Consider the following 71,354-nt stretch of genomic DNA (forward strand, 5'->3'; position numbering starts at 1 on the left):
CAGTGAGTCTAAATTACTTGTAGCTGTGAATGTGAGACTGTCTTTGTGTTTGTCCTGTGGTGGACCGGAACCTCTTGTTAGTAGGGACCAGTGTGGGCTCGTCCTCCCAGACCGATCCCACCCTGGTGACCCTGTTCCCCTCAGACAGGCGCTACAGGACCGTGAAGTGAACAAACAGGCTCAGAAACAGATCCACCCCAGGACCATAGTCAGATTAAACAGCGGAAATGAAAAGTGCAATAACTGACTACTATATGTTGTACAACTGTGTTTTTCGGGGCATTCTATTGTTTTCATTTAGACCATCTATCTGCTTTTACTTATCTATTGCTTCTTTTTTATAAAGCATCTTAAAGTTCTCTTTCAGATTTTCTCCCTCTTTATTTATTTACAATGCTGCACTCACAATGTTATTGTTTTTCACAATTGCAATAAAAAACATTCTGATTCTCCAAATTATATAAAATGATACAGAAGATAACGTTTACAAAGTCAAAGTATTTGTAGATTTATAATTTATAATAACATTATCACATTTATAATCTGTCCTCATATTTCACATGCCTGACTTGAATAAAAAAAAATGCAGTAAATAGTAGATTACATAAATAACTGGAGTTATAAATTCAGGGATAGTAATAGTTTTGCTTACCTGACGAAACAGTGAATCAGCAAAAGCGCTCTGGTTCCCGTTGAAAGCCATTTTAAAATTAACGTTTTTTCCCCAACTCGCTGGAAAAGCACGACATACTCAACTGTGGTTATTTGATATAGCTTTACATGGTTCATAATGCAAGGATTTATTTTATTTTTTTTAAGTATACGATCATAATTAACGGATGAACAATGAATTGTACTTTAGTCCGACAGGCGTTAGGGATGTAAATATACGGAGCTAGCCGCTTCGAGGCTCGGATAGCTAATCAGAACGTCTCCATCGACACTTTAAACAAACTCTTGTTGAATTTTACTCGTGAGTGAAATCTAACTAGAAATCTAAGCGATAACTTACCGTAAGAAAGTTAGAAACGGGACTTTTTAGAGGGTTTTTCTACGCCTTGAGAACACTTTTTTTTCCCTCGTGCTCTCGCGCAAGATGCCTCGTCTACAAAGGCCAAGTTTATTACTGACCTCGTGACCTGAAGGCTCATTGGCTGAGCGGAAGACAGATTATATTTTCATCCAATCCACGTCGAGCATTTAATGGAAGTGCATAGCAACCAGTGTAACCTGATCCTCAGTCCACCTGCACTGTATTATTAACATGAATATTCACATTATTATCTTCATCAAGCCTACTTCCGGTTCAGAAGTAAGCAAAAGCAAACACACTGTGTTGAGGGACGCAAAGCACTGATTAGATAAAGAAAACAGTAAGGGTGACAAATAATATTCCAAAATCTGGTGTTGAGTTTGGTTGTTCAAACCACAATATAAAGAATGGGCGGGAATTAGTTTGTCATGTGCTTTTAAAGGAGAGTAAACAACAGAACATTGGATTCAAGTGGTGCAAAGGCAAAATCCCAGAGGAAGCCAGTGGGATATGTCTGTTCATGCAGTTCCCTGTACAAAATATTTCATTTGGGATAACTAATAACACTGATTATCTTTCAAGTTGACATAAAACAGCTTATTATCTAAAGCACATTCACTGAAATAGTAGTATTGTACTCTATAACCAGGTTATTTCCATCAATTTTAATATAAATTAGCCATATTGTACATTTCAAACATTTCAAACATCAGCACGTTTTCTTGTGAAAATTCTATATCTTTATTAATGTATTACTGTATACATACATACATACATACATACATACATACATACATACATACATACATACATACATACATACATACATACATACATACATACAAACATACATACATACATACATACACACATACGGGCACACACACACACACACACACACACACACACACATACATACATACATACATACATACATACATACATACATACATACATACATACATACATACATACATACATACATACATTCTGATGGAAAATATGGGGGACATTTCACAGTATTTTGCTTCTATACTTCTATTATAGCTGCTGCATTATGCATGTTTTTACAAACTCACCCTGACAGCACTCATCTAGAAACTAATGATAGTTTCCTGTAATTCCTGGCAGCATCAGGAATGTCAGCTGGGTTTCAATGCTGTGTTGTGTCAGCTACTCTTAAGAAATTTGTTTCGGGGGAAAAGAAAAAAAAAATCTCTGTTTTCTTTGAAGGTTTTACAATTTGCGTGGTTGTTTGATGGGCAGGATTGAAGCTTCTTGCAAGCCAGCTTTGACCCACGGGCCTTAAACTAAAAGAATATGAAAACTTTCTTTTCACGGGTCTTTGTAAATACATTATTATCATTGTTGTTATTATTATTGTTATTATTATTATTATTATTATTATTATTATTATTATTATTATTATTATTATTATTATTATTATTATTATTATTATTATCAATGAAAGTATACTTTCCTTCATCGACTTGTGAGTTCATAAAGATCTTGAAAGTCCGGTTGGGCCACGCAGCTCCAGCTGTTGAATCAAGGTAGATAGATGCAACCGGAAAATAAGAAATAGTAACTTCAAAATTAAAGCTTTTAGCTCTTTAGGGAAGCATCTGGAACCCCCCCACCCCCCCCCCCCCCCCCCCCCCATCCCAATCAAACAAACAATATTTCGAAGATCGATTTTACACGTCATTAACTTGTTTTAAGTTCATAATAATAATAATAATCTGAATTAATATAATTAACAGCAGCTGTATGAAGAAGACGAGGAGTTGTTTTTGTTGGTGTGTAATAGTGATACTAATGAGATTTAAATAAATGATTGGCATTAATATAATTTAGTCTCTTTAAAGTATAAGTTAGAAATCGCACTTTTACTGTTATTTGAAAAAATATAAAAAGTTATTCCAGTCACGTGTTATTGTGATAGTGTTAAACCGGAAGTGCTGCGTGTCTTTGCGGCGGCTTGACTTTCTTGAAGAGTTGTGGAAAGAAGAAAAAAAAAGTCAGCCCGTAGTTTGGGAACTGAACACAAAGAGAGCAGCTTCCAGCGTCTTCATTGTCAGGATATTCGTCTCTTCCTAAAAGGCTGCGGATCCGATGGTACTCTAGATATATTCACATCAAGTTATTGTCTGATCAAACTCGTGGAGGATGACTTTTCTCCAGACTTTGTGCGCTGCGCTGCTGCTGCTGGCCGGACTGGTATCAGCTCAGTATCAGGGGGACAGCGGGATCGTGATCCCGGAGCACGGATTCTGTCAGCCCATTTCCATCCCTCTGTGCACGGACATCGCCTACAACCAGACCATCATGCCCAACCTGGTGGGCCACTACAACCAGGAGGACGCCGGGCTGGAGGTGCACCAGTTCTACCCCCTGGTGAAGGTACAGTGCTCCCCGGAGCTGAAATTTTTTCTGTGCTCCATGTACGCGCCCGTGTGCACGGTGCTGGAGAAAGCCATTCCTCCCTGCAGGTCGATCTGCGAGCGGGCCAAGCAGGGCTGCGAGGCTCTCATGAACAAGTTCGGCTTCCAGTGGCCGGACCGGCTGCGCTGCGAGAACTTCCCCGTCCTGGGGAACGGGCAGATCTGTGTGGGCCAGAACGACTCCTCCGCCGCCACCGTGCCTCCCATCATGCCCGACCCGGGTACCCAGGACCTCCCCGTGGGATCTGCACACGAGAGGCCTTTCCGTTGCCCGCCTGGACTCACGGTGCCTCCATATCTGAACTACAGGTTCCTGGAGGAGAGGGACTGTGCTGCTCCATGTGAGTCATCCAGGAGCGGTGGGAAGATGTTTTTCACGGACAAAGAGATCCAGTTCTCCCGCATATGGATTTTGGTCTGGTCTGTGCTCTGCTGTGCCTCCACTTTGTTCACAGTCACAACCTATTTGGTTGACATGCAACGCTTCCGATACCCCGAGAGGCCGATCATCTTCCTGTCTGGCTGCTACACAATGGTCTCCATAGCCTACATAGCTGGATACTTCCTCGGGGACTCTGTGGTGTGCAACGACAGGTTCCACCCCGACGGCTACAGGACCATTGTGCAAGGCACCAAGAAGGAAGGCTGCACCATCCTCTTCATGATGCTGTACTTCTTCAGCATGGCCAGCTCCATCTGGTGGGTCATCCTGTCTCTCACCTGGTTCCTGGCAGCTGGTATGAAGTGGGGGCACGAGGCCATCGAGGCCAACTCTCAGTATTTTCACCTGGCGGCGTGGGCGGTGCCGGCTGTCAAGACCATCAGCATCCTGGCCATCGGGCAGATCGAGGGCGACGTGCTCAGCGGGGTCTGCTTCGTGAGTCTGAGCAACCTGGACCCCCTCCGGGGCTTTGTTTTGGCGCCTCTCTTCATCTACCTCTTCATCGGCACCTCCTTCCTCCTGGCGGGCTTCGTGTCGCTCTTCAGGATCCGCACCATCATGAAGCACGACGGCACCAAGACGGAGAAACTGGAGCGGCTGATGGTGCGCATCGGGGTGTTCAGCGTGCTCTACACCGTCCCCGCTACCATTGTAATCGCCTGCTTCTTCTATGAGCAGGCCTTCCGCCCCCACTGGGAGCGCAGCTGGATCAGTCACAACTGCCGGAGCCTGGCCATCCCGTGCCCTCTGCAGGCGGGGCCACACATGACCCCGGACTTCACCGTCTACATGATCAAGTACCTGATGACTCTGATCGTGGGCATCACCTCTGGGTTCTGGATCTGGTCTGGGAAGACTCTACACTCCTGGCATAAGTTCTACACAAGGCTAACAAATGGCAAACACGGAGAGACCACAGTGTAGAATGAAGGGGGCACCGAACTGTTGGCGGGACTCTATTGTGGTATTTTACCTCTTGCTCATGCTTTGGGTAAGTAGGACCTCGGCCTCAGCTTTATAATCACACGTGCATGCCAAACTGAGGGTTAGGTTTCGACATAAGGACTACCTAGAGCAACATGGACCGAACCTTACTGTCTGAACAAATAACAATCATGGCCATGAACGCCATGTGCTGCAACGCTCCCCTCGGCCTCACTGGCTCTTCTCTCCAATCCACCATTAACTCCCGGGGAGTGATCAGCCAGCAGCCTGAGACACTGAGACTGAGGAAATGAGCTGTGGAGGAAAGTCTTCTCTCTCTCTCTCTCTCTCTCTCTCTCTCTCTCTCTCTCTCTCTCTGATATTGTAAATAGTGAAAACATGAAATTATATATTTGTATTTAAAGAAAGTAATATCTTATCTTCAAGTGTACCTGCTTTACTTACTTTTTTTTTTTTTTTTTGCTCTGTAAAAATGCTTCAAGCCAGGATCTAGACATGTTTTATTTTTTATTCCTGGTCATAAATTATGTTGCTTTTTTTTTTTTTTTTTTTTTTTTAACAATAACAACAGTGTCTATATTGGATGATATTCAAGACGTTGTTTTTTTTTCCTGTATCTTCACTCTTTTTTTCGACCAAAAGGTGCTGAGTGTTTAAGGAATGTACAAATCTCACCCCACATCGCCATCAAACGTTTGATTTTGATTTTGTGGTTTAAGATCAACAACGTTTGTTTCGCATTTATCTGTTCTCCTTCCGTATGTCCAGTGCTGTTTTTTTCGACCATTAAACACTCTTGATACCGAGGCTTTTTTCTTTCATGGAAGGACAGCCATGTTGTTTTCTCAGGAGCGAGAGGATTGTGTCACACCTGAACATCTGTTGCCTTCTTGACTGGCAGTAAAAACACAATATTGGAATTCCTTTACGGAGATTAGCCTGGAACACAAAAACAATTGCAGCTTTCCAGGAAGCGCGGCGAATGACTTCTCCAGACATTACACCTTTCGGCTGTTCGGTGCCCGCGCTTGCGGTGTATCCTGAAACATTTCACGCTGGTGTTTTTGCGTCTGAGGAGCTGGTGCCGAGGGTGCTTCTTCACACGGTTACGCCGACATTGCCCTCGCGCGTTAAACAAAACAGGGACTTTTCTTGGCCTGTTGTCCCGGACAGGACTCGGTTAAACCAACAGGAATCACCCGGCCAGAGATCTCCTGTGCTCAGTACATAGGTGTGAGAATGTTCCTGCGTGGCTGTTTGGTGAGAGAGAAGAAGAAGAAGGAGGAAAAAAAAAAAAAAAAAAAACACAACAAGGGTATTTGGCTTCGCTGGGATGTCTCTTCTCTGGCGCCGCGGTGCTTTTGTGCAAAGTTGGAATCCCCCAAAGCCAATTGCACGGCTGAAACTGAACCGTCTTCGCAGTGATGTCATGAAGTTGATGGGTGTGTGGAAGAAAGATGATCCCGTTGCCTCTGAGCAGAGGCTCGGCGCTCCAAGGCCAAGCGTTTAGAGAATGGCACGTACCTCGCCGAGCTGCGAGTAAATTTATATCGTTAGACCAAAGGGGTTAGAACAACTCATAAAGCTGCATATAATCCTTCTATGAGGCCGTACCATTAGAGGTTATGTAAAAAAAATTTAAAAAAATGTCAAAGAGTTAAAAGCGAAGCCTTACTACACGTTTCTTTTTTCTCTCGTGACCTGTTGATGTTTGTTTTTCTGACGTCCTCACCAGGGGTTAAATAAAGAGGGGTTGTAATAACAAGACAGGTTAGAGTGATTAAAGGTAGGAACAGATACTCTGAGGGGGGAAAGAAAACCATAAATCTACCTATACCTCCTCCATTTTGCCCTTTTACACCCCTCCACCCCCCCCATCCACCCCCCTGTCTCTCTCTCCGCTCAGATGAATGGGGGGAATGCGAGTGAGTCAGTGGAGTGGTGCTGGGCCTTTGCCTAGTGACAGACAGTCTCCTGTGTGCTGCTCACTTCAAAGCCCCGCTGAAACCTGACTAGCTCCTTGTAAACAGTGCCGCCTGGCCCGAAGGCCCACTTCCTGCGCTTAACTCAACTTAATGGCTGGCTTGTTTGGCTTTGCACCGGAGCAGAGAAACGAACGAAGAGTGAGAGAATGAAGAGAAGCGGCATGTGGGTGGGGTGCTGCTGGTGGAGAGAGCGAGATTGTTTTAGGGTTTAGGGGAGGAGGGGTTTGGAGAGGGCGATGGAAAATTCGGCATTATTTTGGTTGCCTTTGTCTTTCTTTCTTGGAGGGAATGGGGTGAGGGTGAGCAGGGGAAGGAAGAAAAGGAGAATCCAAATGAGAAGAGACGCGATAGTGATTTTGTGAGTATTATGTAAACTCAAAACGTTGGATCTCAGACCATCAGGACTAACTCGATTCAGATGTCCCCATTACTTGTGCCAGGAAAAAAAAAAGTACATCATGTATGTTGTTTATACTGCAATAGGAGTACTTGTTTGAACTGAATGAACAAGACATTGTGAATAAAATTCTACAGGAAAAAAAAAAAAAGTTGATGTGAAGTTTGCGAGCGATGGTCGCTGCAGCCAGCTGATCCCGCCAGCTTCTCTTTTAGTGCCCACGTTCTCGTGGCAGAAAATCTCCCCTCTGTTGTTGATCTCACATCTTAAATCTCGCATGCAGCCGCTTCCTGCCCGCTTGAGGGCAAGAAGGGACAAGCCAAGGATCAGGAAGACAGGAAGAATGCGTCTCAAGTTGATATTATGATGTCGCTCTTATTGGAGGAAGGCCTTGGCATGTCGGAGAGGGATCATGTTGTTAGTCACTAGCATCAGTGTTCTCACTGGCACTATGGGGCCCATTGTTCACATTTGTGCCACTGTGTCATAGACATTTTTTTTTACTTTGTGAGGATTAAATCAGCTCCTTGAGTGAGATTACAACAAAGGACTGAAGAAAGGAGCAAAATGGTATCGGGGGGGGAGAGAGAGAAAAAAAAGAGAACAGCAGGAAAAAAAAAAAAAAAGGTATCTAGACATGTAGTAAGTCTGCTTCCAATCAAATCTTGGCACAATCTCAAGACGGACTCATGCTCAGAAGGCTGGATTAGCTGCAGTCATACATTATCCTAACCATAGGAGAGCACTTGAGATTTTCCAGAACACGCACTACATCTATCTGTCCTGCTTTCCCTTGAAATCTCCACAGGAAGTACAATATGCGCTTTCTCGTCCCGCCGTTGCTTTCTGAGGTGGCCAGTGTGAGTGGGATGGAGGAAAAGCAGTTGGCAGGAGACTGAAGGTTTAAATGTACATTTCAGATTCGGACTTTGATTTTGGGGCCCTCCAGTCATAGAATAGTTCACAACGGGGAAGCGGCTTTTTTTGTCTCCCAAATGATCTTTTAAAACACGACCTCCATGCTGCTCCTGTTAAATATAGAGTTGTATATTTCTGCTCATTGTGCAAAGGCAGCGGGGATCGGTTCCAGCATCCACGATCCTCAGATGGACAAAGCAGCAGAGAATACTACTGGATATTAAATCAATTGTCATTAAGATGAGCAGCGCCATGCATAACTCGGTGTCTGCTTTTCCTAAAACCGCTTAATCCGCAGCCGCCCAATGAAGCGATCGCCTCGTGCTGATTGAGCACTAATAGGCTAATGCAGTACTAAACTTGGAAGAGAGCCTAGCGTGCCGAATGTCATTGCTTTACAGCTCGTTTCCATGCCTCGTGCACGCCATTTGCCGGCTTCTTTATTGCTCATAAGTGCACCGACCGAGTACGGGGCGGCTCTGACAGGCAGACAAACGCGGCACGCTGTGTTCAGGCCGACTGTGGGACGTGAGCAGAGTTTATTTTGCCCGCAGCCCTCCGGGCCAAGGGTGCAGGCCTGATGGCATTAGTGGGGGGCAGGGTGCCTCAGAGCCTCTCCAGCTGCTAAACAGAGAGGTGCCGACGGATGCGTAAATGATATTTTTGGAGCCTTGCAGCACACCAGGGATAATAATGGTCTTGATTGGGAGGAGTGAGCGAGGAAGGCAGCGAATGGTTAATGTGCATCCAGACACCACAGAGGGTAAACAAGCCGTGCCACGCTCGTAAACTGTGGGGATGATAGCACTTTTAGCAGATTATACCACATGGAGGGATAAGGACTGAGTCCAGTGTTTTACGCTACTGTGGAAGTCATGTTTTGCATTAAAGTTTAGTGCCATTGTTTCTTACTTGGGCTGCACATTTTGAGATATAAAGGAGGAGATGCACCGTAAAACTTATCTTAGGACTTGAGGTTAAAGAGCTTTCTCCTCCTTTATATCAGTGATTGCCGACCTTGGGTTGGAGACCCTTTGGATGGAGGTCAGAGATCAGGAGCTTTGTCTGCGCCGAGGTCATCAAGGTTAGATTGGCATGTCAAAGGAAACCATTGTGAGACACTTTTCAGAATCCAGAGCAGCCCCGGAAAACTGATCGTCAAGATAATGAGGTTGGGACCCGATACTTCACATTATCCAGAAATCCAGGCCCCGTTTACACGACAGAGGGAATTTCCATTGCTTTTGCGTTTTTGTCTCAGCAAAGTTTCACGTTTAGACGGCAACGTTTGGAAAATGACGTCTGTCGATACCAAAATGGCAAAAACGCTGAAAACGATGTCGTTTTCCTCTCGGCACTTCGCCGTCATTTTGATCCACTTGTTTGTAAGGAATAAAATGCGTCGTCTCCAAGTGTGATCCAGAGGATGGTGTGTAGTAAATGTACGCTTTATTAGAGCAGCGCGGTTCAATTCAAGAGTGTACACACTGCAAAAAACCGTTCCGTGCGGCAAGTAAATTTTAGTTGATAAGAAATCTTGAAATAAGATTTTTAAATCTACATTCCAAATCATACTATACAATCATACAGATAAAAAGTAAACAACTTTTCAAAACAAGCCAAATGATCTTACATGTTTGAAAATAGCTGTTTACTGCAGCGGTGGCGGTAGCCGACGGGTAGAAAGAGAGACGGAGGGACTTGGGGTTGTTTTCAAATAGTTCCACCTCGGGAGCTGTTTTCATAAAACGCCACCCGAAATCCAGCGAAAGTTTTCCGTTTTCACTGGAAAACATTCTTTGTGTAAACGGAGCCCCGGTCTGACGTATCGCAATGTGTCTCTGTGTCTCCTTGCCTTGCAGTACATTATTGTTGCAAAGCAATGCAGTTTTGTATAATTACTCACTTGTTATTTACTTTCAATAAAAAAACATTTTGGCGGTCATGAAACGACTAGGGCTCATCTTGATTTTCTTCAGTTTTGCCGAAAAAGATTAATTTGTCAAAAGCCGCAGAAAATAGAAGCGATGTTTTGGTTGATAAGCCAATCACCTCCCTTGCACATTTCTCTGGAAGCTGTAAATAGATCCGTTCATGGAGCTCGCAGCCCCCAGAGTGAACTAAGTGTATTAAACAGAACAAAGTAGTCGGGCTCTAATCCGATCTGTTACTCTCCCGTGAGCCCCAGTGAAGGCCTCAGGCCTCGATGATGACTTATTGAGTCGGCTCCTCTCTGGCGAGCGCCAGCAACCCCTCCAGCCCCCCCCCCCAATTTTAATGGAGGCCCTCTTAATAGCTCTTTCTGAGGAATTTACAGCCCTGGCCCCATCTCACTCCAGTCCAGGAGAGAGAAGGCGAGGAGGGGAGCAAAAAGCAGCCTTGTCCTTACAGAACTAGTAGCGGTGGAAATGTACAGCCCCAGGCGGGTTCGCAGCAGAGCTCCCGTGTGTGTGTGTATGTGTGCATGCACCCGTTCATTTCTTTATAAAGTTCCTCTGAATTGTAACGGGGGGAAAAAAAAAAACAGAGTAAAATGATCCTAATCTAAGCTGTTATTCTGTGTGTTTACGTGCATTTATTCTCAACTGCATTCAGCGGAAGGTTTTCTGCCCGATATCATTGAGTCTGTCTGAGAGGAACAAATTAAACATTGCCTGTACCTCGTTTTACTGCTCTAAATGACAGTGATTTTATCGATGAAGAGAGTTTACAGATCAATAAAGCTTGTTTTTTGATTCTTCGTGCGCTTGAATTGTAAAGTTCATCCTTTCTTTCCTTGCCTTTCTGCTTCTGAGCTTGTCTCCAATCTGGGTGAACGAGTGGTTATAGGAGGGCTCCGGTTCTGTAGGTTCTCTCTGTAATTTCACTCTCTGAGCAGCATAATCACTTCCATGTGGCCCTAGCCAACAACAGTGTGGTGGAGGGGCCTCACTGCAAAGGTGGGAGTGAAACGCACGCACGCACACTCACAATACTCGCTCTCTCTTTAAAGGATGAAGGACGGGACCTAACGTCACCAATGTAATTGATAAATAGAAACATTTTTCTCCGTTATTGCAAAGACATGTGATGCAGGTTTTCTCAAAGTTTTTCCCTCCCAAGTTAAATTTGTAATTCCAAAACCATAAAACTTAACCAGATAAACCAGATGAGCACAAATCTCAAGTCCAGTGGGCTAATTTCTTTTCTATGGAAACATCATTAAAACGCTTAGCAGGTTTCTTTTGCAATCTCAGTACATTTTCCCCCCCTTTATTGGCTCCCAGTACAAGTTGCCTGAAGCCCCCCGAGCACCGCTGGGCCAGGCAGTCACGCTCAATGTGTGAAATCAATGAAGCAAAAAACAACAAGACCTTTGCCACAACAGGGTCAGCCTTTAAGTATACCTTCGCAGGGCTTATTTGCTTGTTTGAGCCACAGGAGAGAGACATTATTGGGCACACAAGGAGCCCTTGCAGAACGGAAGTTATTTTGTGTGTACGGGTCAGAAAATGTAGAAACAGGGCAGTGAAAGATGTAATGAACTGGAAAAACAAAATATGCTGAGTGAATCATTCCTTATATTTTCTCGTCGGAACATAATACGTGTAAGTGCTGATGCTGCACTGTGATGGTGAATACTACCCCCTGCTGTTTGGAAACATGAACTGCTCCACAATACTGTGAGAAACACGTCATGAGCTCAGGGGCCTGTCTGTGGAGAGTTTACTGAACCTGCGGTGTTTCATTAAAAGACCTCTGAAAGTGTTAAATCCACTATCATGATGGCTAGATAATCAGAAAGTTATTTTAATTCACATATTTAATAAGATGTGGGAGAAAATGTGTGGAAAACGGGATATTTTCTCAAGGCTCTCCTTATCAGAATAATGATTGAGCTTCATCAGGATGCTTTTTATCGACTATGCCTCCGCGCTCAACACAGCCTGGGCCTCCCCTTCTCACATGTGTCTGGGTATTTCTAACCAACCATCATTCAAACTATGATCCTCGGCTCTCCTGGACATTCAACATCACAGCTGTCACCAGCAAAGCACTGAACATCATCAAGAACAGCTCACACCCTGGAGTACAGCTGTTTGACCTGTTGGCCTCCAGCAGGCGCTCCAGGTGAACCAAAACAAAGGCAGACTCAGAAACTGCTTTAATTTTATTTTTTTTTGCCAGGGTCATAGCCAAACTACATTCACACTTTCACTGATTCACGCACATTCTGCACATGACAATCCAGCAGCTCTCCAATTTTGTTGTACATTGTGTATTGATATAAGTTTTCTATGGTCAAAACGGAGGGTTTTTTTGTGCAAATTGTGAATTACACAGGCAAAACTGGAATAATGTCGGAATGAAAGAATATTTCTGCAGTTTCATAGCTCAAGTGAAGCTTATCTGGTTACGTTGAAAGATGTCTCAGTTTAAAGATTGTGTTACAGGACACACAGTCTTTTACTAGTTTGGTGTAACGGTGTTTGACGTTTCCCAAAATATCATCATTCTGAATTATATTACCATAGCTCAGTTACAAGCATGTAAATAAAAATTGTACTTAATTACAACTCCATTTACATGGCTTAAATTGTACTGAAGGGAATGCTCAAGAGAAAGTCAACATTTAATGGGGCTTGATTTAATTGACCTTTGAAATACATTTGAGACAAATCACACAATAGCAATTTATACTGCAAACCAGTGTGGAAATGAGAAATATATCATCTTCAGAAGTGCTGATCAGAAGATTTGAGTTAAATTCAAATTGTGAGCAATGAATAAAACTCAGTTATTATATTACATGGTATTGATTGTAGTTATGAGTAAAATTACATTCAAGTATTTACATACAAGTATTCGTACCCACAAATGCATTCTTCTACCTTTTGAGTATTCACACAGTAGTAATTCAAATATCCTGTTTGAGTCCGGACTTGGAGGCCTTTTAGTGTCGTTTGCATGTTCTCCCTCTGCAGTTCTGCCTCTCTCCCTTAAATCTACTCCCACAGTTAAAAAAAACCATGAAAAATCCAGAAAATCTGTTGTATTGGTATCAACATATACTCTAGATGGCGCCATCATTCCTGTTGCCACGTCTATTGCGCCTCCACGGTTGTCCTGTCCCCCTCCCTGACTCCCTCTGCCTATACATGCTATATGTGGAATCACATAAACAACATAGTTGTTTGCTTTATTATGGCCGGTACACAAGAGGCAGGAGTGGCATGAAGTGCTGCACACATGCTTTAAAAATCCATGTTGGCTGACTGAAGCACGGAGCTTTCTATACTCTCTGTCAATCTGACATGTATAAAAACAGTGCAAATGATTTTCATGCTTCTCCCCCGGGCGTTCCATGACATAATAATAACCTCACACATACAGAGGCCCCTCCTCACACGTTCCTTTAGGACACAGAAGCTTAAAATCTGCTAATAAAAATACACAATATAATAACTAACTCAGATTGAGGCAAGAAGAGACAGCACTTATGCTTCATGTCCTTTATATTTTTCTCTTTAACTTTACTATACATTTCAGCTTTAACTGTGTCCCGTAGGAAAGATGCACTGACTTCCTCATTGTCATTATGAGACAGAAATTCCTCGTATCCATCCTCTATTGATTTTTGTGTGTTTCATTGTTAAACTATGTTCAATCTACAGAAAGTTTTCTCTTTACCACAGTCTGGATGTAATGTTAAATAAACTATTGTGTTGTCTCATAAAGAATGAATATGAATTTTGCAGTCTGTGTTTGAAGGATGACCTGTGTTTGGCACTTTTGCAACCGTCAGTGTCTGGAGTTCCAGGAAGCAAGTGGATCTTTCCCAAAACAACTCAGCCTTTAAGAAAGCACCGTCCGACTTCATTGTGAGACAAACGCCTGGACAATCCCACAGAGGTTGCGCTGGGACATTGTCTCCTCCTGCAAGAATAATGTATTAAAATTCTCTTAAAATGTCTGAATGCTCTCAGTCTGATTCCTGTGTAATCTGTCCCATTGAGTTTTTATAGGAAATTCTCCTGACAGATCCCTTTGTCCAATTTGACTGTATGAGGGTCACCATCAAACATTAAATAGTCGTCAATTCTCGAATACACGTTATGGCAGATTGAATAAAATGTGAAATCTTTCTCTGTGTAGGTCACGCCAAGCATGTGTTAGACCTTATTTGATATTAATACACCTCCCCCACATGGTGAAGGTTAGGGTTAGGGTTAGGGTTCGCAGTGGTGAGCGCCCTCACCTCACCGCGGGAAGGTTGTGGGTTCAACTATGGAGTTTGTATGTTGTATGTATGTGCGCCCCTTGGTATGGAAAGGAATATGGATCTAAAATACTGATAAAAGTGGAAAAGAAATCAGTTCATCCACTAAAAGAAACAAGTTGGAACCGATTGAATTTGCCAAATCCATCATATTTAAGCTTGAACAATGAAACTATAAACGGTCTCAAATGAAATATGAACTTTGTTCCAAAATCACATTCAGCTTCTGGAGACCTTGGAGGATCCATCTCCTGACACCGATGTGGTGGTGACAGACGTGTTTGACCCACCAGTGACTCTTCGCTTGAAATTGTTGTAGTAATCCAGGATTAGGCCTATGACTTTGCTGGGAACATGGTTATGCAGGATTTCTGGATTATTGATTACAATAAACACGATTTTGTCTTTGCCTATTTGAAAGTGTTTATGATGATATTCACTGTGCACATAAAGATGCAAGTCCATTTACAAACATGTACAAAATACGTACAAACCTATTTATGATACTTTGGGATAATACATTATGTTGCTGGACACTTCAACAGTGTATGAAAGAGGATTAAAGAAAAAATCCTTACCATTCACACACCTTCAGGAGAAATTATTTTCTTCACGTAGAAACATTTTTATGATATAAAACATGAAATATAAGTGTGATTTTGTCAACCTTTTATGAAACCCATCAAAAGCCATGTGCGTTTAAAAAAAATTTCTTTGGAAATACTCTACAATATTTCAACATTTGTCCTACAAAGTGTTAATTAAAATGATAGAATAAAATGCGATAGTTGCATTTAAATGCTACCGATTCTCTGAATGTAACCGATCATTATGGATGGATGGATGGATGGATGGATGGATGGATGGATGGATGGATGGATGGATGGATGGATGGATGGATGGATGGATGGATGGATGGATGGATGCATGCATTCCGGTAAACAGACTAAAACCTCTTATCAGTCTGCGGTGGCTCTGTTGTGTCTATCTCCAGTCTACATCTGCTCCCTCAGGCCGAGATGCTGATCTGAACCACCTGGATGTTTCTGCATGAAGTGGACAACAATCATGTAGACGTAAAGTCTCTGTCAGTATTTACGTGTTGCAGGTGACCTGGAGTCTGAATTATATAATTATGTTGCTGAAAGGTGAAGCCTCTGCGGGAGAAGTGCAGCGTTACCTGACTGTTCCCTTCTAATGAGCAGCTCTGTAGTTTGAGAGCTTCTGCCAACTTTCTCTGTGTGCGCCGCCTTTTCCCCCCAGGAAACTGCCACGACTCGTTTCAAGCTTGGAGTCAGACCTTATTAGAGCATTTGTCTATCAGAATATACACCATGCAATAACAGCGCGCTGCTTTGGAAACCTCTGGAGCCTTTCAGTGAAGGTGCTGATGAAGTTTCCATCCATATGAGCTGCTGCACAGCGACAGTCTGCGTTTGTTGTGTGAATCACCACGAGTCTGTGGGAAATTAACGAACGCAGCTGCTTGATGGACAGTCAAAAAGTTTGTGTTGGTTTGATCGTTTGAATAGAATAAATAGACACATAAGTTGTCATTTCTGTCACAAGTGGACCCCAACTGCTCCCCTTTATAAAAATCATTGGATTTGTTCATTTGTTTTATATTACATATGGACATCGAAACAAAAGTAGTTTCAGCAAACTTTACTTCATATTGTGGTTCCTTAGTCAAGTGTAATATTTATCACATTCACAACAAAGTAAACTCAATGCATAACATCTTTCCTTATTTTTATTATTGCAGAAAAGGTATATTTTTAGATTTATACGCACCATGAAAATATTCTTCCAACGATGTCTTTGTTTGTTCGCCCTCGTGGTGAATGTTTGATTTGGGAATTCTCCTCTCACAGAAACTAAAACAAACCCCTCGCAGGGCTTTTCTGTGTGATCACTGATGTGGAATTTAGAAAGGGAGTGAAGTGGAGCTGTTATGATCGCCTCACGGGCCTCTGCAGTGGTCACTGACATTCAGCTCCTCTCTTAAACAATCCTCCTGTGTGATTTCTCTCAGGTGGAGCTCCAGCTCTTCACTTCTCAGCAACAACAACAACGGCAGGCTCCTCCAGAGACGCCTGCTGGTTTCCATAGCAGCCGGTGGGTTTGTTGAAGTGACGCTGTTGCTGTAGAAAAAATGTGTGCCCTGGGACACGCGGTAGTGACGCGGGCTCTCAGAGGCCACATGCAATTTACGAGTCTGTTTGTCCACAATCGGAGCCAGAGAGTACACAGGCGTGAAATGAACCTTGCAATGCTGAAGGCACAGGCATTACAAAGTTCAGAAGCAGAGATAAGTGAGAGGGCAAACAGAGAGATCAGCACACGGCACACAATACGACCTTTGGCTGGATGAATTGATAAGTGCCCCCTGTTACCCCCTTTACATTTTAAATCTGCTTTTCCTTTCTTTATGCGTGCCATGTGTCTATTTGCAATGACAACAAACAAAAAAAAAAGAAAAACTGGGTTTGAGTTGTGGGCGCGGGTTATGACTTTTCAATCGTTCTGAAGAGATAAGCAGCTGCCAGCCCAGAAACAAACAGCCAAAGTCAAGTAGAAAGATTTGTCATGTAGGTGGAGTTAGAGTAGATCAGGGGAGGGTGAGAGAACATGTTCAGCAAAGTGTGAGCAGTGAGGGCAGAGCGCCGCTGGCTCAGCAGAGAGAGGCAGACAGAGGTTTTGTGAGAAAGGCCAAGCTGTACAGTGACAGCGAAAGGAAGTGTGATAATCGGCCTGGGAAATGACTGTGTGAATTATTTGCTCTTCCGTTCAGAGACCGTGGGTTTGTTTCTTTTTCTTTTAATAGACATGAGTAGTGATGGCAGCAAACAACGCTATGTGTCAACCTTCAGGATGTGCATCAAGCCGCCCCGGGCATCACCTCCACCGGGGGGCTTTGGCAGCAGGACCTCCGCCAAGTGCACTGCTGAAGGTAAGGGCCGCACGGCAGGGAGAGTCTGAAATGGGGCATTTGCATTGGAAAAGGCTTCAACTGGTCGTATTTACTCTCTTTTTGTAAATGTCAGCCTCCGAGTAGACAAGTCTGAGCATGATGATGCTTCCTGATAAAGGTGTGGGAAAAACTCTGCAAAAACAGACTCCTGAAATATCTCCAGTTGTAATCACAGCAGCGTCTGTCCAGTGTGGTTAAAAGTCGACTAAAGTATTTTGACAAGCAAAGCAGGGGGGTCATAAAGAGTTTATTTGCTGAAGAAAGTGCAATCTCACACACCACACAGTGTTTGTTACCCTCTAATATCCGGTGCTTCGCTTGTCCAGTAATGTGCAGTGAAGAAACATGTTTATTGTTTTAGAAACTTTTCATCTCCAGACGCTTTTAAAGCTTATTTGTTGTTGATGATATTTCATATACAAATTTAAATGCAACATTTACCGGCAATTCATAAAAAGTTAGATGCGCATTGTACATTTGCTGCTCCTTTAATGTAACTGTTTTACAAACAACATATATTCTTCTTCCATGCTTTGTACTTTACACCTTGTGCTTGTTTAGAAATCCAGGAACTGAATAAGAAACTTGCCAAGTTTGCATTTCTGAGGTTTATGTTTTTCCTCACGGTTCTATTTTCTGCAGATATAAATGTTTTTGGAGTTCCTGTGACTGTAGTTTGCTTCACTGACATCAATCTATCAACCTTTGTTTTTTAATATAACATGCAATTAGAAGTGATTCACAGGAAGGCTGATGACAAGGACAAGGACACCAAACAAATAAAATACAAGAGAAGAATGAAAAGGGGCTTTACAAGAGCGATTGTTAAATTGATGGAAAAGGAAAGTGGATGTGAAATACCTTGAAGAAGACAAAAACAAAGCAAAACTAATGTTAAAAACAAGATGACAACATTTCAAATACATATAAAAAAGCTCAACGTTTGAAACTTTGGCTTCGGTTTTCATACTCCAAAAATCAAAAACAAAAAACAGTTGCATGATTTTTAAAGGAATCCATCTAAAGTACCACATGTGTGTAACTGTAGTGAATACTCAGTATTCAGTAGCTTTGATTAAACACGAGTGTGTAGAGAGAAGAACTGAGCATTGTGAACCCTGGCTGAAGGTTAATGATAAATCACCTTTATTGACCACTATACATATGGCTTTAACTATCACTTTGATTTGATCTTTTTTCTGTTATTCTCACACCCACCCAGCAGCAGAAACCCAATCTTTGAGCCTCAGTAAATTCAGATTTAGACTGCATATTGGCACTTTTCATACGGCCACAGACAATAGATGGTGAAAGATGGAGATTTTTTTTTACCATTTTCTGGGGGAAAATTACCTCATTTAGAATTTTGATGGTGGGAAGGCTTAAAATAAGTTCTCAGAAAAAAAAAAAAAAAAGACTTGGACAGGAAGTTGTAGGAATAAAATAAGAAACATATTCAGAACGGTTATTTACAGTAGATGGCTGAATATAAAAAGATCATTTCAGCGAAGCAGAGCCTCAAACAAGATGAGAATGTTCTAAGCCTGTGGACTAAAACCGGCCAAGGTTTCATTAGAATCGGCTTCATGTTGAGATTGTACTCATTTTCATCACCTACAGTATACTCCACCACAACAAATAATCACTTTAAAGTAAAATTTAAAGGTTTTATAGCACTATTTTATCAGTCTGGCCCACTCCAATTTAAATTGAACTGCATGTCGACTAACATGAGTTTAACCTAAACTGACCAAAGGTCGAGTTTTTTAAAGTACAGAGAATAATTGATTTCCGCCCTGTCATTTCCTGAGCAGTGATGAACTTATAGTAAGGCATGTAAGAGGAAGGCCAGAAATAAAGACAAAGAGGTGTGAAGCGTCTTGGTGGAGGAACATGTTGACGCCCGTCAATACGAACCTCATGTACTCACCATGCAGCTCTTTCAGCAGACGTCTGCGTAAATATGTCAACAGAGATCAGAAGACTTTGTTCTGAGGTGAAGACATTTACTCAAAGTATTATACCGTTAGAGAACTTTTCATTCTTGGTGGCTCAGAGTCAACAAGGTGATGAAAACGTTCCTCAGAAGTCTTGGTCTAATATTCTTAAGTCAGGATCGTACATTTGATGCAGGATTTGAATCTTTTCTTGTATTAAATCTCTAAAAACGCTCTGTTGGACTGAAATATGGTGACTATGGAGGCTTGTTGAGTCCACTGAACTCAAAGATACTCTCTGACAATAGTGGATGATACTGTAGAAGCAATAATCAGAAGATGGTACGCTGTGGTCATAAATTGATGAACATGGGTGTTGATGGATCCATGGTTTTGTTTTATTTACGCCAAATTCGATCAGGCGATGTTTTTCCAGTCTTCCATTGAGACCGTGCAAAACTGAAGCCCCGGCTGCTTGTTTTTACCTGTCGTGAATGGCACCCGGGGTTGCCAGATCTGACATTTAATTGATTTTTCAGAAAAAAATCGAAACCTCTGAAGAAATATGTCAAATATACATATGCGGAATGAAGAATTTGCCGTATACACTCAAGATTTCTGAAATACACTAAATCACTATATTTTTTCTTCTAACCATGAAAAAAATGGAACCACATACAATCATTCTGCCAAGAGTGCAGCCCACACAGCCGAATCCTTCTGCATTTCACAGTGATTAAGTCACTGATTATACTATGAATACAGTGAGGTACTGTAGATCAGATCATTTCTTATAAATGAAAGACCCAGTGATAAGAGTGAGAGGATACAGCAGTTTGTCTCGTCTGTGGTTGGTGGAAGCTTGTTCATGTTATGAATAGAAGCTCAAACTTGATCAACCTACCCTATGTACAAGGCCAATCGGATGGAAAACTCAAAAATCAGGCAACACTGTTGGCACCCCGTGGTCTTGTGCTGCTGTCGACCATCAACTTCAAGGTTTGATGTGCTAAATAGTCAGACATGTTCTTCCTTGATTGTAGCAAGGAGGTTATTTCAGTTAATGCCGCCCTTCTATCATCTCAAACTAGTCCATCCATTGTCGGCTGACCTCTGACATTAACAGTGTCTACTCCCCTAAATACATGGACTTCCGTCTCTAGTGTAGATTTGCCCCCTGATATTACACGTCCTGGAATCCAAAGCAGACCTTCGACCTGGCTCCACTGTAATATTTGGGAGTGTGAAGAAAATCAGAAATGCCAGAGAGAGCCAATCCAGAGGAAATAATATTGGGAAATGCTTCACATTGCCATTCCGTTATAGTTTTGTGGCAATTATAAGTCACCAACATTAAAACTTTCATCGGTTGTGTCACTTTGCTTTCCCCACATCTGTCTCTCAAACACAGAATCTACCAGCCTGTCGTGCTGCAAAACCCCGGAGCCGCCGGCCTTCATAGAACCCCTCCAAGACTGCAGTGTGGACGAAGGCTGCGATTTCGCACTGCGAGGGGTTCTCGCCGGAAGTCAGCCCATCAAAGTGGTGTGGCTGCACAATGGTGAGCAGCGACACTTTTCACTGCTGCATCGCGAGGTGTGGGTGTGAAATTCTCACGGAAGGTTTTGATCCTCGGGGAATCTTCATCACAATATACAAGAGTACACTTTAGTCATTTTTAAGTTAAATATCAAATACAATGAAATAAATGTAGGTTTTTGCTTCAGTTTACTATATTCAAACACCTTTTGGTGAAGACACGTTTTACTTTAGTATGATTACAGTATATTTATGCTTGTATAACCGCTTTTCTCCACATTTAACTCACATACATTTTCATTTGCATGTAAAATACTTCCCAGAATCACACCTGCCATCACTGAGACTAGTTGGTGGACACAAAAAATGTAATTAAAAACAAGATTAGAACTAACTAACTAACTAACTAACTAACTAACTAACTAACTAACTAACAAAATACCTAAATAAATAACAAAATAAATAACAAAATAAATAGATAGATAGATAGATAGATAGATAGATAGATAGATAGATAGATAGATAGATAGATAGATAGATAGATAGATAGATAAATGATAATAACAATAATAATAATAATAATAATAATAATAATAATAATAATAATAATAATAATAATAATAATAATAATTAAAAAATAATAATGTATTTATTTTATTTTATTTATTTTGGTATAAATGTTCCTTGTAACTTCAATATGTGCCATCATATCTACCTTTTAACTGTTCAAACAGCCTTTCATTTACAACTGACACGCACATAGTCCATCTGCTCTTGTTTAGAGGATGTTGTTGTTAATAGAATGGGTTTTCTTTTTTGCTCCTGTGGGCAGGTGAGGTGGCTCGTTTTGGGAACGCTTCCTTCGATGGCACGAAAGCGAGTTTCACGGTGCAGGAGTGTTTACCAGAAGATGCTGGCGCCTACACCTGCTTGGCAGAGAGCAGCGCGGGGAAGACGTCATGCAGCGCCGCCGTGTACATCAGAGGTGAGGGACAAGTTGAATATTGAAGCTCTACAATCATTGTCACCGATGATCAACAAGAGTTTCATTTCTGATTCTGTCTTTTCCATTTCCTCTTTTTCGCAAACACCGCAGACTTTGAAAGTATCTGTGGCGTGCAGAACGGTGTTTCAAAGATCCCCAGTCCTGCGTCCCAGAGCATTATGGGAAACGGAAAGTCTCCACAGACTTCCAAAGACGAGCTGTTCAGAGAATCCGTTTGTACCTCACCTCCAGGCTCTAAGAACCAAACCCCAGTCTCATCTCAAAGAGGTACTCACATAATGCTGTCTCCTATTGATTGTTAATTTTGGGGACATTTTCATACATTTATTCATCACAGAGGAAGAACACACTTAAACTTCCTGTTTATGTCACAAACTGTGTGAGAAATAGCTCGGCTACCTTATCGTTGTTATATCTTTCAGGATATCCATGCCATACTTAGAAAAGGAAACTCACTTCCAGTCCTCGTGTGATTGGCTCTCCGGGCCACTTGTCAACCAATCACACAGCACTGCACATGACAATGCTTCTGCTACACCCACCAAAAGTTTTCACTCCCAAGTAAAAACCATGTAGGGAAGTGGACAGTTCATTGTGCAGTAAAACTTGCTTAGTGTGTAAACTGAGAGCTATAATCTGACCAGAGCCACACCTGTGTTCTCCCTGACTTAAACCTACCTGTACTTCATCATTCTCTGCAGAAGTCATCCCAAAGAAGAGAGCCAACTCAGGAGGGGGTGAGAAAAACCTGAAAATCCTTCGTTGTATTTACCCACCCTTGTTTGCTTTATTAAATATGTTTGTGTCACATTAATGTACAGTAACTTTATTTGGTTAGTTGCACCTGCTATTCGGCTTTAATGCCATCTCTAAAGTTATTGTTCACTTCCATTCAGCTTTAGGGTGGAGGCTGACAGAACAAAAGCACGACAGGCTTACACAATATAGAGCTTGCTAAGGGTGCACAGGGTATTTCTGAAGTGTTTTATGGTTTTATGAGTATGACAAGGTCGTAGCCAGAGATTAGAAAGTAAATAATTGTTCTTTAACCTTGTTTTTTTAAATGGGAATTATTTTCCTGATTTAGTTTTTGGTTTCATGACACAATAACAGTATATTTGCATATGATTTAAGGGTTGACCTTCACATGCATTCTGTATTTGCTTTATTTAAGGATACAAATAACAGATGTGAGTGTGAGAAACATGTTAGGTACCGCCAACCCATACATGCTCTCAAAGAACAGGTGACTTTACCACCAACACATCTGATTACACAAGGACTGGTTGTTCGTGTGTGCTGTAGGTCATTTTGTTTCTACTTGAGACACTTGCTGTGTTTCTGACTGCAATAATGAGGGTTTTGGGAGGGAAGGAGTGCACTTCTATTCTGACTGTGCATTAACCCTTTAAAGCCAGAGCTTCTTTTTTTCCCCCAAGGCTTGCAATAAAAGCGTATGTATCCTTTATAAGAATAGTGATTAGTGCTTTATGATATACCGTTTGTCTTTACGTTTGACGTACAAACAACATATCCCAAAAGTTTTCCACTGTCTTTATCTCACAAACCACATCCACTAACTTCCTTTCACTGAGATATTTTAGGCAGTCACTCGATGAAATTACTGAGACAGGACAATGGACTTTGAGTCAAAACATTTCTTTTCTTCTGTCCTTTCCAGGCCCCGTGTTACAATTTGTAAACCCACCACAGCACCATGAGGTCAAACTGGGCCAACCTGCCAGGCTGACGTGTTTTTTCACCGGTCGCCCCCCTGTGGTGTCCTGTTGGATCCGAAACAAAGATCAGGTGCAAAGATCAGGTTCCTCGAGAAAATACTGGCTTCTCCCTTCCAAAATTCCTCTTTTTCCTCAGCTTTATGCCTCGTTCCGTTTAATGTGGCCCCCTGCAGGTGGTGGACGATGCAGAGCTGTGGACAGAACACACAGATGGCAGCAGCACGTTGGCAATAGCAGAGGCTAAACCACAACACGCAGGAAGCTACATTATTGTAGTCAAGGACCGAAGGAGCTCTGCACAACACATAATCACCCTTTCTGTTATTGGTAAGAAAACGCACATTGGATAACTGTCAGACCGTGAACCTCTTGAGAACCTTTTATCTCCTCTTCCCACCAGAGAGGCCAGAGCCTCCCGCGTCCTGCCCTGTTATTTCCCTCGTCTCTGCATCCAGCCTCGTGCTGTCGTGGTCGGGACCTTGTTACGACGGCGGCAGTGCCATCCTTGGCTATGTGGTCGAAGTAAAGAACCAAACGTCTCCTGATCTGGGCGATTGGCACGAGCTCACAGCCCATTGTAAGAGTACGTCTTACAGGGTTTCCTCTGAGCTACAGCCCCAACAAGAATACTGTTTCAGAGTGAGGGCCTTTAACGCAGTGGGAATGAGCGACCCAGGTCCAGTTTCACCAGTGGTTAAGATGGAACAAAAAGGTGAGGCTGTGTGGGTGATTGACACCTCATTTGAAAACACAGTTGATCAGGTCATATTGAAAGTTTTGGATTTGTGTGTCTAGGATCAAAGAAAAGGGAAGATGAGTCCGCTCCTCAAGTGTATAACTCTGTCACCATTGACTCCTCCAACAAAGTCACGGATCACTACGATTTGCAGGAGAAACTGGGAACGTGAGTATTGGTTTGTTTGAAGCCAGTTTTTTTCAAAAATGGATCCAAACGGCATTTTCTGACAAACTACAAATCATAAAAGATAAACCAGAGCGCTGTTAAACTAAATTTACATCTTGAGTGGTAAAATAGAGCCATAATAACCTTTATATTAAGTTTTTGTTTGTTGTGGTGTGGCGTGTATGTGATGAAAATATTTTCATAAAGCCAAACATTTAATTTGAAAAATGGCTATAATTTCAACATAAAGCCGATTTTAATGACGCCTTCTAGTGCAAAACACAGTGAACTGTCCCCACCAAACAATGTGAATGTTTTAACAAACTCACCCTGACAGCACGGCTTTGAGACTAATGCTCGTTGGCTATCTTTCATGGCGGCATCACCGATATCTCAGCTCAGGTCTCAGTGTTGTGTTGTGTCAGGTTAAAGCAATATATTTAGGAAAAAACAGTGGGAATCAATTTGAGCCGAAAAGGAGCATCACAAACATGTAATCCTGATCAGAAACCAAAGAAAACGGCAAGATTTGATGAGCCCAAGATGAAACAGTGAACGCAATAAAACATGAACACAGATGAGATAACAGGGCACAATGTGACAAACTGGCAACCGGCAAGAGTTTGAATGACACATTCAGGCAGAGGGAAGACAACAAAACACAGGCGACAATACTCAAGATGATCCAAAACAAACACATCAACACGGACAAAGCCACATCATGAAATGTGTCGAGGTAAAAACTAAAAAATGATCATGAGCCATGAAACCTAAAACACAACACAAACACCTCATGAAGACCGGAGACAAGACAGACTATTACGCAATACTGAGGCTGTGACATGAACTTGGAAGCTTGAGATTTTAAAGTCAAGATTCACGTGGGAGGTGGGGAAATGTTGCCAAGTACTGTGGAAGGAGGATTTCGTTTCTGCATGTAGAGACATCGTCCTGCACACCAGTGTTGTTTTGAAAACATCGGTTATGGCAGCCGTGATAAATGACAGCGGTGAAATGTTGAGTGACGTTTCATCTGATGAAACTAATACATCAAAATAAACAATAATAAACTCTTTTCTTCATCAGGGGAAAATTTGGTTTGGTCTTCAAGCTGGTCCACAAGGAGACCGGCCGCGTGTGTGCCGGGAAGTTCTACAAAGGACGCCGTGCCAAGGAGCGAGAGGCTGCTCGCAAAGAGATCGAGCTGATGAACCACCTGCACCACTCCAAACTGGTTCACTGCATAGCAGCGTACGATCACCAGCCCGAGATGGTCATGGTCATGGAGCTGTAGGTGTTGTGATCAAATCCCAGTGTGCTATTCGGCGGCAGGGTATCGTGATTCAACTGGTCCGTCTCTTTCGCAGTATTGCAGGCGGGGAACTCTTTGAGCGTATCGTGGACGACAGCTTCGAGCACACTGAGTCTGCCAGTGTGAACTACATGCAGCAGATCCTGCAGGGGCTTGCGTACATGCATCAGCAGAACATCGTCCATCTGGACCTCAAGCCTGAAAACATCGTGTGCGTCGACGCCGCCGGCACCTCCATAAAGATCATTGACTTCGGACTAGCCAGCAAACTTGGTATGAGATAAACGGATCTTTTTGTATTTTTGTGATTCATTTGTTTATACTTTGATATGGAGTTGTGATTTTTTTGTTTTGTTTTGTTTTGGTTTGTAAGATGGAAAGACACCTCTGAAGGTGATGCATGGGACTCCAGAGTTTGTAGCACCCGAAGTGATCAGCTTTGAGCCGGTGTGCTTGGCGACTGACATGTGGAGTATCGGGGTCATCTGCTACATATTGTGAGTCACACCGGCACAAAGTTGGTAGTGAGAATATTCAGGTTCTTGCTTGTCGGGGATAATAAAACAATAGCATTCTGTCTTGTTGTGCAACAGATCCAGTTTGTCTCTGTATATCTTGGCTGCCTTACCATTGAGTGGGTTTCGGTTTCTTCCAAGGAAAAGCCAGATGTATTGTGACCTGATAGAAGGAATAACAAGTCAACCAACTATCATCTCACACAATAAATAAAAAAATAAAAAAAAGACAGCTGGTAATTTTAGTGAATTATCACCTGGGTGTTTTGCTTTTCTTTGCTTTTTCTCCTTTCATTGCAAATTTATCTTTTTTTTAATCAGTTGTTTTTTTTTCTTGGTTCATTTTCAGCACTCTCAAAGCATCGCTTTTTCAAAGACAAAATAAGGCAGATATTTCCCTCTGGAGTTAGGATGAAACAAAGCGACACAAGACTGAATGCTGATCTTACTCAGCAGCTTTTTAACCCGATTAAAAACAACACGAGCCGTTAATTAGTAAGCTTTAAAGCCATTTATTTACCTTAGGACAAGGCCAGATCTTACTAAAGTAAACTACCGAAGTGGATTCAGGTGGAAAGCCTTTTATTCATTCATTATTCCGGCACAAAACACTTTTGTGTATGCGTCATTGGATTCCAGCAAAAGGTGCTTTAATCTGCATCATTGAGAGCAGATTTTTCTGGCTTGAATCACGTTCAAATATCAAATATTTGATCTCAAAGTCAGACACACACTTATATATAAACTGGACACTGGAGTGGTTTTATTGTAAGTCAATAGTTAAATATTGATACTTTTAGCCACTCACTGCCACCTAGTGGGGGTAGATACTCACTACCACAGGGCCAAATTGTGACCAAACACATCCAACACAAGGTAGCAAATTAAATGAAAATGACTAATTGCATTATCAAACCAGTGAGTTCCAATGATGGGAATTGGCACGCAGGCTGCAGAGTAAGAAGACGGGACGTGCGACCCGTTGACCGTGTCTGCTCCACAGTGACACGACTCTCTGCTCTGTTCATCAGGCTGAGTGGCGAGTCTCCCTTCCAGGGTGACAGCGATGCAGAGACCCTGGCCTCGGTCACCGCCGCCGATTGGGAGTTTGATGAGGACAGCTTTGAAGATATTACAGAGGAAGCCAAACATTTCATCAGCTCCCTGCTCCAGGAGGACGCCAGGTAAGCGTTCAACTCCTGCTCAGCCTCATTTTATCATTGCACCATTCGTTCTAACGGTCTGTGTCTGTAGGCAGAGGCTGTCCTGTAAAGAAGCCCTCGCTCACCCCTGGATGGCGGCGTTTGATTCCAGAGATCACGCTGCCACCAAGAGTCTGTCAAAAGAAAAGATGAAGAAGTTTCTTGCCAGGCAAAAATGGAAGGTAAGTGAGGCTTTAAACACATTTAACACACTGAAGTTGTTGTTTTTTGTTTTTTTAATGTTCTCATATTTTTGCATAATAGAAAGCTGGCAAGGCCTTGTTAGCTCTGAAGAGAATGGCATTGCTGTCTAAAAGTGACAGCTGTGGATCCCCCACGAGCACAGGAGAGGGTGAGACGATCTTTATTTGCATTTTCAAGCTGTTCCTAAAAAGAAATCGTGCTTCTTTTCCCCACTTATGTTTTTAAAATCCTCCTTCTTCCTTCCTTCCTAGACTCACCCCTGAGCCCAGAGGCCGAGCATGCCCTGAAGTCTCTGGAGCGCAAGATGCAAGGACCACCCCTGTTCACCGAGAGCTTAGAGGACCAGACAGTGGCTCCGGGGTGCAGCGTGCGTCTCTCGTGTCACCTCGCAGGTAGGATTAAAGCAGATTCAAGTGACAAATGAGGGTCTGAACGGGAAAGCAGAGACACTCGTGTCAACAGCCGCTGAAGCCTTGAAGATGATCGCAACATGTTGTAGGAAAACTCATCATTGTGATCTACTATGACAGGATACCCCGACCCCGAGGTGGTGTGGCTGTGTGGTGAGGAGCCGCTGGAGGAGTCATCCGCAGTGCAGATCGAATATGAAGAAGACGGGCGCTGCACCTTGATTCTTGCCAAAGCCGTCCCAGAGGACAGCAATATTTACACCTGCAGAGCCACTAATGACCACGGAGAGACTTTCTGCTCAGCCAAACTAACTGTTCAGTAGATTTTTCTTCATGTTTAAAAGATGTATAAAGCCTGTATGTTGAGTGTTGCCAGTCGTTGTGTAATACATTCATACTTTAATACTAATGCAGACAGTACATTTATGAGGCCTGACTGAAAATATCTTATGTCACATTTCAAATAAGTCACATTGTTACAGATTCATGTTTTTTGGGGGGGAAATGTACAGTTGTATGGATCGAAATTACACAATAATAAAGGAATTTCAGAGATGAAGAGCACCTTTGTTGCTTCAAATCATGTTTAATGTTCATTCGGGGCAAAACGGAAGAGTTATCTTCCATCCAGAAAAAAGTCGAAGAGGAAAAGTTAACCGAGTCAAAAGACAAGTCAAAGAAATGATTCTTGATCTTTGAGTTTGTGTAATGAGTTGTTCCCCAAACAGAGAAGAAGTTTCACTGGACTGCGGTGTGTATGTGACTGACTGAGCAAAGCTTCAGGTCATTGTTTAGGCAACATAAACCCATATGCTCAATGTAACAGCCATTGCCTTGTACAATCTAATGAATATCATTCATTAATATTAACAAAAGCAAGATGGAACAAAATAATACAAAACAAAAGTGAGCATAACATTTTTTATTTAAGAAAAATAAATACTATAAAATCAGGGATTTCATCAGTAGTTTCGAACTGTTTGTCTAGAGTATCCACAGTAACTTAACATTTTATTTGAAAAGACATAAATAATATGTAAAACTGATGGATTTTAAATAAATAAGAGTCTTTCATGTGCAAGGGAAATCAAGAACAAGGAGTTCCAGTCTCCTGTTTGGAAACGAGGCTTCGTCGTGAGTAAAAGTGTCGGCCGGCAGGTTGTGCTTCTGAATCCGTGTGTTTGGAGGGAGAGAGTCAAAGAGTTTGCCTCAGGCCGACCGCCTCCTCAGTGGTGCCCCCTGCTGGCTGCTGTAGAGTGTCGCCGCTCGCTTCTCAAAGGCACTGACCATCTGCTTCACCACTTCATCAAAGAACAGGCCGGCCAGCTGAGAGTGCAGCAGCGACTTGAACTCAAAGGACACCTACAGAAAACACAGAATCAATGCTCATGTACTCCAAAAAACACGAGCATGCAGAGTTTTATACTGCAAATCTTTACCAGATAACGCCAACTCAGTGTTTTTAAAAACTAGACTTTAAAGCTTTACTTAGATCCGACACTTCCTGGTTTGAAGAGAGGTAATCTGAGCCTATATTAAGGTCAAGCTTCCCGCGGCAGCTCCTTAACGGTGTTCCCTTGCCTGACGACTATTTCAGGACACGAGACACACCAGCGCGCTACGCAAGACTAAATTTAGAGAGTAATGAGACTTTACGCAACACTTCCTCTCTGTCTGTAAACCATTCACCACAGTGCTGGAACGGAGGCTCCAAACAAGTCTCAAAGTCATTCGATCAACTTTTTAAAATGTAAATTCATCAGGATCTTTAGATGTAAAGTAGTTCCGGTCAGTGCAGTGATATTCCTGTCCTCATTCACACAAACTTGTGATTTCCTCTACACACCAAGTTTAGAAATGCATTCAATTTCACACACTTACATAGAAATCCACTTTGCAGGAGTGTGTTTGACCTTCGGCTCCAGGGGCAAACCTCCATATTGTTTCAAGATGGCTGAACAGGGATGCGTCGCTGCACACGGCCTGTTTCAAAAGAGAGACACTTGTTGAGAAATCACCACAAAGTAATATTATCTCTCAACCTTAAGTTCTGGAGCAGCACAAAATCAAGACTAAAGTCATTTTACAGTTCACATTTTGCTTCATATAAATACAGAAAGCCTTGATTTTTCATGTCTTTAATGCTGTTTTTTCAAATCGTGAAACATCTCCAGCAACATTAAGTTCACATATCCTTCTTTTCCTGTGTTTTTATTTGTATATTTATTTATACAGTTTCTCAAATAATTCCTCAAAAAAATCCCAATCCAGTCACACACCAATAAGCTGACACACACAATCACTACCCATAGTATTTATAAATGAAACCACAACCCAAGTATTTTGTCCCTAAAAACATAATAATATATATATTCCATCAATAATGTAACACATTGGTCTAATCTAAGACAATTTGAATCAAATTTGAACAAATATCCCCAAGATTTTTTTCCACTTTTCCTAAATATCAGAAAGTCCTCCTTTTAAAATAAACATTAGTGGACAGACTTTTTAAAGATGTCTATATAGGTTATAACACTTGAGACAATAATATATTTCTAGCATGAACTTTCTGGATCTTCCAGAACCAGAACTTACTCTGACTTGGTGGTTTGGAACAAGGGAGACCTCGGACGTGTATCGATCGGTTACTGGAGGGAAACCGATTTCCAGTTCTGCCAGGAGGTCACCGTTTCTCCCCGTCCTGACATGAGACTTCTTACACCAGGGGACAAACTCCTGGTACTGGTCCACACTGGCCACTAACTTGTACATCTGCTCCGGAGTGAACCTGAGCACAGACGCAAAACAGAAACGATACACCATGAGTTTACAGCTTTAATCTTTTAATTTGTTAATACATACGGTATATTGTCGAAGTGTTTTGTTTTAAATCATTCTAGTCGTTTTAAGGGCGAAGCTCACCCCATGGTGCGGCTCTCGTTGTACTCCATCCTCCGGGTGACGATGGGAGCAGCGAGGTTGATGAAGGTGCGGCTCGGTGGGCTCAGAGCGGCGGCAGGACACAGCTGGAGACTCGACCTTCGTGTTGCCAGGAGCCCACAGGAACCAAAGGGTCTGAGTTGAGGAATCACAGTATCTAATGTGAGTATATTCATAGAAGACGGACAGACTGATTTTCCTTTTTAAATGGTATTGTTCTGTTCTGTTTTTCTTTTTGGATCCTTTTGTTCTCTTGCACGGCGCTTTTTCTTGGAGACTGATGACTCCTGTTGTTTCAGAGAGGCGGCGGTGAAACACTAACATCAAGTTTGCCTCTCTTCACAATCATTTTCTAACACCGATAATAGTTTTTTTCTTGTTGCTGCTTGTTGATGATTAAAAGAAATACTAAATTTTCTGTTACCCACGCAAAAGAAAAATAGCAGATCCATGTCATGAATAGATAAAAATAATATGACAATCCTTTATTTGTCTCACAATGGGTGAATTTGCACTGTTGCAGTAATGAATAGTAATAAATGAGCAGCAAAAGAATACAAACAACAATAATAAGTATGAAAAAACATTAAGAACAGTAACAATAACATGAAAAGAACATGATCAAAGTGACGTTAAGTTACATACTACCAGAGATGATATTGTGAACAGTATATATTGCACACAAGAGCATTAAAAAAGAAGTAAAAAGTTAGGGGCATTTAAAAAATGAGTTTGTCCAGGTTTGGTGTGCTTTGTATGGTGTTACTGAGAGCAGTGCAGGTTAAAGTCTCACAGCTGCAGGAAGAGAGGAGAAAGGACAATATGGTGTCACGTGACTCTTAAATATGTTTGCTGAAAGGATCTCTCTTCCATGGTTTTCTTAGCAGAACTGAAGTAGAGTGGTAAATATTTAAGTTGGAGTGTTATTTCTAAGGCCAGCACTGAACAGAGATCAAGCGTGAAGTTTGGGGAGGGGCTGGGCGCGCGCAGTCCCCCGTGAAGAACAGAGCTCCCGTCATGATCGCACACTTTCTCAACCTTTTTTCCAGCACCGTTTCCCCTCATGAAACGCTATCCTATATATTGATTGCATTTTCCAACAGGCGAGAGGATTCTCCGGGAACGTTCCCGTGTGACTCACCTGAGTTTTGCTCTCGTGATGTTTCCTCGCGCAGATCTGGCGGATTGGCTTTCGGTGACGTCCAGCAGCGCCCTGAGGAGCAGCGGGGTGCTCCTCCTGTTCGCCATTGCCATTTGAGTTGTTTTAAAAGTATATGAAAAGTTCCCTGAGACCCGCAGTGGTTACCTGGAGTCAGTCTGACTGACGCGGACGCGCTCCACTCGTGCTTGTATGGAGGGCAGTGATGTCAGGACAGGTGCCGGTGCCTCTGGCCAATCAGATCGCTGAGCTCCTTATTTCTCCCTCGTTTAGTTACGCGGGGACCACACGTCATGTCCTCCTTGCAGACGCAGAATTCCCAGGATTCTTGGGATTGTTTTGTGGTTAAATTAAATCGTGGAACATTCTCAGACGCTGGAGCGCGATTTGTCCGCGGAGGGCTGTAATTTTGGGTTAAATGTAAAAAAGTACAGCAAGAGGAATACTAGCCATAGTTTAATATTTAGTTAGAAGCATAAATCTACTCTACCAACTGAGCCAAAGGTTATTTATGGGCATCATATATACACAAAATGGGCTAATAATTCACATTAACTTCATGTGATGTCATCCAACAGGTTATTAATTCAGGCACAATATTTCATGACATCAGAGTTTCATCAATTTATGTTTTGTTTTTTTTCATTTCTGGGTCACAGTTGATGCAATCTCACAAAGGGTTAAGTCTGCCACAGGGCAAACACACAAGTCACACACATTCACGCTCTCTGCAGACTGTGAAACCAGAGCATACAACCTACGAACAACATGCAGCCTCCACACAGAAAGCCTCAGTCTGGACTCAAACCCTCAACTTTCTCACATAGTTTTGACACGAGTGTTATAATAGTCAGATGAATTCAAATGCCGGAGTGCAGTCGAGTCTGGTCACATGGTTCACGATGCACCTGAACTTTGATACTGACAAGAAATGGTCATAAGTCAGTCAAAGAGAGAAAAAATAACTAGGTTAAATCAGATTCAGATGTTCCAGGAGCCTCGGCCCTACTCTAATTAAAATGATCTACAGATCAGTAGAATAACATAGCAGGGATTAGATCTCACGGACTAGGAGGCTAACGCACCCCTAAGTGCTGCTGTACTAAGAGGCTGTGCTGTAACAGGCAGACCTGGTGGCTCAGGAGCCATTTCAGGATGTCCAGGGTTGAATTAGGACATTTGATGAGGGAAGGATTTAAGGAGCTCAGTCAGTCCGATCACTAACAGGTTAGCGACGTAACCTGAGGATGTACAGAGAAGACAACCTGTGTCATGTTGAAATAAGAGACTCTTTGGGTTTAAAGGTCACAGATGGGAGTCAATTGTTACGGAGAATTCTTGTGTCTTTTATTCATGAAGTTACAGTTTGGTAACACCTGATGTCAATTGGGTGTGAAGAGAATGAGAATAACTTCGCTGATACTTCTTGCTTGGATAAAAAGGATTTGATGTCAAATTGAGAGTATCAGAATCACAGCCCATGTCTGCAGAGAGCCGCGGGATCAGCCTGCCAAAAACGTTTCTCCGATTGCTTCTTAATTTGGATAAAAATGTTTAGTGTCGAATCAGGTGAGAGAAACGGGTCCCAATGTGCTTCTCTGACCAGAACAAGGGCTCTGGTCATCTATATATCGTCCAGAGAGGGCTCACATACAATTTGCATAATATAATAAACAATGCATACCAGCTGGCTAGACTTCAGGTGGTTCCCCTATCCTCCAGACATCCTGACAGGATGAGACGTGACCTGACACTTGACCGAAGCTAGACTTCCTGGCATCAGTATCCCAAGCTGAGAGCCAGACAACACAGAACATGTTTCCTGATCAAAACACAACAGTAGAAGAAGAAAATATGAAAATATACGAATGAAAGAACATGAAAATTCACATCACACCAATAGACAATAAGTCAGGAAGATTGCATATTACAGCTGATGGATGTAATGGATAAAGTAGGAAGCCTGTAGAAGATGGATGGATATTCTTTACACTACTTAATAATAACAATAATAATAATAATAATAATAATAATAATAATAATAATAATAATAATAATAATAATAATAATAATAATAACAACAACAACGCATTATATTTGTATACTGCTTTTCAAGACACTTCACAATAAATTTTTAATTAAATGCAAAGTTGTGAGAGAAAAAAATCTGTTTGAGCTGTTGTGGCTCACATTTCTTGTTTCTGATCTGTCATTGTCGCAGGATACTGGCAAGATTGCTCAACGTGTTTATTGTTGGCTCCATGGGGTCATCGTACTCTATGTCACTGGTTTATCCTGGCAATGCTCACCCTGTGATTGAGGGTAATTCACATTTTTATGCCTTATATTAACATTGATTGTCTCAATTCAACCTTTCGATACTGAACTTTCAACGTTCATAAGATACAACAGCATGAGATCAAATGATAAGAGACTGCAGATTATAAGAATGAAGCCTTTTCTTGCACTTTATTCTCAAAAAAAGCCACGTCATTGTATTGCCATTTGTTGTGGCAACATGAACTCACTGCAGGGCGTCAGAGCGACCTTGTACTTCGAGGTTAAAAGTTAACTAAACAAGGATTTGTAAATTTCCTCTATGTCTGTGTGTTCTTGTCATTGTGAAACAGAGTAAATATATTTAAAAATATTTCATCAGTTTGTTTAAATGTGACATTTTATTGATGTGTTTCTTCTTTTTTTAATCTACAATAGAATACCTAACCAAAGGTATATTTTTGACATGTTTTAATAATGTAGTGAATAAATCTGTCAAATATTATCAATCAAGGTATTCAATCTCAGTCCTCTAAGGAGGTGTTTCTCTGAGTATTTCTTAGGATTTTTTTGCTTTTTTTTTTGTGACACGAGTACGACTTTTCTTTTTGACCTCATGAAAAACAAACAACAAAACATTGAAAAGCCTCGTGAAACATTGTGACGTCTCAAAACCTGAAACCTTCTGCCTCTTCCAGTTAAGCCACAGTGAGTCAGAACGAGTTGACTTTATTTGGTTGATCAAAGGTACAGAAGCAAATGAATAATCACTGCACACAAGAAGAGAAACGTCTGCACATTGGTTTAAAAAAGAAAAAAGAGAGAGAAAAAGATGGGAGCAACATTATTGCTCCTCCTGTGTGAAAATCATCTTGCTCATGGCGTTGATGTACTGCAGTCCATCGGGATCTGTGATCTTCAGCTTGGTGAGGGGCGGCATGACCCCGCTGGTGAAGTACCTGAATGCAGGGCTGGGTGACACGATGGCTTCCAAGAATACCTGAGAGGACACAAAAAACACACAGGGGCAGAGAGAAATATAAGATTTCACCCACTGACACACATTTATTGGCACATTTATGGCAAAACACCGCTTTATTGTTTCCCAATGATCAGAGAGGCGTCGGTATGTTGATTCTACACTAATAAAAGAGTGATCACTGTCTGTTGTAGACTGTGGACAAACCTTCACAATGTCATCGGTGTCCTGAGCGGCGTTTTGAAAGACAGTGCTGCAGTGCTGCAGGTACTTCTCATAAAGACTGAGAGTCTGAGTGTCGACCTGCTGCAGAGCGACGTCGCCGAGCTCCGCCTTCTGCAGGTTGACCAGGAAGTCGGTGTTGACCGGGCCACACTCGATGAGACTCACACTGCAGGACGAAGCGTTCAGTCAATACGTGTCTTTTAAAACTTATTCAGTTCGAGGCGTTTGACTCACAATTACTCCTTAAGACAGGGGAGCCAATTGGTTCTTGACTAATGAAGCGATGGCATGATAATTACCTCTGAAAAAGGACGACTGTGAATGTGAGCCTCTGTTTGAGTGCAAAGAAGTGAAGACATCACGTGAGAATCTACTTCTACAAGTTCATATTCTAAATGCATTTCCAACATTATTTTGTCTTCAACAATGCATTTTGGTAAAAAAAAAACCCACAGTGTAAATGCACAAAAAATACGCGGCCTGGAATCCGGTCAGATGGGCCTGTCACTGCACGTTGCACTGAGGTGCGGCCTTCAGCATGCACATTTTCAGAAATTCACCCCCTAAAGCTAAAATCTGTATCATCTGATCTCTTGGCTCAGGTCACAGTATGTTCACTATTCTCACCGATTAACTGGCTCTTGTTTGGTGACTGAGATCCCCACTAAACAAATAAAGAACAACAAATACTCTCATTGTAAAATGTAGGTTAATGTTTTCCCACTGATCCCACCGACCGTATCGTGTGTTCCTGCAGGCCTGTAATGGACCGCGGGCCAGATGTGTGACTGCCATTCTTTATGATAAAACCCAGAACATAAAGCGTTTACACTCACTGTATATTGAAGTGTCGCAGGAGAACAGCCAAACTCTCACACGTGCCCTCTATTGCGAACTTACTGGCGCAGTACACCTCGTTGAACGGAAGACCTGCGAGAAGAGTGACTGGTTTATGATAAAAGCTGCACCTGCTCCGCATTGCCGACATTTTCTATGTTCTCATCTGTCAGTGTGTCTCACCATGGAGCCCCCCTGTGCTGCCGGTGACCAGTATGCGGCCCTGCCCCTGTGCCTTCATCCCCGGCAGATAAGCCTGGATGGTCTGGACAGTCCCCAGAAGGTTGATCTCCAGAATCTGCCTCATTGAGTCTAAAGACTGTGCCTCCAGCGGTCCCATCAGGCCAACACCAGCATTGCATACTGCAAACGACAAGGAAAAGCCTATTAAGCCTGCAGGTCACACTGTTAATTAAACCAGCCGTCATGAGGCCGCAGTGAAGAAGGAACCTACCCAAAATATCAACCCGTTTCTCCACAACTCGGTCTCTTGCATCCAGGATGGATTTCTGGTCGGTTACGTCCATCTGGAGGATGTCCAGTGTGTCTCTGTGCAGCCCTTTCACACAATCTAAGAGACGCTCCTTCTTGGCCAGGTTTCTCATTGTGGCATAGACTGAACAGAAACAAGTGCAATGTTGTAACGTTGATATAAAGAAGGAATTCACACACTGGACTGTAAATGATCTGAAGAAAGTCGACATGATGATATGTCAAGTCACGTTGGAGTTGCTCTAAAGGTCGACACCAATACAGTTCTTGAACCAAATCTCTGCGAAGGGACGTTTCACAAGATGTGTGTCAGGTTTTTTGTTACCTTTGAAGGTCTTGTTGGGGTCGGAGGCCAGCCGGACGGCGAGGCTGAGGCCGATCCCAGAGGAGCAGCCTGTGATGAGAACCACCTTCTTGTCCATGGAGCCTGGCTCGCCAACGTCCTCCTCTGTCTGACAGCAGCTCCGACCCGCCAGAGGGTGCATCGCCAAATGAAACGGATGTTGGGAAGGAGGTGTGAGAATGTTTCACCCATTGGTATTTTGTCTTGCACTATCACAAGGCCAATTGATTGTAAACATCTACCCGCTATCAGACACCTGGAGGGCTTCGATTAGTCGTCTTGACCTTGAATCGTGTGGGAAAGAGCAGCTATTTCCGCAGATTTGGGGAGTTTGTGTCTTCAACACCTGTGGGATGGAATGACCAGTGCAATAAAACAAATTTTAACCGTGGTCCTGGTTCACTGGAAACTTTGACTAAAGTTACACAAGTTGAACACTAGATGGCAGCAAATCATCTGTGCAGTACAGCACAGTCACTGGAGCCACACTGATCTCCAGTGATAAAGCAGCTATGATCCGGACACGTGCATCAAAATACCAAAAAATAAATAAATACAGAAGAGAAAAACTGAAACTTTTCTCAAGCTCAACCGTCTGAGAAGATGGCAAGTCTTGTAATCCGCTTCCAATTCAATTGACGAGGATTTACAGATTTCAAACACAATATTCACAAATCACATGTAGTTTACGGAAACCTGGAGCATTCCAAGAGAAGAAACCTGAGCTGAAATCCAGAGTTTGAACACATCAAACAATCCATCATGTAAATTTTTTCACGATGACTGAAAACATGTTATGTAAGGGACAAATTTCCAACATTTCTTTTGTTCAATGGTTTCCTTTTGAATTATAGATGACTGCTTCCTGTAAAACTATTATCTGCTGCCAAGACACAGACCTAATGAGATAATCCCTTTGAAACTTTGATTATGTAAAGAATCATCGGCAATAAGCTAACATAACACAGTGCTGAGTATGCAGCGTGACTTCTATCTGTTGAGATACTTTGCGGACAGAATACACTTTACAGATGGAGCTCAGGTCATTTATTTTTATTGATATTGTGGGTGAAATTCTTCTATATACATTTTACTTTGAGGCTTTTATAAGTGAAAGACCTTTCAGATCTGGTCTTTTGATTTCTGCTCTCCATGCATTTTAAGCGGTTACCATTGCATTTGCATTTTCCTACAGCTGAGACCATGACCAGCCAAAAGAATTTGCATCTTTATGGAACATTTCGGCCTGATTTAGAAAAAAAAAAAAAGAAAAAAAAAAGAAAGGACTTTCTGCTGCTGATGGGAGAAAACCAAGGAGGAATTTCCTGCTATTTTGTTGCATTTCTCCCCCTCGAGATGGCATCAGCTTGGCTACTGTCCCGGAGTCTGTGGGACAGATAACAGCAGGCCTTGAACCACTTTCAAATCTACACAACTGCCCGGCATTGTCCAAACTCTTGAACTGACTGACCTCGGACATTAGGACATTAGTGAGCTTTAGCCGTTCAATAGCAGACTTTATGCGTCTATTTATGATCGACTTTTTATATGCTGATAATATCCGTGTGATGGATTACGAGCATAAAACAGATGAAGTGTTTTAATCCGAATGTTTTCATAGAAGACCCATGACTGCATGCAAATTGACTGAACTTTTGTCAAACACAGTCAGTCCAGCAGCATTAGGAAGCGCGGACTGCAACTCTTCCATTAGTCTTCTTTGAATCTATTCTGGCAGCACGATACGGTCCAGTGCAGCTGCGACGCTTCCTGCCTCACGTGGCCTGCCGTTTTCCTTCGGCCCAGTAATTATCGAGAGAAGGTCCAGTGGTGGTGCACAGTGGCCTGGAAAAACCGTCATGACGACGGGCCTCCAGCACCGAGAGCAAACACATTTTCTTTTACAGCTGTTTAGAGAAGGAAGTCCCGTGTGCTCTGCCTTGTGTCTTTTCTTTCTGGCTTTTTTTTTTTTTTTCCCCAGAGAAAAGGAAAAGTGTTTTTTGGACACAGCTGAGGCACCAGGCTGGCTCAAGGTCACAGATTCTGCCCAGGAGCCGCAGTGCAAACAGTGAAAGGAGTATTTTCTCCTGTCCCAGGTGGGGAAGCGTAGCTACTCCCTGATGTGGGTCCATTCGTGTGCTCAGCCTGTGGAGGCGGACCGTGCTATTTAAGAGCAGATGCCGGTGAGGAGAGCACGATGCGCTACACAGTACAAGGCTTGTAACAACACTGAGAGTCTGCAGAAGCAGATGCACTCGACAGGACGCCCCGTGTGAGAGTTACTGAGCGGAAGTGAAGCGGCTGAATACGGGTCGTGGCGCCTGTGGTGAACACTAACTGTCACGAGATATATCTGACAGCACAATGACTGCTTCTCATGTAGGGTCGTCTTTAGCAGTACGTTAGGCAGACACGCACCTTATGATGCAAGCGAACAAGATAAAACAGTGCAGTTAGTATTGCCTGCTTGTCTTACATGTGATAAGATGTGCTAATGCAGCCAGATAAGTCTAATAAGACAAAGAGCAAAAGGGACTCTCGAGTTAAGGTGCATCCATTGATCTTTGATATTGATTTATCCATTAATGGCCATTGGAAGTAATCAGCTAAAAGTGGATGAAGGTCACGGTCACAGTGCACAGGTCACCAGTCCATTACGGGACAAACACAGCAAACTAGACACTGAGAAAGAAAATCCTCATGTGCACAAGGAGAACATGCAAAGTTCACATGGGAAAACACCCATGGCCAGAATAAAACCAGGAACCCTCTCGTTGTGAGGCGAAAGTTCTGACCACCAAAAAAATGTCTATATTGTACCCAGAACATAGAATTACTGACATGTGAATGAAAGGTGACGATACTTTAGGTTGATAAATGGATGTGAGTGGAACTGCAGTAGCAAGGTGATCAACCAGCTGCAGGTGATGTGCAAACAAAGCAAAAGCAAAAGAGGTTTACCAAGTTTACGACAAGGTTTTATTGCTCCATCTTCACTGTGATTTCACTCTCAATCAGGCATCAAGATGGTAAAGTCCACATTTCTTCCTGTTTGGTGTTTGTTTCATTAAGTTCTCTTTTATTTCTTTGGTGAAACATCTTTTATACTTTTTTCTTGAAGCTATTATGGATCAACTCCGAAAAAATATGTAAAAGCAAAACAGTGCCCAGGTTGAACAAAACATAAAATTAAAAAACAGTGCAAGTCATAACATTTGCAGATATTGCATTATAAACCCGGACTGTTCCCGTCGACAGCTTTTAGCTCATCTTTTACAGAAATACAGCGAGAGGATTGAATATTTACAAGAATTTTAAAGCTAAAAATTGTGAAATAGATAGAAATCTTCATCAGTATAATGGTTTCCAACGTATTCTATCATGTGCACGTTGCATAACATGCGGTTTTACATTGACTTTGACGCACTGACACATCTTCAGATAACAGACTGAGGTACAGCGTTTCAATGAGAGACTCATAATGAGGGAAACTTCGGTTTCATCTTGGCAATGAAAGAACTGTGAATATACATGAGCCCTTCTTTCATTATGAAGTAGGTACAGCGCACGTGAGACACGGGCAACCCTCTACTTTTTGGTCTTGACAAAACCGTAAAAGGGAAATTTGTTTAAACATTGATCGAGCTTTTCATTTCAGACCATTGTCATTTTTGATTCAATAGAAGACGGCACATTTGATCTGTTTGCATTTGTTGTAAAAGGAAACGTGCATGAAAGTCTCTTGGAGTGTGGAAATTGTGTTTTTTTTCTGCACGAAGGAAAAAGTTTGCGTCAGTTATCAGATTATTCCCTCTCCACCTGCCTGGCGGATTTCGTTTCACTTGAAAAAAACATGAGCGTCTGCACACGGTGAGGTACAGTTACTCCCCGTGTGACCTTTGCTCGCCATTCAACACACGCACGTGTCCTTTCTTCAAGCTTTTACTCAAGTAATAAAAAGTAAACCGTTATTGATGTGGAGACATGAGGTGAAAAATTGGTAAATGTGAAGTGAAACCCATCCTGCCGGACGGCTGGGAGTGAAGTGAGATTTCCTTCTGATGAGAATGTAATTGAGAATTATTAAACCAAAGCCCAGGGCGATGGTTCTGTTCTGACAGTTTGATGGCTTATCGAGTTACCACCAATAAAGGGGGGGGGGGGGGGGGGACCGGCTGAGAATATGCACAGTCTGCTTTTCACAAGGCTTCATACAGGCGGCGAGGCTTCACTCCTGCTAAAACCATCATCAACGAAACAAGAGAGGCCGAGTGGAAAGTATGACAGGGTTTGGACGCACAGACACGGAGGCAGAGTCAACAAGAACTTTGTTCCCTCCAATGATATTCACACACACAAAGATTTAGTTTTCTGGATTGTTATATTGTTAAACAAGCTTGAGATTGATATATTTTTCTAAAAAATACAAACAAAACCTCCCTTTACGCCGGTTTCAGCATCTCTTTAGTGCTTGTCTGTGGCGTTCGGGCTGTCTGGAGCTGGCTTTTCATAACAAAGATCAAACATTGAAAAGTACCGGAGCATTTTGTTTTCAAACTCCCGGCTCATTTCACAGAAAAGAAAAACTGTAAAGTTTAAATTTAAAGGTTATTATGGCACTAGTTTACCCACTTAGGATGAAACTGCTTTGTGTTTAGTTGGCTTTAATGTAATATTCTGCTCCTAATCTTCATTTTAATTTTCTGTGTTCTACAGTTAGCAATTCTTTCAATAATCTCAGATTGTTTTTTCCTTACCTCTCAACCCATCTGACAAAAATTTATTGACGTGAATTCACCTCATATGGATTTTTATGCTACGGTAAGAAGAAACAGAGAATTCAAACTCTGCAAAGAAACAAACCCCAAGCCTGCACGTGATCTTCTTATCTTCCTCTTCATCTTCATCTCAGAGCGCAAAAACCAAATATCAATCACGTCCTGTCATAATCAGGGATCTTTTTTTAAACATGCATGTGCCCCCCCCCCCAGAGTTTACTGAGTTCACAGCACCCACTGTACGCGAGGCTTGACGTCAGCTGTAGACCCCGGGGGAGCCGCCGCTTGACCTGTTGCTTTGGTGTACCACAGGAGCGTTTGTACACAAAGCCCCAGAGCTGCAGGAAATGGCCCGGGATTGTGTCATGAGAAATGTCTCCTCCGCCTCGAAAATCAACTGTGCAAGACTTTCTCTCTCACCATTATACTGGGGACATCCTGTTCCTGCGCCTTTCTGGGCCTGCGAGCACTCCAGTCTGTCGTGGGACTTCGACCTGACCTGCATTTAGCCTGAGCACTGATATCTCTGTCATGGCTGGAGCAAGAAAAAAAAAGAAAAAAAAAGAAGAAGTCAGTTTGGTTTGCATGCATACCTCCTGCAGCTGCACCACGATGGGGAGTTTTTTTTTTGTTTGGTCGTTGGGCTGAAATGTATCTGAACTATGTATCTAAGGTTTGTCCCAATGCGAGATGCAGCTTGTTAGATAGCGTGCACGAGGAAATTCAGACAGTTCAAGTGCAGATATGATCGGTCAAACCTCTGGTCTGTGGGAGAAAACACACCTGAAGAAAAACACATGACAAACATCTGAAATCAATCAAAGTAATCTCGAAATGTTTGAGTGATTTAAAGTCATTTCATCTTCTGGTAGTTACCAGTCCACCAACACAATCACTTATATGAACACTCAATTTAAAAAAAAAATAATCCATACTCACTTGGGGAGGAGGTGCAAACCTCCTCACAGAAAGGCCAGAGCGCGAGTCATTAATCCAGGGATTAGCAGCATTAATCTCACTTTCCAATAGATCTGTTTGGAGCTGCAAAACTTGTTTAACCTTTAAAATGAGGATACAGCTCATAACAGTGCTTAAGAAGTTTTACTATAAACGTGAAAACTGTATCATATGTTGCATTTATAAGGTTTCATAACTTTTCGAAAACGCTCCTACTCTGTCTACATGAAAACACAACTTCTCCGAAACGCTGTTACTGCGCATGAGCACAACATCCGTAGGTGGACACGCTCGCTACATCATCGTCAGCCTTCAATACCTTTTTTTTTTTTAAAAACGTTCTCCTGTAAACGCAAAACTTTTCTTAAAACAACAATGCAACAACGATGCGTTTGCACAAAACTTCCTCGCGTAATTCGGGGCCTATTCAGTGGTTATGCTGAAAGTGTCTTGCGTGACTTTCTGATCTTTTCCACTCGTCTGTCTGTGTCTCCAGGTGCGGCGGCCGGCGAATACCAGACGCGTCACGCACCAGTACCTGACCTGTGATGTGGTAAGTTAAGGTGATGGGTGGTGTGTCGGGGCACGGCTGGTGAATCAGTAATGCTGGTATTTGCCCAAGAATGTGCAAAAAGTCTTCCTGGCAGTAAACAAAGGTAAGGTGGTTTATCATTACCGCTTTCATTATAAGAAATTTGTTTTAAATGTTTTTTGTTGTTGTTGTTTTTTCACTTCTCCAGACTGTGTTTCAGCCTTTCTTCCGTCTGAACCATCTCTACAAACAATGTGCATTCTTCTCACATGTTGCTCACAGACAGATTAAATCAGCAGCTCTCCACCCACCACCTGGTTACCTGCTCTTGTTTGGCTGTGGAGACTCTGTTACTAAGTGTGCAGACAAAACAGCGTGCATTGTGTTGGAATATGTGACACACACAGAGCCCAATATAAAGAATCCCCTTGCATTTTAACAATCTAAAATGTGCAGTTTTTTTTGTAGTTCTTGTACTGAAATGCTCACTAAACTCACTTCCTCCTAATTTCATTACTGACTTTCCATTCGTATATTGTCGTCTGCGACCTGTTTTATTTTGCTTTTCTATCAGAGGACGCCCCACCTGTTTCTTTAGGTTGCATAAGCTTGATGTTAAAGGAAAGCTGTGAAAGTGTGGAAAGATGTCTGTCAAAGCCAAACCCCCACACCCCCCCCCACACCTCCAACTGCTCCCCAATACTACAGCGCTATAATCACCACTTTGACTTTAAGGTTCCAGGACCACATCTTTACACACCTGCACACAAGCCTGCGAGATGTCAATCACCACCAGCACTTTTTCGTTCCCCGTTCCCTAATTGTCATGTTTGACGGATCGTATTCCCCCTGCACCGTTGGTTAAATACCCTCCTCCCATGGCCCCACACACTCTCACAGTTCACAGCTAATCCGTGTTATTACCTCAACAAATAATTTTCTCCCACGGCCGCAGCAGAGAGAAAATGTCGTCCGCCTTCATTTCTGACATGCCTCTTCTGATTTGTCATTGTTTTGCTCTGTTCCCGTCGCTTGTGTCATCAACATGATTGTGCAATCAGAGGGAGATTTAGAGAAACTTAAAATAGCCCTGCCCCAGTGTGGAAAGGACAACAAGTCGTTACATAAGTTGGGTATCGAGGTGAGACGTTTTCGGTGTGATTTGATTTTCTGTTTCTCTTCTTCATGTGGCGCCGTGGTGAAAGTGAACTGTAACAGAAGTTTATTAAGGACATATGTCGTAGTGACGATATATTGGAGGAAGATAATCGTTATAGTTGCATTTGTGAAGTTTATACAAGGTTTATTCTGAAGTTTTTCTCTATAATGTAGCGGATAAGTGAAACTAGTGTGACACTTAGGAACCCCTCCTAGGTCATTTATTTAGAGAACCACATCGAAACTATAAAAAAAAAAAAAGTCCCTATTTTCTTTGATTTACCTCAATTTTATTTATTTTGTTTTACTTCATTTCATTTTACTGGCTACATTTTATACTGGTATTATCGTCTCACACAGGATTCACTTTGTGTAAATTTGTTTCAAAGCATCCATTGTTGAGACAACTTATCATGTGAAAGAGTCCATTGATTATTATCATTATTATGCTTTTTCAAAAATATAAAAACAAAAGGAAAAAAGACAATTGTTGGATTGTGTATCAGAATAGAGAGTTATTTATTGTCACAACACGTTTATTCCACATAAACAGTTGAATTCCATGGATGTTGTTGTATTGCGCAGCCTCCCAGACTGTGAAGAGGATGCATTTACAAAACATTCCCAGAAGCCATCTGGGTCTTATCACCTCCCCGCATCACTTCCTTCACATTAAGGGAACAAGACAAGGAGCCGAGTCCCTCCAGTGAGCTCCTGCTTACCGATTAAATGGCGCTACGTGCTTATCACACACACACATCTCTGCCCATTTTGTCATATCAGTGTCCTTTCGTTTTTCCTCCAGTCACTCTCCTCATGCACCAACAACCCCTCCAGGTCACTGCTGCTGTTTTTATCACGGACCGAAAGCAGAGTTCAGGGTTTATTCCAGTGGCGACCGAGGCGGCGATCGTGACGTCTTGAACGTCTTTGGACAGACTGAATCTATCAAGTGGTTATGAGATGACGAACAAAGGTCAGAGTCGAGGCCTGGGAAACGTGCCGCGCTGCACGATCCTCTGGGAGCCGTAAAAATCATCCGAGCTGTATCTAGGGCGAACATTTATGCCCACAATCCATCACACTCAGTAATTATTACATAAGTATTTTTCAGCCTATAATTTGGGTTTAGGACGCTGACTTTCTGTGCACGCAGGAGATAACGTGGCAAGAAGAGGAGAGGAGCTCAAACACATGAAGTGCTGCTTATATAAAACAGTTTTTCCGTGACTCCTTTAACCGAAGGAATCAAGTCGATGCCTGAGAGTGACACGCGGGGAATGCCGTGGCATTACAGCCTAATAAGGGCATTCTGCTGAGCTCTCGGTTACATGCCAGCCCTTTGTAGTTTCTGCGCATCGAGGTGTAATGAAGTCAACTTTCACATTCCTGTCTTGTTTACACCTGGTGTCAGGATTAGAGTGTCTGAAAACATGGGTGGTGCTCGTCCTCTTCACGCCCTTACGCGGCTAACTGAAACCGCTCTCGCAATTATGACTGGTATTTTAGCTCCGGCATGAGATGATCCTGTTAGTCCGCATGGATCAAAGGTTCTAATAAAAAGTTCTCTGCATGGGAAACGTATGACTTCATTAAACTCAACTCATCATTAAAATGCTTGAGAGATGAACTAATTGTCCAAATCAGCAACAGGTTGTAAGCATCTCTATGACGCAGCTTTTAACTTCTGACCAGAGTTCTTTAGACGTCTAAGTTTTCAAAATGTTCAATTCTGATCATCAGTTTGTTTAAGTGTAAGACATGAAACTTCATGTAATTGATGCAAAGTAAACGTATTTGATACGTATGATCAAAAGTGAACTCGATTTCATCGCGTGGGACACAAACCACTAAGCCAGTTCATCCATTCACTCATTGACGTCATGTAATCATGTAAATGTTATTGCTGCTAAACGTATCATCATTACGACTGTGTGAACTGTACGGACACACAACTTGTTTTAAAGTATCTCATACTGCCATCATGTATCAAAAATTAAGTGCATATGTTACTTTTAAGTTGCTTAGACCGCTGACATCGCCGTCTTAAACAAACTGTTGTAAAATCCTGTAAAACACAACATCGCATTGTCCAGTCAAGCTTCGCTGACACGATTTCTTCTTGATCATAGATGAAAATATTATTGTATTCATGGAGATGGGTGGAAAACTTTACCAATTTGAAAAAGAAACTTGTGCGCTGGAAGCCGCCCTGAGTTTACGCTGCTGTCCATCGGCTGCATGGCTCATAATTCCAGAGCTTTTTTATGGCCGCAGAACCGAAATAAACACAGACAAGCCAACTTCGGGATGGTAGTTCAGTAAACTTTAGGCAGCCGCCATTAATTTTCAATATGGCCATGCTCAGTGTGACGTATCAGGACAAACAGTGTTTTACTGCTGTTTTAACAGCATGTAGAAGTTTTTCCACATATTTTATGGCTCGTGCATACAGCATGCAGCAGGACGGCTTCACGTACTTCCTGAAATTCAGAATCTTTAACATCGGCAGTAAATGAAATGTGGGATTACTCTGGAGATTCGCCTGAAAGGGAGTCAATCCCGTGAAAAAAAGCCCGTATACAAGACAAATGGAAACTACCATTATTTTGCTGAGAAGTGACAATGTGCTGACAGTGGACATTTTGGAAATTTAAAGCGGAATGTGGAGCTTCACAAAGCACCTCAGTCAGACACTTGGTTACTGAGCAAAAACACTCGGATTCGCTTATATAATCCTCATCAATCTATTGGATTTGTGCAGTTGAGTAAGAGAGAAAAAATGTAGACACAAAGTCATTGTTTTGTTCCGGTGAGTAAAGGCAGAGATTAGTGCACAATAGAATAAGTTTCCTCTCCACAGGGCACGTCTCGATGCTTTCCACCACTGAGACACCCAAAATCTGACGAGATATAAAATTTAAACAGAGTCAATCTATTATTAATAAAACCAACTAACGATTGAATATGAATGAAACGTACCCATTGTTTTACTCTGAGATGGAAAGATTTCATTTGAGGGATTAAAAGGCTGCTTAAGAAGATTACTGTTAAAAACATCCTTAAACTTTTTACATGAGCAAACACATTACATTATTTTAACCTTGTTCATCAGCTTTGAATTTGTTTCAAGTCGTTGCTCTCCGAGTCTTTTAACTTCTGCCTGTACGGATCATATGACTGACCTGTCTCTGAGGTCTTTGATCAGCGCTGTGGATCACATACAGCAGTGGACATGCACTGTTCTCCTCATTACTGTTACTCTCCAGACAAAGGTGAGAATTACATCAAAGGTCCTCGAAACTTCTCCTGTCGCACTGGATTTGGGCGCGTTCTCATTTCTTTTGAGGAGATTTGTATTCTCACGACGGGATTTTTCAACCATCGGGTTTCGAGGAAGTAAACAGTTTAACGTTATCCTAATGCGACTTCCACATGCTTGAATATAAATATCTTCAATCTTATGACATCTGCAGCAAAAGCCTTTTTTATTGTCTTTCCATCAAAACCGACATGAGAAACATTTTATTACAAGACACATTCATTTGGAATTAAAAAAGAGTTATAGTGTGAGAGTACCGGTATAGAGCAACAGGAGCCGGATGTGAGGAAGCAGAAGGCTTCTGGGGGGGGGCAGCAGCAGCATGATGCTCGGGGGTCTGGAGGAGGCTTTGTTCGAGCCCGTTTTTTTTTTCTTCTTCAAAATTGAGCCTAGAATTTGCACAGTTTTTCAACTTGTGAGGCTCCGTTTACACCAACAATGTATCAACTAGAAATTTATCGTTTTTTCATTTTTGTTTCACAAAAGTTTTGGGTTTACATGGGACCGGCAGAAACACTGGAAACAATGCAGTTAGCATGTTGGGACACTAGTGGGTGCTGTTGGTTGTCATAGAACCACACACACATGCATAGAGATCAATACACTTTAATTATTAACAATGGCAAATAAATGGACATTGGTATGGACCAACGGTGAAGTTAGATTGCTATTAAAGTGACTCTCCACTATAAAACTATCAAGTCCCAGGAGAATATGGAGTCATAACACCATTGTTGATATTGTCCATCTGCCCATGCATGTGCAGAAGAACTATTACACCTAACTATATTTAGGTGTAATAGCAACCTGTGACTGTCTGTCTGGCTCACATGTTGAATTCTTGTGTTCCTGGTAGGGCCACCCAAAGTGAACAGGTCTGGAGTGAACGCCCAGACAATCACATCCAAACGTCACCCATGCCAAGAAAACACAAACAATCCTGTACCCCACCCAGACAAGGGTCAGTGAGACCTAGCCCTGGAGTTAGGCCTGATGTTAGAGTTCATTAGCGAGCGCCTGGTGACCAGTAGTCCACGTTCGCATAAACTAAAAAAGCCACATGGGAGGGCGACTTGTGCTTTTCTCATGCAGTGTGAGAAAACGGGGAGCCACATATCACTGTTGGCCTCTGCAACAGAAATATTCTCTTGTCCTTCACTAGTGTATCCAAAATCCAAACTCAATCTCTACAGACATCGGATGATTAGAGCAGCATTATAGCACCAGTTCAATGGTGACAATACACATGGTGCAGTGTCCGCAGTGTCTTTCAGCCTAAAGGCTGCACGTGTCCTGCTCTCTGGTTTAACAGGAATATAGCAGCAGATGCCTTTGGCTGGCCTTGCGTCAGCAGGGGGATTCCTCAAAATCCAGCATCTGCATGCAGCATTCTTGCATCTCAACATGTTTCCATCGCAGCGGTCACGAGACACAGACACCCGACAGCCGCAGTCACAGACAGAGTTGTTTCCTGTCCCCTCGCTGATGTGAGGGGTGTGAGAAACATCAGCGTTATGGCCAGAGAGGCGAGTGATTGCACAGAACCAAATGCCCCCCCATCCCACTGCGACAATGGCCCCCACTCCAGCAGACACTTCACTCAATAGAGCAGAGGGACAAACAAAGGACCAATTCAGTGTCTGTTAACACTAGCGGCTCTGTCTTCAACAAATACTGAGCTATGAATGGAGATAAAGATGTGTGGGCTGTGTGATAAATCATCTATATTTCTGATCCAAATGGTTGAGGGACAACAGGCCAAGATGACTACTGCAGCTTAATACAACATTCCGATGCACATGCAAACTGATCATAGGAAGATCTGGTAAAACTGAACAGATGTCACTAATCCTTGCCTTTATTCGTCAGAGGAAGGCCTGTCACGGGCGGATGTTCGATGAATTTAGGGGCATGCCCTCTTTGTGGCCACAGATGTTGCCAGACTAGAGGATGTGTTAATCAGCATGAGACCAGCTAGTGTTTTATGGTCTCAGTCCCCGAAGGAAGGAGCTGGACACCACTGGAGATAAGACAGCTCTTAGCATAGCATTCAAAGGCTACAAGTAATATCACCAGTTCAACACTGCGTGTACACCGACAAACCTTAACAAGGCCGTAAAACAAGAGCGGCAAATGTTCTCTTCGGGCAACCAAAACAAATGCCTTCCTGCAGAAAACGAGATCCTCAGTGGAAAGCCGGTTGAGAAATGTTTCAGTCTGTGGAAGCAGTGGGGTTTTTGTCTGATTTGTGATGTGATCGTCAAGAAAACAGAAGGGTAAATAAAGAACAGCGAGGCCTAAAGGGATCCATGAATAACTGGCTGGTGGCGTGAGCCGTAAGTCACAGCATTGAGTGCTAAGGTGGTGGAAACACACACAGGGTGCACACATACACACACAGAGTCTCTCTGGGAGGTCTTTCAGAGGCAGCCAAATTCAGAAAGTAGGAAATTATGGAAATTCAGCAAGATTCTTGAGTCTATATTGGGGGGGGGGGGGGGGGGTCATGCCAAACTGTGGATTTGTAGTGAGAGTAGATAAGTATTTATTTGTGTGAATAAGAATATAACAGTATAGCAGGCTGCCAGTGCAGAAAATGATCCGGGCTAATAGAAGAAGGATGCTCTTAAGGCTTTTCATCAAAATCAAATTTTCTCTGAGGATTTCAGGAAGTGGAAAGAATTTATTTCACAGTTGCAGATCCGGTTGGGTGTAAGTGAGGACAAACACAAATCTGCTCATGTATTCAGTTGATTTTGGTCTGGATTCCTCCAGCTTTATTAAAGTCCACTTGTCAAACTGTCTTCCGGAGTTATTCTTGGCTCTATTTATTTCTCAGGTTCTCAAAGCATCGGTCCTATAGTTTGTTGGCACCATGGCCATTCACTCAGATCACAGCTTGATCTCAGTGAACATTTCAGGACAAATTAAATCATCATGGATGAGTTGAGCGCCATTAGGCTGATTCACTTAACTCCGACCACCTTTTCTCAAATATTACACATATGACAGTCTCATATAGTTTGTCACCAAGAGACGTACATTAAAAAAAGATTATCCACCTGACCTGAAGATGGTGAAGCCGGGAGTTTCTCATTGAGGAAAATAGGAATTTTCAGAGCAAAAGCAGGTATAATATCAGGTGTCTTCATGACTTGTGTGTCTCCCTTATCTCAAGTGGATTGAGTATAGAGTCGTGGATCGAGTATTAGGTTCCAGTCAAGGTGATGCGGTTCACATTTCATGTTGTGGCTGAAGTAATTGTTCGGCTTCATGTTGCATAATGTCTATGGTGTGTTGGATGTCTGCTCTGTCCTTCATCTCCTCGGGTGTCCTGTGTCTCCCGTCTGTCATTCTACCGCAGCTTATTAGGTGAAGTCTTTCTGGTTTGCCTGTACGACTTGACCACAGCCTGTTCATGTCGTCCTCCAGTCCCTTTATCTGTATCCTTTAGTCTGACGACATGCGTCCCAAAGCAAAGCATGGAGGCTGGGGAGTTAAAAACAGGCTAATCAATTTATTATGACCCCTTTTTTTTTATTGCCTGACCCAAAAAGGACACTTAATCTTAGATACTGTTTTATACAGAACTAATTCTTGGTTCTGAAGAGGAGCCAGTTGACATTCTCGGTCAGGGGTTCCAAACATATGATCATCTGGCGAAAACTGTCTGGCATCTCATGTGGATCACGAGATGATCCAGAAGTGTGAAAATGTCAAAGAAAGGCGTTTGTTGAATGACATTTTTAACATTTCACTGTTTTTGCACCAGGATTTATGATTTAAAAGGGGATAATGTTGAATTTTACAAAATTTCCTTTGTATCTTAGAACTTTTTACTTTGTATTTTACATCTTTTTGTATTTTACAACTATCTTAGAAAAAAGATGTTGGTCAATTTTCATATATTCAGTACAGACATTGAATTGTGATTTTGTGTAGATCATTATGATGCCATTTTACTGGTTGGGCCCACTCTAAATCAAATTGGGTATAATAGGGCCACTGAATACACACATTTACTCTTGTACATCAATAAAAGGACATTTGTTTTACTCCTTTTTGACATGTGAACATATACTCGAGTGTCATCAATCCACTCATCTAATTCTTATTTACAACATCAATAAACCTTTTATCGGAAACGGTAAATATTTATTTAAACGCTTTCATTCCGGCGCACATGTTCACAATATGAATAAAAGAGTGGCCATAAAGTGTGACATTTGCTACAAAAAAGAAAGTTGGACTCCTTGGCTGACCTTTGACCCGGGCCACCCCTCACTTTGTTCCTCATGCAAGTCACAAAGGGCAACACAACAGCCAGCTGGTCGCATGTGGTCAGACAAAGGACTCACTAAAGAAAACCTGCTCACAGTGACACACATACAGCCAAAAGCAAACCCTAAGTCACACCTAAAACTTAGTGAAGACAGTAGACTGCCAACACGTGTCATGTAAACCTACTTATTTGTGTTTAGACTTCATAAACTCTGCCATATTGTTGTATCTGCTGTGAGTTTGACATTCAGCTCATTTGATGTTGAGATACTCCCAAAATACAAACCCCACAGAGTTCTCATCAGTGGCCTTGTGGCAGGATTGATAGCGAGCCAAAAGACTACACTTTTTAAAGTTTTACTGGCTATGGTTTAAAGCACATCCCTCCTCCCACCCACACTTTGAATTCACAAGGTTACAGAGAATCAAGCCCCTCGTTACGCTGGAAGTTATTAAATTCTCGACCCGGTTGCTTTTCATTTGATTATCGCCGTCCAACATTTTGCACTTCATAACATTTGATGTTTGCTTGTGCGTGACTTTCTGGAAGCTACGATGACAGTGGAGGGAGGTGTGTACGACGGGTTGCAACGCAGCAGCCTGTTGCTCTGTCGCCGTGGCAACGCAAACAAACACAATGAGTCAAAGAGTCACGCTTCAGCAGGTAATCGTTGTTGAGAAGCTGACCTTTGACCCCTGCCGGCCCTCGGTTGACATATGGCCACATCTACCTGCTGTCGATGGAGTCACTGGGTTTCAACCAACTGTAATAAATCAAACAAACTCCTTTAAGGGCAAAATTAAAACAAGCGAACGCAAGATCTTCTAATCTCTCCACATTTTTTCTTCAAAGTTGTCTGTGTCGGTCTTCCTCAACAGCAAAGTGAGAAAATATTTCCTTTCATGAAACCAGCGCGGTTGAAAATAATCAGGAAGTTCCCTCATCAAGAGTCAGAAATGTTTGCACATGACTGATTTCCTTGTAGACAATCACATTGTTTTTGGGAGCATGTGTGTGTGTTTACAATCCCTTCATCCGAGGCGTTTGGCTTCACAGAGTTTTGTGTGAGTTTTCTACTCTGCTTATTCCCCCTATTCAGTTACTTGACATGTTTTCCCCCTCAACAGTATCCCTCCATGCTCGGCTTCTCTATTCCATTTTCTTAGCCCGCACTTCTTCCCACCTCCCGCTCTCAGCTGCCAATTAAAATACATTTTTTCCATTTCTCTCCTGAGTCAGACATACCAAGTGGATTTCTCTGCTTCCTCCTCTCATCTTTCTCCGGCCCACTGGCAAATCTTCTCCCATCATGCTGTTCTTTGCATTTATGCCACTTGACTGGTTTCAACTGACCACCTCAGGATTGAGTGGTGTTTTTTTTTTTTTTTAATGTTTTATTCATATTTGCACATGTCGTCAAACTCCAACTGATATAACAGTGTTTTGTTTCACACACACACACACACTCACACACACACACACACACACACACACACACACACACACACACACACACACACACACACACACACACACACACACACACACACACACACACACACACTGAAAGCTTTTGATGGATAGCCACATGTGCTTGTTGGTTGGTATTTTTCATTTGTCACAAGATGATTATCAAACTGGAAAGAAAAAAAAAGAAAAAAAGTTGTGATTCATCCCCTCTGGTTTTATCTGAATAATGAGAGTGGTGTCTGACTAAAAGTATGTACAGTGCAAGAAGCTGTGAAAGGCTTTATGAGACAGGGATGTGGCTGGGGGGGGGGGGGGGGGGGGGGGGGGGTAGAAAACAAAGAAAGAAGCAACAGCTGAGAAATCCCTTTCAGTTTAAGTTGGTGCGTCTGTCCTGGGTTAAGCCTTCCTGCATCTGTTAATACCCACACCCCTGCCTTCTGCGGGCTGGTGTCATTTCTAAATATGCATATAAGCTATTTAGGCTCATCTACACCAGTACTTCATGGTGTTTATAGCGGGGTTTTTTGCACGTGGAGTGAGCTCAACAACATCTGCTTTTCTTCCATACTTTTCATATGATGGTCCATGGGAGTCAGACATGTGGTCGGTAGGCCTGAAATGGCCTGAAAAATCTGGAAAAGTGAAAAAAGTAATGACTAAATTGAAATAATCATATATAAATATTAAATAAGAAATGATAGTTCTCATTGGAGCTTTACTGTTTCATTAATAGTAAAGGTAATAAAGCCACACTGAGACTTTAAACTGAGCCACAGATGGCGACGATGTTGACAGCTGAGACATCAGTGCTATTAGTATAAATGCTGAGGTCCATCGATCCATTCTTTTCTCTTTTGTCTTCTTTGAGAGACCGAGACCCTGTTTGCACAGCAAATGCCTTTTTGTTTTGGATTCCCAAAAACGCAATGAAAGTTTTGCATTTTCACTTGAAAACGTGGCCCTACACTCTCACTTGCAATTACATCTACAAGCAATATAAAATGCAGATTACGTGGAGAAAGCCTGTGTAAGCACAGGAAGAACATGCAAATGATGCATAGGAAGGCCCCCAACTTTATATTCTAGCTATAAGGAGAGAGTGCAAACCTCGATACCACTTTAGGGTGGCGGCTTCAGGCTGCAGAAATCCTGTATTCTGACAGCAAGTTTAGCCCACATTGATCTGGAAAGAATAAAACATTTTTGGCAGGTATGTTTTCTGCTTCAACTTTTTTCCTAAGTTGTCCATTAAACTTGCAATAAACTTGGACATTTTAAGGACACACTGAATGTTATTTCATTCTACTCTTTAGTCTTTTGCACTAAAACTGAGAGGATCCTCAGGATGTGAATACATGGTGCAGTAAGTCTGACTAATTCCTCTGCCAATGCACGGAAATCAGCTGTTGACCACAATCTCTGCCTGACATGCAAACAGTGTTTGTCAGACGTCTGCACGGTTAGACTTGTGAATTCTGGGTCTGCGAGGTCACATTGCCAGAAACACGAGGCAGGATGTGGCTGAAACGGGTGCTCATCTGCTGCTACCTGAGAATAGCTTTCATCCTCTCAGGTTCATCCCTCTCTTCCTGTGCTGCTCTCTTTTTCTGCAGCAACCCATGCAGTGCAAAAACACAAAAAAAAAAACTAATCGGTAGCTGCAGCGCAGGAAAGAAAAGTCCAAAAGTTGATGTTTGTGCGGGGAAGAGATGTAATTCACACGTGCACTCAGTGTCATTTAAACACAATCATCAACAGTGCGTGATGCTGTCGTTTCTCTGTGTTGTAATTATGAACGTTAGATTAGTTTTTCCTCTGGGTCTTTTGATCAAAAGAGATGTTTTGATGAAATTTATGAAAGATTCATAAATCCTTTTCTTGATTGTGGCACTCATGTCAAATCGGCCTGCTATTTCAGACCGAGTTGACCTGAGGTTCCCAACCTGGGGTCTGTTGTTTGGAGTGGCCAAGGCACTCAACGCTCTAAAGAAGTTAAAATTAGATTTACACAAAGAGAGCCACAATGCATTTTCTCAGATCCAGAGCACATCTGGAAAACATAGAAAAGCTGGAGTCTTCAACATACATAGAAAGAAACTGGATGTTGGTACTGGTGGATGTTCCCAACACTACTTGTCTTCATTGTAATGTTCTATTGAAGGAGACATTGGGGATGTTGTAATCCAGGGAATCAGGGCTCCAGAGAATAAAGGTTGGAGACCCATTTTATAAATCCAATATGGCAAGAAAGTTTACATTTCTGCCGTCAGTTTACATTTCCATGTAAACTGACAGCATTTTCAAAATGTTGCCATGTAAATGCAAATCTTTTCTGAAACTAAACCAATGTATTTTTTACTTGAAACGTTATTATGTAAAATTTGATCTTGAGTAGACCAGTTCTGTAAAATACCAACAAAATAACATTTGAATACAAATTTCATACAACTCTCTATATTTCCCTTTGTTTTAGGTCAAAGAAGTATGAATACATTCAGAAAAAAGTTCACATATATTTAAATATGTTTTCACAAAAACCTGAATGTCTCAGTTCATGCCTCTGTCTGTGGTAATTATTGTGTTTCTTTAACGTTAACCGTGTTTTGTTTTTACAATTGCTGACGCTAAAGTTGTTTCATGAACGTGGTGACTACCTCAGCTTTGTGCTATGTGCACTATTCTCGCTGAAATGCCACAGTCCCCAGTAAATACATGTAATTTAATTGACAACTAAATCTAAATAAATTCTTTTCTTTGTGATTTTTGTACACTGAGCATGGTCATCCTGTGGGCCAAACTGAACCCTCTTGGCGGCCTTGTTTTGGCTCACAGGCCTTATATCCGACTCCCCTGGTGTAAGCTGTGTCAGGGTGAAGAGAGGTTATTTGACAAAAGAAACTCGAGGAAACATGAAAAACGTCGTCTGATATTGAGACGTCCAGATGCTGGAACAGAAGAATGAATTTAAAGCAGGGACAGTATTGTAAATATGCAAATATACCAATGGGGTGTGTGTGTGTGTGAGTGTGTGTGTAATGTCCTTCACAAAAAGTACAGCTATTGGCAGCTTCCCAGCATTGTTCAATAGTAAACAGATGATGTGACTTCTCACCGGCTCTTGAGGATTTTCAGTGAGGAAACACAGAGCCTTGTTTTATCTGTATTTTGTCCTCAGATTACAAACAAGGCAGTAGGCAATTAGCTCCCAAGCCAATTCCGATGGCTTATTTTTATCCCTCCTTCAGTGTATTTCTCAGCTGCCAAAAGGATCGGTGGCTTATCTTTTAATACCACTCAAGCGACAACCCATCACGTCATCCTGCAGACCTGAGGCGAATTACTTCTCACTCCGACACTCAGAAAACTGCCGATTCTCCCCGTTCTGTCCACGAAAAGAGTTGCTTTGCGTACTCGCTAAAGCCAAAGAGGTCGATACCAGCCACGGAGGCAAGGGGTAAATACGTGGGTGGTGTGCTGAGCATCTAAATCAAGTTTTTGGCTTGTTTAGGTTTATGGCCTGCAGGACCTTTGCCACTCCATTCAAACCACTTTACACTAAGGTCACCTCAAACCAATCACAGATCACGCCAGTGTGTGACCCAGGCTTGCCACCATTATGCTACCGCTCAAATGATTTGTAGACTTCATAAAAAACATGACATGGTGCATTAAATCAAGCCCGCGCTAACCCAGTGAACGGCTAAACACACAAGCCCTCATACCCGAGCAAATTAGTGTTTGCCTCCGCGCAGGCATGCATATGCCCCGTCCAAGCATGAGTCGTTTGTTAATTACAAATTGCACAACAAGATTTGTGCTCGAAGCCTCGGAGGAGCGACTCGTGTAGACAGGGAACACCTATAGACTGAGCTGAGATTAGCAAGTAGCCCCTCTGGGTCTGGAACCGATCATTACGTGGAATCATCTCTCCGCATAAACAATAGTTTACAACTAAGAACCATAAACAGAGAATTTAGACAGCTAGCAATCAGTCTTTGCAGCATATGGATTGAGCGTTTGGCAATTTTGCAGATTTAGCCCTTTTAGAGCCTGCTAACAAGGCAGATTTCCGAAGAAAGGCGGATTCCCTCTCTCACGAAATGTTGCTTGTCGGAACGATACGATCAGCAGCAAACAGGTTTTTCTCATTCAGAAATAGAAGCAAACAAGGGAAGCAGGGAAGCAGGGCGGGGAAAAAAAAAAAAAAAAAAAGAAGAAGCAAGAAATGGAAGTGGCCTAAAAAAGCATTTTTTTCAATGAGGGCTGACTTTTAATCTACAAAACCTTATCGAACAAGGATAAGTTTCGCAGTGTGATAACAGCACCCTTCCACGCCATAAACCGAGACATGGCGTGGAAACAGGTCGCTGTGGCCATTCAGACAGAAAGGGAAAGTCTGCGACGTTATCAAAGTAGGCGATCTCGGCATCGTTGCTCGGGCTCCGAGTGGCCCAGTAAAGGAACAGTGGTTAACTAGCAGAGTCAGGGCAGGAAAACTTACATAATGAGAAACCTCTTTATAGGAGCAGGGGCCACAAAAACGGGAGGGGGAGAAAGGACAGCTTTGAAAACGTGGACAAAAGACTGTCTGTCTCTCCGGCAGTTTTACTTCAGGGAGTCATAAGAGAGCTTAATAGCAGACATTCACTCTGATCTTTTAATGGTCACACCGGATTGTGTCCACTTGTCTACACTCGTCTTTAATCTCCTCTTTGCAAGAATGCCAACTTTCTCTGTGGATCCTTCCTGTGCTCATTTATATAACTGTGGATTTTTTTAATTTATTTTCGGCGAATCCCCGATCATTCAGAGCAGCTCATTCATCAGTTTTACTCTTCAAGGCCCTGTTTACACGACAACGTTTCCAAGCAAAAACGCAAAACTTTTGTTGCGTTTTGGGTGTCGTTTGTACGACACCGGTGGTTGATGTAAAACGGTCTCCAAGGTGGAACTTTTTGAACGATCTCCAACTCCGTCTGTGTAGAAACGGGGGGGGGGGGGGGGGACGCAGCTTTCGAGAAACAGTTAGGAGTTAATAGTTCTTCTGCCGCTAACAACGATGGCGGCTTCCAGAGACATTCTTTTCAAAATTTTGCTGCATAAATAAAAACAATTTCTGGAACAAAAAGGATGTGATTTCACTTTCACTGTCACTGTTTTAAAGCACCAAAAAAACCCAGATTGTGTGACTCTTGATCAGCACCAAACAGCACTTAAGTGACTTACCGGTTGTCAACAGTTGGATCATCGCTTTACTCCAGAGAGTTAAAAGGGGAGAGGGTGCCAGAAACTATAAATAAATGTTGGTATTGCTCTGCTACTATTAGATTTGTAAATAAACAGACACTTTTCCAAATTCAATTCTACTGTGTTGACAGGTTGAATAGAAATAAAAATAAACTAGGGCAAATTTTACAACTTTTCACCCGATTCTTCATGTTAGATCAATCAGACCCACGTCGCCGAGTCTTTCTGGAACAGAATCTGACCCTAAGTTTATAAGCTGAGGTCTTGTAAAAAAACAAGAGCCGGTGTTTTCTGGCCCGGCCCGGACGAGAGCCACTTCTTCCTGCGGCTCAGAAAGTTTTAGCGTTCCTCGGGTCACGGTTGAACTTCTCGTATTTATGTTAGCTAAACTTCAGGCTGGCAGACTAATTCACTGGTATGTGTTTTCATTAGGTCTCCGGGGCCGGGGAGAGCTACCGCACTAACGTGGTTCCTCTGATCTCTGACCCCGGCTTTAATGGGACGCCTGGCAGAAGAAGGAGGGTCAGGGCTTCAGAGTGGGCTCGCTTAGACGTAAAGTAACAGTTTGAGGAGGAATAACAGGTTATGTAACCTTGCCGATGGACACTAATGAGTCAGTATATGGCTGGAGGAATTTCTACCCTCAATGGCTCTCTTTTACATCAGTTGCTGTTTGGAGCAATAAAATTAGCTTTGGTGCTGTAAGATGGAACAAATCCCGCTCTGTATGCTGGATAAGCAGCTATACAGGACACATGACCAACGTGCTCATCCACAGGGCATCAAGCGCACAGAAGGACCTGTGATCTTGTCTCTTTTCTATTTCTGGATTCGTTCTCTTTCTTTGAAGAGGCTCACATTCTGATATTGATCATCCAACTGGAAACATGAACAGTACAGTCTTCACTTCGGGGCGTCGAACTTGTTTTAGTTGGGGGCCATGTACAGGCTTGGTCTTAAATGGGTCAAAACAGGAACGGAATAACATATAAATTACGACAAATCAATGAATTCTGCTTTGTTTTAGTAGGAATTTCACATTTCTAATCAGAGTATTATTGTAATGATTTCTTCTGATTTCCATCCTAATTCCGTTTCATTAGTAATAATGCCGCAAGCTTTCACTGCTGCATAACTTCAAGCGTTGCTTGGACCATCTGATGGTCAGTTTTGGGCTCTATTGCTGTGTTAACGCCATGTTTGTTTGTTTATTTACTTTTTTGGTTGTTTTGTTTGGTTTGTTGGCTTTCAGTTGGCTGGTCAGTCTGTCGGTCGGTTGGTTGGTCGTTTGGTCGGTTGGTTGGTTTGTTAGTCAGTTTGTCAGTCACTCAGTTGGCTGTTCGGTCAGTCGGTCAGTCGTTTGTTTGTTGGTTGGTTGGTTGCTTGTTTGCTTGCTTGTTTTCCTGGTTCGTTTGTCCTCCCAAGGGCCAGACCGGAAATGCCTTGCAGGCTTGTTTTGCTTTGCAGGCTAAATGTTTGACATTCCTCAGTCAGTTAATGCAATAATATATTTTAAGACATCAAGACATTCAAAAGGTGATAATTTTCCAGCTTGATGAAGCAAACCGTATCTATTTATTACAACATTAAAACTTTTTAGGCAATTCGTGAGAGGAAACAAGCTATTTAAAGAGATTTTGTCCGATTTTGTTTTTCAAAGACAGAAAGTGAGAGTTCCCTGATGGGAGATGAAAGTCGTCCACTTCAGCCGACGGGTGTAAAAATTATGACACAGCTTTTGAAGGAAAATCTTTTCCGAGTCTCGTCCCTGCACAAGTGGTAAAAATAAGTTAGGACCACAAACTCTAACGTCACGTCTGGACTTGACACCCAGTCGGGGAAGTTTTACATGCGTGTGAGTTTGCTCTTTTATTTTCTTAAGGTCAGCCCGGATCATGGAGGGACAGTCTAGTTTCCCTTCAGCATGCTCCTGGAGCTGGCAGCACATTTCCTATGAAGTTCACTTCCCCATCACCCCGGTCGAGACCGCAAGCTATTGATAAGCCGAGTAATCGCTTTTACTCTTCAAAATAACTTGTGATTGTGCTTTTTTATATCTTCCTTATGAGCCACATAAGAGAAGAAGATCATGTGGCAGTAACAGCAGGCTGTGCCACACATACTGATGAGTTATCTAATAGCATGCTTTAAATTCCTCCTTAATGACATTCAAGTTCAATGGTTAGACACGCAGCTCTCCCACATATAAGGAAGAAAGCGGTGAAGAAGACTTTCATGCCCCCAGGACAGCTTCACATTCATGGCTGGGCTCTGTGTGGGAAGGGGGAAAAAAAGATATCACCTGTAGGAGAGGCAAACCCATTTAGCAGCAGGAAGTGCATACCAACAATAACTGTCAAGCATGCCTGTCGTGTTTAGGATTGTATGAGCTTGTGGGAAATGTGATCAGTATTGTTCTGCTGGGACGTTTGTTGCTCTGAATTGCAGAAGTTAAAAGAGGACTACAGAAGCATTCATGGTTAGGTAGGTTAGATAAGCAGGAGCACGTCACCCCAGTTTTAGCCTCACCCCACTGGCTTCCTGTCTCCTTTAGAATTGTTTTTAAGATTTTGTTATTGATTTTTAACATATTAAATGGGCTGGCACCTTCTTATTTATCCGATCTTATACATGTTCATTCTCCTGTTTTATCACTGAGGTCATCAAATCAGATGGTCCTTGATGTTCCAAGATCCAGACTAAAAAATAGAGGTGACGGTGCATTTTCTGTGGCTGCTCCCCGGCTGTGGAATCAATCGCCTCTTTCCATTAGAACCAATCGGTCTCTTGAGTCATTTAAGTGTCGACTCCTGACACATATGTACTCACTGGCTTTTAACACTAATTGAGCACTGTAATATTGTGGCATTGTTTCTACCCTGTTTTTTGTTTTTTCTCACAGATTGTTTTATTTTTACTTGTAACTTTGGTCAACCTTGGCTGTTGTGTTAAATGTACGCTATAAATAAAGTTGGATTGGATTGGATTGGATTAGCGTGCTATAGGTATCTACCTTATAAATAAACCATTTATGCTTTAAAATGTTGTCTTTTTTGCTTTTAAAGTGTATGGGAGAATCCCTCTGTAATCCATCTCATAAAACCTCAAGATCACCACTGGTTATGAAGGTGCATCCATCAATATATTAAAAATTATTTAAATCTCCTTGAAGCGCTTTCAACAAGAAGTCTAGAGATCGATTTGTTAAGCCCTTTAGTTTCTCTTTGAGTATGTATGTTTCACTATGAGTTAACTGACAGTACAAATTCTGTTGGATAAGCTTTGTAGAAGTAGATGTTGACATTATTGTTGACAGTGCAAATTTAAGAAATTAACTTCACCATCATTATAAAGAGAATTTTTTTTTTCTGTCTTCCTTTCTTTCTTTCTTTCTTTCTTTCTTTCTTTCTAAGCTTAAAAACCTGATCGGGGGCTTGAAGTATATTATATATTCAATTTACAGTTGTTGGTACTCCTAAAACGTCATCATAAAATAGAATGAAAACAAGGATTGCCATGTTTGTTTACGTTTGGCTCCTTCAGGATCCAGTCACTTGCCCCTGCGCCTCGTGCCAGATGGCTCACACCTTCGCCTCCCGGTGCGCACGTTGATTGGCTCTCGGTGCTGATCGTCAGCACAGGGGGAGGATCCATCCAACACTTTATTGTCAGCAAAGTGTAGTAGCAGTCAGTCACTCAATGTAATCCTTCTCCACTGACTGCGTCGGGCTTCTACAGGCACCATACCTCTTGTTTGGGACGCGCTTTAATCTGGATTATCTCATGCAGTTATTACTCATGCGAGTTTTTACTTGACCAGAACTGGAAGTCGCTTTTTTCTTTTTGTTTTGTTCAGTCTTTATTTTGGCGGAAGAGTTAATAGTTTAATTTCAAGCTCGACTTCAATGCCAAATTCAGCAGCAACGATGAGCAAAACCGGGATGGTGACAAAGATCCACACGAGGATAAGAGCGGATCCGTTTTCATCCAATTACGAGCTGATGGGCAAGGAGCTGGGCAGGTGAGTCCAAAGCAACCGACCACTGCCCGACGTGAACTCCACAAGCATATTTTGACAGGCTCAGGCAAATCGGGTAATTATATTAAATGTATTCCCTGCACGTGCGGATGGGGAGCGTGTTAATTGAGCGTTTCCAATCCTGCATAAGAGCAGCCGCGCGCGGAGCCGAGCCGAGCTGCGCACCCGGTAATGCGCTTTCGTGCGTCTTGGCTGAAGGTTTGTTGGAATAGTTTTGGTCGGTCCTCTTAATGAAAAGGGGTGGCAGCAGTAGGGATCTGTGAGGTAAGGAGCTTTCACAAGCTCGAGAAAAAAAACAAAAACTCTACAACTTGTTTATCTAGATGCTTTGTCTTAATCCTGGTGTTTTGGTTACTCAGTCTATGGTTTCCTTTCATTAGATTAACACCGAATGAGCTTGAATTCAGAAAGATCCCCCAAAGTGAACATTATAACTCAAATCGGAGAAAATCAAACTCTTGGCAGGCTTTATAAATGTACAATTCACAAAGGGCTGCATGTGTGTGATGTATCCAAACAGCAGGACTATCCTCGGTTTAATTCCAAAGCTTTCTACGAGGACCTTGCATGTTCCCTCTATGTGTGGTTCTTTCCAGGTGCTTTGCTTTCCTAAAATAGTCTGGAAACCTGCATATTGGTGTGTAGATGTTGCCCATTGTCAGCTGGTATCAGCTCTCGCCAGTTACCTTTTGTTATTCGAGATAAAACTTGTCATTCAGTATTAATTGCTTTTTTTTTCTCTCTCTCTCTGTCTGTTCAGTTAATCCCACTTGAGGGTGCACTGAAGTGCAGATTCCAGGAATATGAAAGTTTCGTTTTTTTTTGTTTTTTTTTATCTTTACGCCATGCTATAATGAGAACTGGTTTCTCTTCAGATTTTCTTTAATGCAATAGTGTTTTCACATTTTTCACATTTCTCCATGTCCATGTGACTCCACTTTGAGTTTGCCCCACAGCAGAGTGGTAAGACTGTTTGGAAGCAGCCAGTTTGCATCTTGTCTGATACTCTGGGACCGCTGCCAGCACCTGCAGGGGAGGGATTGGTTTGGAGCTTCTGATGAGGTGTAGGCTAGAAAAGCATTCAAACACTTCACCTTTTCTCCCCCCTCCCTCTTTCTTTCCCATGACTTCTACCAAACAACTTCCGGAGAGCTGGCCTCATAATCGCTTTAGGTGCAGGAATGTATGCATGTGTTGCACGGCGGGGTTCAGCTGTGTCGTTTGTACATTGGGATGTTAAGCACATTGGAACCAGCAGGTGCCAAGGTGTACCGATTCCAATAGTTGAATCCAACAACAGTTTTTTTTTTTTTTCTTTTCTTTTTTCTAACACTATTCATCCGGCTTTGCAGTACGTGTTGCAGTCCCCTGCAGAAGTTTGCACAAAACGATGTTGTGGCCAACTTGTAAGCAGGAACAGGAACTCGTGTTGCGTGTCAGGCTGTCTGTGAAACAGGCAAATAGGAGCTGCGGAGAGCTGTCGTTTCTCATCACACTTCAGACATGAGTCAGTGCCCCGCCGGGCGAGACAAAACACAGACTCCACAGGAAACCAATTTCTCAATCAAATTATCACCATCTCAAGTGGGGAGAGGAGGAACTCCCTCTGTGGCTCAGTAAAGTTGACTGTTGATCACAGATTAGTTTCTTCAGTTTACAACCCTGCATGTGGTTAATCTGCGGAGAAACACTTAAAATGAGGTATATTATTGAACAAATGTAAGCTTATGTACAACTCGAGCATCCTCTTTATGCATTTGCCCGGTAATGCGGACGAATGAGAAGACGGGCGGCTGGAGGACGGCCTTGTGTTCTGACCTCTGACATGTTGTCAGCTCCTGAAAAGGCCTCCTGTTGCGGTCATCTCTTTTCACTCCGTATCTAGCTCGCGGCCCACTGCTCTGAACTTGGCTAATTAAAGATGAAAAGATTCTGACAGCTCTTGCCTTTTCACTCTGAACAATGACTCGTCACCATTCTGCCAGACTGAGAAACTGCAAAGGAGTAGGAGCCGGGCCTCACAGCAGTCAAGTGTGTTGCCAAAACAGAGCCAGACTGCAGCCAGAACAGTTGCTGTTTTTGGTCAGCGGCACACTGGGCTTGAAATAACACTGTGTGGGAAAATGACCGGCACCCTGCTGACCGGACTTTTCAGTTTCGGTCACTTCATTTAGATTCTGTCGGGTTCAGCCATCTTTTCACCGGGGTCTGCAAGTATAGGCGGATTGTTGAATTAGGTTCTGGTCGGATGTGGACGTCCATGGTGGCGTTCACTTCCACACGCTGTGTAGGCTCCAATCTGGCTGGAACGGTGGTGGCCCCCTGCCTGATGTACCCAACTGCGGTTCAGGTGGGTGGTCTGGGTCTCGAGGCCGCTGTGTTTAGCTGGCTGGTCAGCTTTTGTATGGCTGTCAATGGAGATGCGGTCTCTGGCTGAGGGTCTGGGTGGAGGCGTCGACACAATTCCATTTGTCCCTGCTGCTGTCAGCTGTGAAGCAAGGGAAGTGGACAAGGCCTCATTATCAGCCTGGGAGGGACGGCTGATAATTGTGTCGACATGACACACAGGGGCAATTCTGCACACATCGGACATCCTGCCCGCACCCACCGCTGACCTTTATACCCCCTGTGAATCCATCAAAGCATATGAACAAAAAAAAATTGTGAAAGTTGATGCTTTTTTTTCTAATCGGTGACGACAAGCAAGCACACAATTGGACGTCTTTGTTTTAGTTTGACCTGTAAAGTGGCAATATCCTTATCAGGTCCCTGCCCAGTATTCAGCTGCTCTTGCCAAAAAGTGTCGGGGCTTATCTTCTTTTTGTCAGACCCTCCTAAAGCCTAAAAGGAAAAGGAGGACTCTGAATCAAAAGTCTGATGGCGTCTCCTCATAACGGTCAATATTTTCAAATGATGCTCCGTCACGGTCTTATCTCTGAAGGGTTTCATAGCCTCGCCCCTTCCTATCTTTTCCCCCTGCACAGTCCCAACTGTCAGAAATAAGTCCAGAATTTCACATCTTTTAATATGCAGCAGTTCAAGTGACATCAATTCTACTTAAATCTAGATGAGATTTTTCACTAATCCCCCTCTCTCTCTGCCTCTTCCATTTTTCTTTTTCTGTCTCAGGGGAAAGTTTGCCGTAGTGAAGAAGTGCATCGAGAAGGCAACGGGGAAGCAGTATGCTGCCAAGTTCCAGCGAAAGCGGCGGAAGGGCGAGGACTGCCGCATGGACATCTTGAACGAGATCGCCGTGCTGGAGCTGGCCAAGGCAAACTCCTACGTTGTGGCGTTGCATGAGGTCTACGAAACCAGCGCCGAAATCATCCTGGTCCTTGAGTGGTAAGAGAGTCGGAATGCTTTAACTCTGTGCTGGTATCTGCATATGCTTTTTCATGCAAACCCAGACATGACGGTGCACATCGTGCTCAGTGGCGTGTAAGTCGGTCAAGGCTCTCAGACAAAAAAAACCAAAAACCTGCACAGATGTGTGAAATGCTGTACATTGCACATCATCTCTGCCTTAAATGGAAATGATCTCTCTCTGAGGTTAGTCGCTCGCCTCAGCGCGGCTTCAGCATCTCAGTTTCTTGTCACGATGTGTGATTGTCTGAAACCGTCACTTTAAATGCCGGTGTGGTGAAACTGCTTACTCACTCTGTGATACGACAATATTTAGTTCCAGATTAGTCATTTTGACGCTCGCTGTGGGAACTTACCACTCTGTGCTTGAGTTAGCACTTTGCCCTTGTTGTTGATGTTTGGTAGTAAAAAACACAAACGTCTTAGAAACTGTTTAAAGTTTGGAAATGCCAATTAACAGTGGACGCCTATGTCCAAATCACATTCCCCCTGACCTTGTCCCAGTTCTGTTTATTGATCCGGTGGGAGGCCTAGCCTGTCCTCACTAGTCATCCTCATCCCTGACATGGAATTCCTTTGGAGCATAAAAGCTCCTCTGTGGGGAGGGCTGGATTTGACCTCTGACAGAAGTGTGAAAGGGGAAGTAGCACCACAGTTCACCTCTACATGCCTGCAGAGAAAACATAGCAGGAGGTCAGCTGGCAATGGGCCGAAGTTCCTCTGCAGCTGCCAAGAGAGCTGCACCGGGGAGAAGTTAACCTGTAATCGCCGTGGTTTTCTAAAAGTCATTTATTATCTCCTTTGTGTATTTGTGTCTTAAAAGCTGCAGAAATGTTTGCATTGAGAATCACAGCCGCTCGGAAAAAGCGGCATCAAACAGTCTGACCTCAGCGTCAGGTCTGAGAATTGCAAACCATTTTCCATTTCCTGTGGGTTTAAAATGTAAGCAGCGAAGCGAGGGTCCCAGAACCGGAGCAGCGTCACACCGGTATGAAGGGCTGTGTGCATGCGTGCGCGTCTTGTAGCCGCAACCACATCCTAGTCGACGTCGGAGGAATGCGAGCAGCTGAATTCTGATCATCTTTTGAAAGTGCTGCTCCGGTCTACAGTAAAACTTACTTTGAAGGAAATGAGTCAGCCCCCGAGTTCACAGACATTTTTGTGCACAGTAGAGTTAGAGAAGTCCTCAGATCCCTGCTTTATTTCCCATAGAAAAGTGAAACGGTATCCTAATGTAAGTTCTTTTGGAAACTTGGATGATTTGAATCTTGTGACTTTATTTTAGTTTCCTGTAATAGCCTTTTGTTTTCCTCGACGTTTGCACCGTTTCAGCGGAGTCTTCTTTTATTTCCAGTGCAGCCTTGTGCATAACTTTACTGAGATCCTTGTCGACTTGAACTGTCCCGGAGAACCCAAGCTTATCCTGAACTTTGGGGGTAATTGACTGGCCGTTGACGTCAGCGAGCACCTGACCTGGTGGTCAGCCAGGAGGAGCTTTGACCAAACGGCTCGTCTAAAGTGATCACTAACTGAAGAGGAGGACTTGTTTCATCATCTTCGCCTCGGTCTTAAAGTCTTAAAGCGAGAGGTTTATTTGACTTTGTTCTTTAAATGGTTGTTTACACTCAGTGTGTCCTCTCACATTCTGGCTGCAGTGAGTTTATTTTTGTGGTTCAGTGCAGGGGAGGAAGTCCACCTACGCACTAAAGTAGAGACTACATTCATTTTCTTGGAAAGAGCGAGAGCACAGCGCGAATATTTAGACTTCAGGGAAGTAACAAATCATTTTTGGCCTGAATGAATGCATGTGTGTGTGTGTGTGTGTGTGTGAGTGTGTTCTGCTGAATTAAACAAAACGGTCTTTATTGGGAGTTAAAATGTCCCCAGGCGCTCTGCTGACAGCTTAATGAAGCTTTGAAACACTTCACCCTGACAAGCCTTTAATTGCTCGGACAGGTACAGTAAAAACGCTCACGGGTCAAGTTCGGGTCACAGAAAGAAATTCCAAGTTCCTTCCTGAAATCCCAGATATGCAGTCAGATGTCTTCTTTCAGACTGCGCTCATAAGTTTTTCATTTTCTCATCCAAATGGAAAAATCCAACACGGGCGCTTGCTCGGTCTACGTTTACCCTGGATGCGAAGCTCCACGGAGTGCGTTTGCAGCCAGCAGGGTGGGTGGCGACTATTTGTTGATAAAAGTAAAGGATGGACAAGAGATTATCACGATTATTGTGGAATTATGTTAAGATCCCCAAAACATGTTTCTATTTTCACAGCTGGGGGCAGTAGAGAACATAAGGGGGCAACTGGGGGGGTTTGATAGCTGCTGGTTATGTAACGGTTGTGCTCAAGAACTGGTGGTCACAGTCTTTTTTTTTTTTCTTTTTTTTTCCTGAAGATTTAAAGTATGCGTGCCTCCTAAATCCCCCACACATGGTTATAGTTTTTTTTGAGGGGGTTTGAACTGTCAGCTTCGGGCATTGATCTGACTGATGGGGCAGTCTAAATCCACCATGTCTCCACTTTGGTTGATATCGTTACACAAGCGCTGCAAGACCAGGCATGAGTCTGACTGGATTCATCCTAAAAATAAAAAAAAAACTACACAAAATCCATGAATCGAACACTAATCCCACTTGAAGTTGCTTTGAGTTGCTAATAAGATAAGCGCTTCCCCAGTCTGAACGACGAAGTGCAAGTACTTGTCATTCTGCTCCAAATTTTTCCAACTACTTAAAGTATTGACAATCTAATGGTAAATGATTAAGTGGAATATCACAAGGTGTGATTAGTTGGCCAGTTTGCACATTTCACCAAATTGAATTGCGGGTTATTAGACAGTAAAAGACCTTATCTCGGCTGATAAAACTGCTCTTGTTGATTGTACACGTCGATGTGGAATACCAAAAAGGTGTCAAATGTGGCTGAACTTTGGTCCCAAGTCAAACGAAAAGGACACAGACTGTTGTGTAATATCAGAGAAGGTGGAAATGACTGGGTTTATTTGACCATTTGTACCAGTGGGGTGGGCTGGAATTTGCCATTGTCAACTTGTGTGATTTGGACTGAGGGGAAGGGAGTATTTGTGATTTTTGAAAGCCTGATTTATTATGACAAGGCAAAAGGAATAATCCAAAAAGGAGAAACTGAATGCCACAGGGTGACTGTCAATGCTCCTTTTATTTTTTTTTGTACTCTTCTCAGTTTTCCTTCCTGTGCTTTCTTCCCAGTGCCGCCGGTGGCGAAATCTTCGATCAATGCGTCGCCGATAACGACGAGGCCTTCACTGAGAAAGATGTTATGCGGCTGGCGAGGCAGATCCTGAATGGCGTGGCCTTCTTGCACCGAAACAATGTCGTGCATCTGGATCTGAAAGTGAGTGCGCTGAAAGACGATCCGACAATATAGGGCGGCGTGTTCCCTGGAGTGTCGGACTCGGGGAGATATTATTTCTCTTATGCAACCGCAGCTCATTCAGTGTGTCATGACCTTGTTCCCACGAGGAATTGGCCACTAAAGGAACCTCACTCCACTGTCATGTTGTTCTTAATAGGTCTTGAGGTAATGAGGCGGTGAACTTTGAGGACTTTTTTTTTTTTTTTTCCATGCCCATTCCTTTCACCTTACTTAGCGTCTCACACGTTGAGTAGGTCTCTAGTTTCTTCTTACACAAAGTGGTCTAGATTAAAAAAAACGGACTCATTCAGAAAATGCTTGCTCAGGACTGACTCTAGTACTTTTTTTTTTCTCTGATGTCACTCATTCTTAAGGTGCACTTTGGGATGTTAATGGTAAAGGACTGATAGTTGCCCTGCTGCTCTCACAAGGTCAACCAACTGAGGCCAGTCGAGTTCAGGTTTAAGCCTGTTTGTGTGTGTAGTGTAAAAACATCCTGATTTCAGTGTCCAGTAAAATAGACAAATACTGAAACACCTCAAAATTTCACATCTTAAATATTCATTCATATCATATTTTTTTGCATTTTCTGATGAAAAATATTAAGTTTAATTTTAAAAAAGGCCAATGTGAGAACTGCCACAATGTTTTCTAACTCTGTCACAGTGTCGCTTTACCTGAAGTATCACTGATTTCTCCAGGCAGTGTTGCCATCTCTACTCCCGGTGGCCCAATTCGGAACAGTTGTCACTTTTTATCAAAAACTAGAGCTTCAATTGTGTCTGCAAGCAGCATGAGTGATACTCGCAGTGTTACAATAACCATGAAGCTCTTGGCAGACACACTCAGCCTGTTTGCAGTCCCGTCTGATGGGCTCAGTGGAGGATCTGACCTTAGAGAGGCTCACGGTGCACCCACTGGCGAAGTAAAGGCCAAATCCTCTCGCCACCACTTCACACAATCGTTGCGACTGACGCACACAGATCCCTAACGATACATTAGATAACATACCTGTGCTTGTGTTTGCCTTCTCCAGCCCCAGAATATCTTGCTGACCAGTGCCAGGCCTCTCGGGGACATTCGTATTGTGGACTTTGGCTTGTCCCGGCGCATGGACAGCATCACAGAAGTGAGGGAGATTCTGGGTACCCCGGAGTATGTGGGTAAGTCGTGATCTGAGACGCAGAACATCGTGATTCGAGTGTCATCCGTCATTACTGACCGTCTCCCTGCGTTTCTGTTGCAGCGCCCGAGATCCTGAACTACGAACCCATTAGCACTGCGACAGACATGTGGTAAGCCTCCCGACTATTTCCAGCATTTTTATGGGACGCCATGCAAAACTCATCGAGTCTGCTCCACTTCTGGACATAATCAAGACGGTGACGT

General features: G+C 42.6%; 5 protein-coding genes across 6 annotated transcripts in view; 3 read left to right on the forward strand and 2 right to left on the reverse strand.

Annotated features, from left to right (window-relative positions):
- Positions 1-3,039: 3,039 nt before the first annotated feature.
- Positions 3,040-6,487, forward strand: LOC308124741 (frizzled-2-like). The gene has a single exon (XM_080487971.1). The coding sequence runs from the start codon at positions 3,203-3,205 to the stop codon at positions 4,841-4,843; it is 1,641 nt and encodes a 546-aa protein (XP_080344097.1). The 5' UTR covers positions 3,040-3,202; the 3' UTR covers positions 4,844-6,487.
- Positions 6,488-17,026: 10,539 nt separating this feature from the next.
- mylk5 (myosin, light chain kinase 5) lies at positions 17,027-28,742 on the forward strand. The gene is made up of 17 exons (XM_080488553.1): positions 17,027-17,376; positions 20,746-20,895; positions 21,706-21,858; positions 21,970-22,146; positions 22,581-22,616; positions 23,561-23,688; positions 23,792-23,945; positions 24,019-24,330; positions 24,414-24,522; positions 25,609-25,812; positions 25,890-26,107; positions 26,208-26,331; positions 27,381-27,533; positions 27,604-27,733; positions 27,816-27,903; positions 28,007-28,147; positions 28,286-28,742. The coding sequence occupies exons 1-17, from the start codon at positions 17,253-17,255 to the stop codon at positions 28,486-28,488; spliced, it is 2,604 nt and encodes an 867-aa protein (XP_080344679.1). The 5' UTR covers positions 17,027-17,252; the 3' UTR covers positions 28,489-28,742.
- A 330-nt stretch (positions 28,743-29,072) lies between these two features.
- On the reverse strand, positions 29,073-32,532 carry LOC308125067 (coenzyme Q-binding protein COQ10 homolog, mitochondrial). Of its 2 annotated transcripts, none has more exons than XM_080488554.1 (5): positions 32,250-32,532; positions 31,091-31,243; positions 30,764-30,956; positions 30,047-30,148; positions 29,073-29,527 (listed from the first exon to the last, which is right to left on the reverse strand). In XM_080488554.1, exons 1-5 carry the CDS (start codon positions 32,360-32,362, stop codon positions 29,375-29,377), a joined length of 714 nt encoding a protein of 237 aa, XP_080344680.1. In that variant the 5' UTR covers positions 32,363-32,532; the 3' UTR covers positions 29,073-29,374. The 2 variants fall into 2 exon arrangements, with proteins under 2 accessions (XP_080344680.1, XP_080344681.1); XM_080488555.1 differs by having other exon boundaries at positions 31,091-31,207; positions 32,250-32,468.
- Positions 32,533-35,388: 2,856 nt separating this feature from the next.
- On the reverse strand, positions 35,389-37,499 carry hsd17b1 (hydroxysteroid (17-beta) dehydrogenase 1; the record flags this gene model as incomplete). Its single annotated transcript, XM_080488664.1, has 6 exons — positions 35,389-35,544; positions 35,731-35,914; positions 36,585-36,678; positions 36,769-36,948; positions 37,040-37,201; positions 37,403-37,499. 6 exons carry the CDS (start codon positions 37,497-37,499, stop codon positions 35,389-35,391), a joined length of 873 nt encoding a protein of 290 aa, XP_080344790.1.
- A 25,356-nt stretch (positions 37,500-62,855) lies between these two features.
- Positions 62,856-71,354, forward strand: part of stk17al (serine/threonine kinase 17a like) — an 11,053-nt gene continuing 2,554 nt past the window's right edge. The window contains exons 1-5 of the mRNA XM_080488716.1: positions 62,856-63,187; positions 66,335-66,547; positions 69,800-69,944; positions 71,002-71,128; positions 71,212-71,260. Coding sequence (XP_080344842.1) covers positions 63,072-63,187; positions 66,335-66,547; positions 69,800-69,944; positions 71,002-71,128; positions 71,212-71,260 — 650 coding nt within the window. The 5' untranslated portion in view covers positions 62,856-63,071. The remainder of the gene's footprint in view (positions 63,188-66,334; positions 66,548-69,799; positions 69,945-71,001; positions 71,129-71,211; positions 71,261-71,354) is intronic.

The sequence above is a fragment of the Lipophrys pholis genome (genome assembly GCF_963383615.2).
Source record: "Lipophrys pholis genome assembly, chromosome: 19".
NCBI lineage: Eukaryota > Metazoa > Chordata > Actinopteri > Blenniiformes > Blenniidae > Lipophrys > Lipophrys pholis.

Coding starts and splice junctions, on each gene's coding strand:
- LOC308125067 (XM_080488554.1), bottom strand. CDS start 32,362: ATGGCAATGGCGAACAGGAGGAGCACCCCGCTGCTCCTCAGGGCGCTG. Junction 30,957..31,090: donor AACGAGAGCCGCACCATGGG/GTGAGCTTCGCC, acceptor GTCTGTGCTCAG/GTTCACTCCGGAGCAGATGT. Junction 29,528..30,046: donor CCTGCAAAGTGGATTTCTAT/GTAAGTGTGTGA, acceptor TGTTTTCTGTAG/GTGTCCTTTGAGTTCAAGTC.
- mylk5 (XM_080488553.1), top strand. CDS start 17,253: ATGAGTAGTGATGGCAGCAAACAACGCTATGTGTCAACCTTCAGGATG. Junction 22,147..22,580: donor CCCAGTCTCATCTCAAAGAG/GTACTCACATAA, acceptor CATTCTCTGCAG/AAGTCATCCCAAAGAAGAGA. Junction 25,813..25,889: donor ATGGTCATGGTCATGGAGCT/GTAGGTGTTGTG, acceptor TCTCTTTCGCAG/TATTGCAGGCGGGGAACTCT.
- LOC308124741 (XM_080487971.1), top strand. CDS start 3,203: ATGACTTTTCTCCAGACTTTGTGCGCTGCGCTGCTGCTGCTGGCCGGA.